Here is a 64,920-nt window from a genome sequence, read left to right as displayed (position 1 = left end):
AAACATCATTTTTTAAACCACATTTTCCCCACCTCTTCTCAAAATGATGCTAACAAGAACTAACATTTTGGCCCTAATGCTTTCTGTAAGTTTTTAATGGAAAGTGTTTACCAAAATAATGTCAAAAAAAATAATGTCACCAAAATAATCCTCACTATATAAATCACTTACTGAGACTTACATTTTTACCAAAACATCCACAAACATGATGCTAACAGCAACATATATACTTGCCCTAGCGTTCACTAGTATAATACTTACATAAGCTAATGTATTATACTCTAATATTTCCCTTTATGATGCTATCACAAACTTACATTTTTGCCCCAGAGTTTACCAGTTGGATGCTAATGGGAATGCACATTTTGGCCTCAACGTTTTGACAAGTTACATGGAAACCAATGCAAACCAACCAATGTTTACAAAAATAAAGCTACCAGAAACTCACTTGTTTGTTTTCCCAAAAAATTTTTTTGTCAAATTTATGCTAATTGAAATTGACATTTTTATGCCAATGTGATGATAACTTAAGCTTATAGTTTGTGCCCTGATACGTTTCTGATCTGATGCTTAAAGACACTAACATTTCTACCCCAGTGTCTACCAATATGACGCAAACCGGCATGGCGTTTGCTCACCAAATGTTTAGGAATATGATGCAAATGGAAACTAAAATTTTTGCCCCAATCCTCTTAGCATTATGCTAACATAAACTGACATTTTTGCCCCAGTATTTACCATGTTGATGCTAATGGGAATGCACAGTTTGGCCTCAACATTGCTACAAGTTGCTAATGGGAACTAATGTGATATCACCAGTGTTAAGCAAAAAAAGCTACCAGGAAGTCACTGGTTTGTGTTCCTCCAAAAAAATGTTTATCAAAATGATGCTAACTGACAGTTACATTTTTATGCTATTGTAATGCTAACTTAAGCTAATATTTTGCCCTAATACTTTATGATCTGATGCTGAAAGACACTAACATTTTTGCCCCAGTGTCTACCATTATAACGCAAACCGGCACAGTGTTCTCCACCAAATGTTTAAGAATATAATGCAAATGGAAACTAAACATTTTTTCCCAATCCTCTTAGTATTATGCTAACATAAACTTGCATTTGTGCACCAATGCTGGCAAACATGATCCAAGAGGAAAGACCATTCACAGATGTTGAGCTCATACTCTTACTGTGTACACATCTTTTTTTTCTTTACCCAGACAGCCTTTTATTTACATTTTCCCCACAGAGTTTTATATGAGTGACAAGGAAATGAAGGTTTTCATTTTTTTTATGTTAATTTCAGGGATGTTATTGTCGTTACATGAAAAAGCAGACATTGAGGATATTTATATTCAACTAACATAAAGCAAACTTTTTATGGTGAGGCTTTATAACCGTCTTTGCGTCGGCCCTCCCTGCGACATGGAAAGTGGGCTGGTCGATGAACGTCTGACCACATTTCAGTTTTGAGGCTACACATCTGTGGGTTGGGGAATTTGAAATTCAGCATAAACTCATAAAATGATGTTGGGACGTTCTGTTTTCTTGCGATAATTCATGGACTTCACCTTGTTTGAGGAATCTTCACCCTGACTCCGAGTTGTGTTTGCAGCCCGGCAGTTTCCCCGCTCTGTGCAGAAACAGCAGAGGCAGAACCAGATTGCTGGGCAGAGTGAACCAGATTATGGAAGACCCCACCACACACTTCATATGGGTCGCCTCAGAGGCGAAGATCATAGCGCTGATGAGAGTCGACATGAATCTCAACGACAGAGTTACCAATATGACCGTGATGGTGAGGAAAGCCTTTTTCTTTGTTTGGTCAACCTGAGCCTTGTCCCCGCCCATTTTCCCCGGCCCTGGACGAATCAAAACCCTGAGAACAGAAAGGCTGCAGAAGGACGCAACAACCAACGCAAGAACTAAGAAGCAGGAAGTGAAAACGCGAGTGACTGATGTCATTTTTTAGATTGTTGTGACCAGCGATCCAGAGCAGAGCAGGAACACACAAACAATGCTAACGTTCCTTATCCTCACTCCGCCTCGCCGTTTCAGCTTACGGTAAGCGATGGGGTGAATAACCGCCAGGTAGCGCTCTGCACAGGTGAGCAGGTGAAACAGAACCTGTCCAGACGAGGTGGTCGACATAAAGTCCAACCCTACAAATATAAGAGACTCATTCTCTGCTAACGCCGCACAGCTGTAAAGGCTACAACCAAAGACGCTGATGAACTCCAGCGCCACCATGTGGTAGGTGAAGACGTCGATGTGGTTGGCTGTCGCTGCTGTGGAGGTGGGAGGCTGCTGTGCCCGTCGCTGGTATCCGACGTAGAGGACGAACATGTGGAGCGGGAGGAAGACCACACTGGTCACGGTGAAGGCGATGAAGACGAAGATCCCGGGTTTGGAGCCGTAGCAGTGGAGGTGGAACTCAGAGGTGTTGGTGAACATATCGACTGAAGAGGTCAGGCTAAAAAAGGATCAAAACTGAGTGTCAGTATCAGACCTTGGGTACGACTGAGCTTTTTGTTTGCCTCAACCTCAAAGCTTCAAAGCGTTATATAAATCTTAAAGAAAGAAGTATTTTGACGATACTTAAGTTTCGGTTTCTTTTAGCCACACTTCAGCTAACCCTCTGTGCCCAGGTAAAGTTATAACTCTGTCGTGAAACCAGACTCACCTTGTCGGCAGTGTTACAGATCTGTTTTCTCCTCTGCTTCCACCCTCGTCCTCTGCTCTGCACAGACATTTGGCTCTTACGCTAATACTTGTTTGATGGAGGACGTTTGCATTTTTGATTGAATGGCACGACTTTGGAGCTTTTTGTATATTGTATGACCAGTAATTGATCTTGTGTGGCTATAAATTGTGGTATTTGATAAGCTGTCAAACCCAACTTTGGATTACCACTAGGATATGCTTGGCAACAAAAGAAATAAACCCCATCAAATCAAACGGTTTTCTGTTGATCTGAGGCTAAACACTCTGAAAGGTAGTAGCTGTGCTTCCTTAAGTCCTAACAGTTACTTTCCTTATCTGTCGATTGACTCATGGGATGTCAAAATCAAGCTGATGTGAAGTTTTTTAAACACTGTTCACACCAAACCGTAGTGATGTAACCCAGGCGCTGTGATTTGAATACGTAGCAGCTGGTTAACACGAGATTTGAATCCTGTCTAACATCTGACTGGATGATGTATGAGGTGAACCATGCAGCCCTTACACTGGCTAATCAGTTCATCAATATAAAAAAGTCTGAAGGTATCAGTAACAAGTAAAAAACATCTGTTCAAAAACGGAAACAATGTCGTGATATGAGTCATGAGACGAAGAATCGTTTCACTCAAAAAACCCTTCAGGTTGTGATTTTTTTTTTCCACCTGGGAGGAAACAGCCCATCCATGAGCATCACTTTGCATACTCAGCCACCTGACCCACCACACACACTCAAACACATGAAGATCGTATGTTTGTGTTTGCGTGTGGATAGCATGTTCATGAGCAGGTGTGTCAAGCTAGTTCAAAGACACGGGAGAGAAAAGATCGAGAACAAAGCTTCAGGTGAGAATTCACATATTAACACTTTTTATGATTAAAAAGATATTTTTCAGAGGAGTTAATCCACCAGAGAAGTAATGTTGTTAATATTTCAGATCTGTAGAGTGTGGCTCTGTGGGCTATTCAGTTTTGTTAAAAGCTTATTAAGGTTTAAAGAAGAAAAATTAAGCTAAAAATAACTTTTTAAAAATGATTTTGGTTAAAACAAAACCATATGAGTTTCAGAATCATTTCTAACCCTTCAGACACTGAAAAAATGTTTCAGAATAATTAAGATATTTTTTATTCTTTCCACTCCTTTTTGAAAATGTAAAAGACTGTAACTTTGGATTTAAAATGGTACTATTATTATTATTGCTATATATATTTATTTTTTTTCTCTTCTTCTTTCTTTTGTTGGCTGTTTCCATAACATTCTTCTTCTTCTACATTTTCAAAATAAACTTTCATGCATTCATTCATTCATTGTTATTATTGTTTATTCTTTAAATACTTCTTAAGAGCAGTTTATCATCAAGTTTCATGAAATTTCTTTTTGATTTTACTAGACTCAATGAGCGGCGTTTATTTTCACTGTTACTGGCCCTCATTTATCAAAGTGTGTATGGTGGAAAAAGGGTGTAGGCTGAAATCCCACACCAGCAAGAAATATCAATAAATCGAAATAAATCAGAAATGAACTCTTTGGTAACTGACTTTGATGTGACGCCAAGAATGAATCTAACAGCTCTCCTTTCTTCTGCTAATATATAAAATACATCTCTTAGGAAAAAACAGCTCAGGATATTTCTTTAATTAGTTTACTTTAAAATCAGAGAGGCCATTTGCAGCTATTAAATACACTCCCATGACCACAGAGATGTATCTGCAGAGAAAACTGGATCAAACTTCAGGGTTTTTTTGAAACCCTTTAAACCGTAAGGTTTCACAATTGGCTGACTTTGAAATCACACCACAACAAAAGACATGAAACAAAGCACTTTAGATTAAACAGGGGAAACTCAGCTACAATCAACATCAAGTCATACTTCAACCAGACTTTCTGTTTCTGATTCACCATGAAGATTACTGTTTCACTCCTGGCAACGGTGTCAAAAAATTCTCAGCTGTGCGTGAAAAAGAGGACTATTTTAAACAAAACGATTTATTTTGCAATTGAGCACAAGTGACACACTTTTAGGCCAGGCTAAAAAATGATGACAATCAAGTTAACTGAAACTAATCTGCAGCTTAACCAGATTGTTATAATGACTATATTTTATAGCTCTAACAAAGACGGGTGTAAAATTATACATTTGTCACATTCACAAAGCACAGGCAAATGAAAGAAAAGTGACGTGTCTTAAGGCTGGCTTCATAACTATGGCAAGGTTCCAAACAACTTGCTATAACCACTTCTAGACACTAGATGGCCTACTTGAGTCAATAACATATAATAAAGCAGTACATCAACATCCCGTGACATGTGATTTTAAGTTTTTTTTACTAAATCTCTCCATCCAGATATATCCTAATTCGGTGACTAATTATATATTTCTTTAGGTTTTGAATGTAACTGAATGCTGTTGGGACAGAAAAACTGCAAAGGTACTTTTTCTACAGGGAAAACTCACAGGAGGAACTGATAAAGGAATGGATAAAGAATTGGATCGATAAGCAGAAAGGGCATAAAATCTTAACAATACCCATCCCTAGGTCTGGCTCCGCTCATTGTGTCTGTTTGTTGTTGTAGTCAAGATAAATACCACCGGTTTTGATATGCTTTGTTTTATTTTGAAAGTCCCTGAGTGTTTTCATGTGGTTTCCTTATACTACTTCCTGTTTGATCTGCTTCTGTAAACTGATGCGTCACATTAGGATGCTTGCACATCTGACGTGCCCGGCTCTAACTCGTTCATATCAGGTTGATAAATGAGGGCCACTGTGAGCGGAGCATGCCTCGCAGACTCTCTGATCATTGCACAGATATTTTCAGTGACGTTATTTGTTTTTGATCCTAATCTGCTTCTGTTTCACTTCTGTCCTGTGAAGGTCTGTTTGGAAAATGTCCGTCAACTCCTCGTCCGTCTCCAATGGCTCCCACGGCTCCCACCTGATTACGAGCATAGGTATAAGTGGGTACATAGGCATTAGCATGTCCATTGTGAGTGTCGTCCTTGTCCTTCCTCTCTCCATCACTGTCCTGCATGTGGGCTTCCAGAGGTGGAAGCAGAAGCGAGCATCAGTGAGTTTCTCCGACTTCTTCACTTACAACTTGGCAGTCATGGAGCTGATGGGAGTAGCGGGCCGTATCATCTCAGTTTGTGCCCAAGCCAGCCCTCTCTCAGTGCTGCTCTCTGTTGGACTCTATACAGTAACTCTCCCCTGGAATGGACAGATGCTCTTCCCAATCCTAACCAGCGTGGATCGCTACCTGGCCGTCGTTCACCCAATCACCTACCTGAGACTCAAACAGAGGGCTGAAATCCGCTACGCCTGCACCGCGGGTGTTTGGCTGATATGTGTTGGAGGGGTGGCTTCCTTGCCTTTGTTGGATCTCAGACCAAAGTACTTTCTTGTACCATGTGCTTGTTTAATGGTCGTTCTTCTCCTGACATCAATTTTCTGCAGCATTTCCGTTCTCCTCGTCCTGAAACGCCCACGTCTGGGGGATGCTGGGAGGGACAGGGTGCAGGTAGACCAGTCCAAGCAGAGGGCCTTCAACACCATCTTAATCATAATGGGCGTGATGACGTTGAGGTTTGGGGGGACGCTGGTCAACAACGCAGTATACACCTCACTATCAGGGAGAGCTAAGTTAGATTATCCAATGGGTGCAGTTAATGAGTTGGTCCTTCTGCCAAGCAGTCTGGTGTTACCGCTGCTGTTTCTGCACAGAGCGGGAAAACTGCCAGGCTGTCCACACAACGCAGAGTCAGGGTGAAGTTACGGTCAAAGGTCACCTGGTCTCAGGCTCAGCTTTCTAACTCTGCGTGATGCTCGAGCAGCTACGTGTCGGTTAGCACAGAGCAGATCACCTCACTGATGAATCTCTTCTCTTTCTCTCTAACAGCATTAACACACAAACCCAATATGCTAAACAACGCCTCCAACTTTCACGAGGTCCACTGTTCAGACTCTTTGGGGGCACTTTATATCGCCACTGCCTTCATCATCACAAGGAGCCTCCTCATCCTTCCTCTCAGCATCTACATTCTCCACCTGGGTCACCAACAGTGGCGGCAGCAGCGCTCCTTTGCCATGACCAGTCACTCAGATATCTTCACCTACCACATGACTGCTCTGGATATGTTTTTCGTAGTCACAGCTTGTGTTTACGTCTGTGGAAGGCTCAGTTTGCACCCAGAAGTGATGCTAGCAGGGATGTATTTGCTCAGCATAGTTCTGCCCGGACAGACGTGCCTTCATGTCCTGACCTGTGTGGAGCGGTACCTGGCTGTGGTTCACCCTGTTTTGTACCTGAAGCTGAAACAGTCTGAGGGAATCCGGATCAGGAACATCAGCATACTTTGTGTTTGGCTTTTTTCCATCACGTGGGCTGGATTAACAGCTCTGTGGGGCACTTTTCCCTTCATCCAATTTTTCTCTTTAATAGTCGTTGCTTTTACTATCGTCTCTGCCTGCAGCCTCCGAGTCCTCTGTGTTCTGATTCGTCCAGGGCCGGGGGAAGTGGGCGGGAACAGAGACAGGGTCGATCACTCAAAGCAAAAGGCTTTCTACACCATCCTGGCGATAACGCTGTCCTTGTGTTTGTGGTTCGTGGCCTCTCTTGCTGGTCTTGCTCTGGATGTATCGCCTCTGCTCAGTGATGATACAGGGTGTGTGGTGCTGGCGTCAGTAAACTGGTTTAGTCTTCCCAGTAATTTGGTTCTACCTCTTCTGTTTCTACACAGAGCGGGGAAACTACCCTGTTGTCACTAAAAAATGAGTTTGAAAGATGGCTGGATTTTTGAGTCTTAAAGCTGAAGAAGGTGGTGGTTAGAAAATCTGTTTCTGTAAATATTCATTATTTTTTTGTGTATTAGATAAGTTTGAGTTTATGGATTTTACTATTTCCTGTTTCTGTGATTATTCAGTGTCTATATATGTGAGTGTCTATTACTTATTTCAAAGGTATTAGTTAGATTGTCTGGGCATAGTGATATTCACAGTTTATCTTTCTACGTTTAATGGTTCTGTGGAGATGTTGTGTCTGCGAAAAGCTCTTAAAATTTTAGTTTGTTGATATTGACCTTTGTTTTTGCCTGTTTTTTATGACATATAATTTGTATAGCAGTCTTTGTTTCTGTAAACATGTGATCCATGGATATTCACTAAATTCATTCTGGAAAAACTGGTGTACCACAGGGATTGATTCTAGGCCCACTTATCTTTCTATATATATAAAAAAAAACATGTACAAAATAGGTCTGGTATTAGAACTATATATATATATATATATATATATATATATATATATATATATATATATATATATATATATATAATTTATTCTTTATTTATTTATTTATTTTATGTATTTTCAGATGACCAAACCAGCTGTGCTTTACACTACATCATGTTTTTATTTTTATTTATTTATTTATTTATTTATTTATTTATTTATTTATTTATTTATTTATTATTATTATTATTATTTTTATGTTATGTATTTTCTTACGATCAAACGAGCTGTGCTTTACACTACATCAGGTTTTTTTTTTTTTTTTAATTAATATTATTTATTTATTTATTTATGAACACCAAAATTTGGTCTTTTATGTAAAATTTCTATTAAACAAATTATTTTGGAAAAGAAGTGCTTCAAACCCTATATTCAACTAAAAAAAACTGTTAAATTGTTCCAAGTATTCTCAGTGGGTGACTGGTCAGGACAACAGGTTGGCCTGTTTAGTGGAGAGAGCGCTCCCAGCAACCTGCTGTTTAAAAAGAGACGCAGAGTTTGCATGGCTCTACTGAATTTGACTAAACACCGGTCCTGATTTGTTTCTTATTTGTATCTATCAAAAATGATGAATAGGTGGAATATTTGACAGACACAGCTGTAAAAAAAAAAGAAATAATACACAAAATCTTCACAAAGAAAGTGACTTCTTTGTTTTTTTTCTTGAAACTTGAAATAAAGATAAATATAAATGTTATAAATGATGATGCAGAATAATTCACGTTGAACAGTTTAACCAAGCAGAGTTGAGACTTTTCCCAGTGTTCACCTGCACTGACCCTAAATCTAGGAAAATTTTACTGCCATGATTTTCAACATGCAAATCTATGAAGTACGTGATGTAGTTGAAAGGTCCATTATTCCTATGACGTGCTGAGCAACCTACATCTCTGCTGCTGTTACTTGGACTATATGCAGGGGATGAACAGAAACACTAACAAGGTGAGTGTCTTTCTGAATTCAGATATTCGATTTCAATCATTTTTTCAAAGCAGTTCATTCATATACTTACATCTATCCTCTTAAAAATATAATACAAACAATATTTAAAAAAAAAAAAATCACAATAGTCACTTGATATAATTTTGTTAAGAATTTGAACAACAAGCAAACATAAATAACAGCATAAAACACAACATTAAGTGCAATATTGTTCTTGATAACATTTTTTTTTTTTTTCTAGAAGAGATGGCTGATTCGAGTGTTGAATCAAAGCACAGATTTTAGATCAGCTTTAGGGTCCAGTAATTCAAAGTTTTCAAGGTGTCAGGTGAAGATTTAAAGTAGAAATCATTAGAAACAAACAGATAAATGAAAATGAAATGTATGGAGGTTGTAATATCAGAATTTGACACTTTAAATTTTCATTGAAACATGTTTGAAATCAGAGAACAGATCCTGCAATAATCAGATGTTTTACTCAAAACTTGAAAAATTATTCACGTGTGGCCGTTATCCTCTCCAACTGTGAACAAGCAAAATGTTAGGCACTGAATTTCCTTTTATATCAAAGAAATTGTTTTTAAACTTAATATGCAAATCATGCTGAGAGGTCTGACCAGTCCATCCATGCTCGACACTGCTCGGCCTCAGGGTTGGACAGGGGGGTGGAGCTAATCCTGGTTTTCATTGGGCAAAAGGCAACGTACCTTCCTAACAGGTCGCAGATAAAAGGCCTCAGTGGTTTTGTACTGGATGTGTAGAGAAACCTCTTCATATTCTTCTGTCTCTCTTTGCTCTCTGCAGGTACATACTGTACACGAGCCCAGCATGACCAACACTTCATTTCACGCCCACGGCAACTTTATGATCGACTGTTCAGCCTCCTCACACGGATTTATGATCTCCATCGCCTACATCATCACCAGGGCCATCCTCCTCCTCCCTCTCTGCACCTACGTCCTCTACCTGGGCTACCAAAAATGGCGGCAGCAGCGCTCCTTTGCAAAAGCAAGCCACTCAGATATCTTCACCTACCACACCTGTGCCCTGGAGATAAACAATGTAGTGGGAGGGACGGTCTACTTGTCCGGCCACAACAATCCACAGATAATGGTGGCAGGGATGTGTTTGGCCACTACTGCTGTGCCTGGACAGATATGCCTCCACATCCTGACCTGTGTGGAGCGGTACCTGGCTGTGGTTCACCCTGTGTTGTACCTAAAGCTGAAACAGTCCGGGGGAATCCGGATCAGGAACATCAGCATAGCCTGTGTCTGGCTCTTTGCCTTCTTGTGGAGTGGGATTTTGGTTGTAGGGGATGATTTACTCTCTCACAGCAATTTTTTCAGCTTATTGGTCGTCTCTTTAGTTATCATCTCTGTCTGCAGCTTCCGTGTCCTCTGTGTTCTGGTTCGTCCAGGGCCGGGGGAAGTGGGCGGGAATAGGGATGGCGTTGATCACTCAAAGCAAAAGGCTTTCTACACCATCCTGGTGATACTGGCGCTGCTGTGGTTGTGGTTTGTGGCTTTTATCGTTGGTCTTCTTTTGGACAAGTCATCACCAAACAGCAACAATACGGGATGCCTGGTTCTGATCTCGGCCAACTGGTTTAGTCTGCCTGGTTGTATGGTTTTACCTCTGCTGTTTCTGCACAGAGCGGGGAAACTAGTCTGTTGTCAGTAACACACATCAGTTCTCAAATATTTAAACACATTATTCACATCAAGAGCACTTAGACCAGAACCCAAGAGATCGATGAAAAGAAAGATGATTGATGGGGTTGAAGGTGGGGAGAGCAGCAGCAAAGCATCATTGACTGTACAGAGCGTAAAATATAAATTGTAGACACGACCTGAACATTCCCTTGGTCTGCAGTCTGACTCTGTATTGATAGCAGTCTTATGTATCCGGGGTTGTAAAGGGCTGGAAAAATTCTGGTAAATTTCAGGAAAGTTTGCTGTAAATTCCCATCAGAACTTTTTCTTGGGAATCTGGGAAGTTTCCAGAGTTTTGTTGATGTCAACTCAAATGAATTTCTAAAATTTTGAGACATTGAAGATGACGTCTAGACAGCAGTCAGTGAAGTCATTGATAAGGTCCAGGTCCTTGATAAGTAGAGAGCATGGCCTAAAGAGATGCTAAACTGAATATTTTTGAATGCTTTGAATCCTTTATTGCGTATTTTAAAGGTATTAGTTAGATTGTCTGGGCAAAGTGATATTCACAGTTTATGTTTCTACATTTAATGGTTGAAATGTAAATTACCCATTTTCATTATATTTCTGTGTAGCTGTCGTGTCTGTGAAAAGCTCTTAAAATTTTAGTTTGTTGATATTGACCTTTGTTTGTTGCCTGTTTTTTTTACAAATGACATATAATTTCCATTGCAGTCTTTGTTTCTGTAAACATGTGACCCATTGATAATAACTCAGTTCATTCTGGAAATACTGGTGTACCACAGGGATTGATTCTAGGCCCACTGATCTTTATATAAAAAAAATGTATAAATTTGGTCTGGTATTAGTCATAGTTTTTTTTTTACTATTATTATTTTTTATTTTATGTATTTTCTTATGATCAAACCAGCTGTGCTGTACACTACATCAGTTTTTTTTTATTCTTTTGAGGGAATCTTTTGGGGACACAAGGAATATGTCCAGGCTTTTGCAAATACTTGTATCTTCTTTAATTTTTCACTTTTCATGGTTTTTGTTGTTCTGTGAAAGAAACTTGAAGTTCGATAAGTGCACAGACATATTTGCATTTATGTCTATTGAGAAAATTAATTCAAAATGTCATTCAAAATATTGCATTAGACTTGATGACCAAAAAGCTGTTCCTTGGTGCTATCAGTGGCTGCCTGTTGCAGCAGCTCTCTCTAGATGTATTTATTTTTCTAGTTGACACTTATCCAATTTGTATATTATTGAATGTTTTTCACTTTATACTCTATTGTATTTCTGCTGTGACTGAATTTCCCTTTGGGGATTAATAAAGTACATTTTATTGCACTCTATTCTGTTCTATTTTCATGCATGTCTGTCTATAACAAGCCAAAATGTTAAATATCGATAGAAGTATATGACCAAGTTAATTTAACTTCTCATGAACAACTGTTATTACCCGTGGATTGTTTCCAACTTTTAAGATTCTCAAAAACTTTGCAACCTTAGTTAAAAACATCTTTCAGCGTTAATAGTATGACTCTTATTAATCACAATCATTAAACAATAATAATTAGAAAAAAAAAATCATTTAAAGAGTCATTTGTTGTGGAATCCCCTTCCTTACATTGCTGACACCACATGGAAGATCACCAGTACTGCTTGTTGCCAGTTGAACCTATTTGATCACTATAAAACCTGGCCTCGTTTCCCCAAACAAGAACACTAACATGAAACCCTAGAGCTCATCTTTGCGTTGACTTTCATCCAACTCTTTGTGGACCTCCTTGTTGATGTTTGTAGCTGCCCTGATTGCTGATTTCATGGATGTCTCAATCCAAGCGTGTGGGAAAGCAGTGTGTTCCCCAGCAAAGTGCACCCTGCCCTCCCTCCTGAAGAGCTCTTTGGCGTACTCTAGATGCTGGTAGGGGGTGAACAGAGCAAAGGCGCCCAAGCTGTAAGGGTCCGAACTCCACTTTTTCACCACCACCCCTGTGCACAGAGACCTGACATGCTTGCCGTGGATCTTTTCCAGGTCTCTCAGAACCAGATCTTTCAGGTCTTCATCACTCGCACCCAAAAAGAGGAGAGAGTCATCGGACCAGGTGTAGGACGCCAGGAGGACTCCGATGGTGTCGTTCTGTGGGAAAGTGTGGCTGGGGTAGTAGATGTATCGAGAGGGCCCATCCGTGATGCTCTTCCCTCCACGGATGCCGTCCTCCAACCAAAACTTCTTCTTGAAGGTGAGGATGATTTTAGTGGAGCTCTCATAGTGGACTCCTCTCAGCGCCTCCATCTTTTCTGGAGAGAGGGGTGGATTGAAGTTGATGTAGAGGGCAGCTTTGGCTGTGGTGGTCACCAAGACAGCGTCAGCGTGAAGGTCGGTCAGGCCGCACTTGTTGCCCGTCTGGTATGACACAGTTACTCCTTTAAGGGATTGGCTGATGCGTTTCACCTTGGTGTTCAGGAGGATGGGGACGTCAAGAACGTTTAAGAAAGCAGTAGTCAGGAGGTCCGTCCCGCCCGTCACTTCATCGTATCTGCACAGGAAACATGTTGGTTACAGTGAAACCAGCTGATGGAGGCAGGCACATGTTCTGGACATGTTAATACACAAATGTGACATGTCAGCTGGTCTTACGTGGTCTTATCACTGACGTCGCTCTCGATGTAGATCATCTCAGTCAGTGCCAGATGCATGAGGCTCTGTTCGTTCAGCAGATCTCCAATCATGTCCACCGCCCCTGGACTCAAACCTCCTTCTTCTTTCAGATACTCCTGACAATCAACACACACATTAGTCTTCAACCCCAACACCTGATTGGTTACCTCAACTGTTCTCCTCTCCTAAACCTTTCCTACGGTGGAGAATATCGTGGTTTACCTTTACAGAATAGTGATCATATTTCTCCAGAGCAGCTTTGCAACCTTTTGCCTCGACTTCATCTTTCACCTGTGGAGAAAATCAGATCAACTGGAACCACGGACCACCAGAGGGGAAAGTTGCTATGGCGTGAATACATAACGGATCATAATGGACCTTTCCCACTCATACCTTCTTCAGAGCTTGCTGGAGGAGCCGGTCGGCTGATTTTCCTCTTTCACTTTTGGACAGGTTATAATTCAGGATGCCAGGGTTTGCTTTCACTGCGTACGTCCTCTTCCTCAGCCCATGGACCAGGTAGAAGGTGTTTGGGTCGTCCATGGTGAATTTATTCAGCTCAACCCCAAGTTCTTTAGCAAACCACCGGACGATGCTACAAAGCAGTTAAGACAGTAACCATAATAACAACACTTAAAACACTTATGTATCACTATGAGTACAAGACATTTGCATGGTATACTTCTAAAACTGGGCTGTGAAAAGGGCTGAAAGCTTGAGTTTCTGTCTGTACAAAGATGTTGCTGCTAGGGTCAAGGCACATTCAGCATAAGCCTGGATTTTAATAAACATCCTTCAGTCCAAACAGTTTTAACTTTAACAGAGTTTCATCACTAAGGCCAATGAGGAGCTCTATGACAGGGAGTGGAGTTTGTTCTGTGAGTGCATGGATCGTCTCCAGACACTATCGCTTCCTCACAAAAACCCAAAACATGATCATCAGGTTAATGAGTTGATATCAACGTCCTGTAAATGGTTGTCTGTCTCTAAATGTTAGCCCTGTGATTGGCTGCAGACCTGTTCAGAACGTACCCCGCCTTGTGCCCAAAGAGGGTTGGAGAGAAGCGCTAAAGATCACTTTTTTTAAGGCAACCAGGTTTCCCCAGATTCTTCTAAAGAGACTGAACTAATCCAGGCTGACAGTCTTCACCCTGAGCCAAAACAGACATTACTCTGTGGACAAACATGAAAACTCACAGGTGGAAACTTGGTATCCTCATGGCTCCCATCTCAGCATACCAGCCCTCCTCTTCATTCCTGTAGGTCTCTACCCGTCCTCCAACGCGACCGCTGGCCTCTAACAGAGTTACCTGTTCCACATGGATAGATATGCGCTTGTTAACTTGTGTCACTTTGGATTCATGATGAAACACGATGGGGAAAAGTTTTCAGAGGGAACACAGAGTGAAGAGCTTTCTGTCCTGGTGATATCTGTACCTTGTGTCCTGCGTCTTGCAGTAACTTGGCAGCCGTCAGCCCAGCCACGCCAGCACCAACGATGGCGACATGATGAGAAGAGTTAATGTGTGGGAGACCGGTCTGAACGGTCTGCAGCAGGTCGTGATAATCTTTGTCCTCTAAACAGTCAGAGAGGTGTTCCTTGACTTTGCTGGCTGCAAAGCTGCTGCAGCACCAACTGAGCAGAAACAAACAGACAGCATCTGGAAACACACCGAGAAAATAGCACACATCAAAGTCTTTCTGTTCCCAGCAAGTGAAGATACTTCCAGTCTCTGCATTTAGTCTGAAACTGTAGGCAAGGGCCTTCAAACTTTTGTCAAAGAAGTCAGCAATGAGCTATTTTTTTTTTTTTTTTTTGGCTTCAGCTGTGCTTTTTAGTAGAGAAGTTCATGAGTCATGTTTGATGAAAGAGAAGGAACTCCTTCTTCCTGTAAGGGTCTAAACCACAGACGAGGAACAACCTCAAGGAATTTCTCTAGTTCATATTTTGTTGATGATCATATGACATTGCAGTTTCACATGCCTTTTATTCATATATTAAAGGCTGCAATAGTGTGTAATACTCACATGACTTCCTTTTCACAAAGCTTGGGCCCATTGCGGTTGGTACGTTGTTCCTCTTTTGTTTTTAACAGCAAAAGAATCTAGTAGACAAAAAAAAAAAAAAAATCAAGGAAAAGATTTTTAAATCTTGGAAACTTTGACACAAAGTTGCGGCTAAGATGGTGACAGTGCGTGAACCTTCACCCTGAGGAATGAAACGTTAGAGGTTTTATCTACAGTTCAGTTTTTACACCATCTGACACACTTTACACTTCACACTTAATTTGATCTACAGGTGATAATTCATTGCTATCTTCTCAGTGTACAACAGTCAGTCAACAACATAAATATTCAATCTGTCAAGGAAACATTTTTTCAGCATGAGACAAAATTAAAAAATAAACAAAAAAATTAAACAAAAATAAATAAATAAAGATGAGTAAGACAGGAAATAATGTCCTCTAGATAAAGTAATTTAAGGTTATTTAAAATGGGTGTGGTCTGTGTTTGAGAGGTTAGGTAGTGATTACAGTTTTTAGGCCTGAATGCATAAGAGAGAATCCATTTGAAAGAACATGAAGAACATGATCAAACTGAACTGAAAGACCAAATCAAAAAAAAATTGCAACTTTTGCAGACAGTGCAAAAAAAGCAGAAGATGCAAAATGTCAAAATATACAATAATAACACAAATAACAAGAAAGCACAAAATAACACAATAGAAAATATGTAATTTAAGTTGGAATGGAAAAATAGAATAGAAAATTCTGAATATAAATAAAAACAACCGGGATACTTTCCCGCCTTTAGTGAGTCACATGACCAGTTGCAACTTTCAATCAGTGTGTGACATCATCACCAACTGTTGCCCTCTCAGCTGCACTACTTTGACTTTTTGTGTAGAGGCCTAACTGCAGCAGCTTGTGTGGAGCTGGATCCTCCTTTCCCATTCATTTTAATGGGGGGAGCTGAAAAGGCTTTTTTGGGGTTCACCAACTTTGAGGGCTTGTTGTTCAAAAACTGTTTGAGAAACAACTAATTCCTGCATAAATTTTGTAAAGCAGGGTCAACTCTCTCATCTTAGTGGATTTCAAGCTGATACCATTTATGGCCTAGGAGGAGATCATTTTTGAAAAAAGCCCAACTGGGGACAGTTTTACTTTGAAAGGCACATTGCCGGCTTCCTGTTTGAGAGAGGTTAGGAGTGTCAGTGTAGAATTTGTGTGTCTCAATGAGACGAACATTTGGACGTTGGTTTGATCTCACTACGACATTCCTACTGCCCCTGAGAGCTGTTTTAGTGTGCCTAGGTGGCGCTATAGAGCACATTTTGGTACGTTGGTGGTGAGTTTTTGTATTGTATCAAATTTTTTACTGAATCTAAAGTTTGTGCTGATTTTGATAATAAGAAGAAAGAAACGGCAGAAATATAAAAGTGTCCTCTCCCTTAGTGTGAGAATTAAGCTTCAGCTCAGTGTTTACGCTGAATGTAAGCTGTGAGTCAAACACACATATATATCAGAATCAACAGTTTCAACCTTTTGTTTATAAATGATGCTTTCTTCTGGCATATCATTGTTCTACCTATAATCAATTATCAGCTCCTTGGTTTTTGAAAACATTAAATCCAAAAATGTATCTTCACACAGTTCCACCAAAGCCGGTAAGGCCGACTGTTATCGAGGCTTTGGCCTTGAAGAAGACTAAGGAGGATGAAGAATGTTAGCATTTAGCCCTCTGACTCTAGCCAGCTGGTCACTCATCATTTGCCAAGTATACGAGTTAAAACAAATTTGTCAGATGGAAAAATCATACGCCTTTGTATTTTTAGTGATGTTTTAAAAGTAGTAATTATAAAACAGCCAATAGAGACTTACCGTAGAGCAGCTTGTTCATGAAAATCTCATGATGCACTGGTTTGGGGTGAAGTCAGAGCTTTTATAGTTAATCATGAGTGCTGGGATTAGCCCATCACCACACTCCTGACCACAGTGTGTCTGACTGTACGTGTTTTCTCTTTTGTTTCAGTTTTACCAGCTCTTCCACTGAAGGTCCCATGATCTGCCGGGAATATTTCTGTTACTAAATTCCTTCATCGCTAAGATGGGTGTATCTTTTAGGGAACTTGTCAAAATGAACTGCAGTAAGAAAGTGCAAAAGGGATTACTCATCCATGACTGTTTTGGTTTTGTTTGTATTTCTATTCTTTCTATGCTTTCAGTGATTCTGATGTTCACTATCTGGGACTGTGACAAATAAAGAGTGGTATGCGGTCCAAATCAAAAATCAGCTTTACATTTGTTCAAACAACGGGTTCAATGTTTGTTTCAATGTGCAGTTTGCATTTCTGTTGGTTTCATTTATATGAAATTTCAACCATTTTTTATTAAATTCAAGAATCAGCTCCATTGAGTTTTCAAACCAATTGAACATAAAATTGTGTAACCCCAGAACATGACAAGTGGTAAATAATTTACCATTCCAAATACATCTTGGTTGGTTTAAAAACATTTAAATTTTTTCCAGTGAAGAAGGCTGATCAAATCATAGTCATATGAACTTTTTTGCGCAATATCAGATTTTAATGAGGAACACTTGCTAACCCATGTGATATTTATGGGTTACACCAACTGACAATGTCTATCACACATCTTTAGCTAACTCAGTTAGCACACTAGACATCCAAAATAAGACTCTCTACTCTGGTATAATCACCGTACTCCAGTACAAGTCAAACTTTGTGAACATAAAACCAAATCTAGTTTCACTGATTATAATTTTTGAGTGATGTAAACTGGCAGTTTGGTTAAACCTGGATGATAAAGCTGTTTGCTGAAGAGAAGTGGTGGCTGCGTTGTGCTAAAGGTCACAAATCCTTCATGTAGTTATGAGTAACTTCCTGTTTTTCCTCTTGATCTTGGCCTACCCGGTTCTTTTGAAACTGAAACATTAGACCAGCTGTTACGTGCCAGACGCCAAGTAAGTTGACACTATTTCTGGAGCTTTTATGTCTTTCTGAGCCATCAGTGACCACAGTGTAAAACAAGTCATGTCAGAGGCAAACAGTAGTCGTAGAAGTTGTTTATTTTGGTCTTGATTAACAGTTCAGCTTTCCAAGAATCCACACAGACTTTGCACAAACTGGAAGTTAAAAAAGACAAATAATAAAAAAATAAAAATAAATATGAATAAAATGATTTTACTTTAAGGAAAACCTTTTTGCCTTTTCATAAATTATTAACTGACAAAATTGTCATTGAGTTATGACGTTTTGGGCTCAGTGTCTTGTTGCACAATCTAGTTATTATATTTTTTGAGCTGTTGTTACATATCAAGCTCCAACAAGGCTTGAGTAAATGTGTGTGTATGAGGAACAGTGAACAGACCCAATCAGTTTGACCACTGCACATGATCAGCAAAGTGAACTCCATGTGTTAAAAATACACCCTCTATAAAGGTGACTTTGTAAAACTCATGTGGTGTGGTCTCTGTGAACACACTCAGGGTGTTTGCTAAATGCTAAAGGTATCAGTGTGTCGGCGGTTGACCACAACCAGCAGATGGAACAAACAGGTTTCACAGGTCGATGATAATAAACACAGCAACTTCAGAAATAGACACGAGGCAACGGGTACCTGCAGAAACCAGACACGCTCTCTGTGAAAACATTTATTCATTCAAAGATTCACATGTCAAACAGGATAAACACAGATGAGCTTTAAAAACTTCATTTCAGCACCATGAGGCTGAACGTGTTGTTGTATGATCAAAGCTTTAAACTGGATTTAAAAAGGGCATCTTTTTTCCACCAATGCTTCAGTCAGAGGTCACTCTGCAACCTGCAAAACACATCAGATAACAGAAAAATACAAGTTACATCAATGAAATGAATTATAGTAAAGCAGTGAAATACGTTTCAAATTTACATTTTTAGTTTTTGAAACATCAACACATCAGTCCTTTGCTGTTTATTTCACAATAATCTAATGCTAACACACAATCAGTCTCACCTCCTGGATGGTGGAGTAGAAGGAATCCTGTGTTAGAGGCTGGCTGGGTCCAGGTGAGTGAACTGTTATCGCGTTGAAAACAGGTGTGGATATTTAAATGAAAAAAAAACAGTAATTTCACTCTCTGTCCTAATTTCCACAGCATTCAAGGTCATGAAAAAGTGATGTTTTCAAAAATCTCTTTCAAAGAAAAAAATCAGATTGTGTGATTTCCTCATTCATGTGGATGGAGTCAAAGTCTCACCAGGTTGATGAGTGTCAGCGAAGTCATCCAGAGTGTAGTAGAGAGCTCCAGATGTGTCATCATGGTTTTCTGACAGAAAGATATCCAGTATGTTGATAATGTTGACAATGGTATCTCTTGACATTTGTCGTTATGCAGATGACACCCAGTTCTTTCTCTTGGTTGAATCAGATGCTCTGTTTGGTTTTAAATTCAATTTTTTCACAACTATGATGAACTGAAATTTAACAGATTCTAAACTCAGGTTTTAAAACTTTTTGCTTTGCTTGTTTTGGATCATATTTATGTAAATTTTATGTCTGTAACTTATGAGCTCAGAGGGTACTTTGAAGGGGATCATTGCAGAGAAAGAAAGGTTTGAATTGATGATGTTAACTATAGTACGCATTCAAATGTCTGGTAAGGTACCTTTCTTCTTTCGCTTCTTTGAGACCACAGCGTACATTTCTTTGTCTTCACGGGCTCTGTCGGCCTCTACAGAGATGGGAACACAAACACAAGAAGATGCTGTAGATGGACACAAACATAGACCATGAAAGTTAGACATAGAGTTTCATTGGATGTTGGAGTCAGTAACATTGCTTCTCTTTGTATTTCCAGATTTTGATGACCTACTTCAGAGCATATTGCTGGAAAAACCATATCAACAGACTATTACTTCTCACCCATTGATCCCCTGATAGTACCTGTTCCTACCTGTTCGATCTGTAGGTGGGCCTAACTTCAGTGTTGACAGAAAGATGATTACTGCAATGCACAGGAGAAAAAATAACCACATCATTGCCAAACATAGAAAAAGAGATGATGTTTTTTCAAACAGAATCAGAAAATAGATCTTGAGCATATTAACAGCAAACTATTTACTGGTTTGCACTGAAGTTAATTAATATGCCCTGGGAACTGAACCACAGCTACAGTAACGAACGCCTCCAGGGCTGAAGTCTTCAGGAAACTGGAACCGTACCTCTGTGCCAGTAGCCTTTGCCAAGGTGAAGTAGTCCAACCACCAACAGCAGAGCCAACAGAGCGCTGGTAACAATCCATGGGGTTGAACTGGGGCATGTCTGGACAGGATTTCCTGGTTTTCAACATTTCAGAGCTTCAGCACACTTTTATTTCATGGTTTAACATCTGAACCATGGATGTGTCTCACCTTCCACAGCCAGCCAGCTCTCTGCTGATTCTCCACCTCCAGAGAGTTTACACTTGTAGCCTCCTCTGTCACACTGTGACACTCTGGGGATGATCATCTGTCCTGTAGACCTGCTACCAATGAGGAGGCCATTTTTATAAAACTCAGCTGAGGAGTTGGATGGAGTCATCTTGTTTCTGCAGTGCAGAGTTACAGCTTCTCCCTCCTTCACAGGGAGGGCAGGACTCTCCAGGATGACTGAACCAGCTGAGCAACACAGGTTGACATTTCATTTTGAAAGGAAACAGTTCGTCAGTAATTGTTGTCATTCGCTAACATACCAGTTACAGTGATGTTGAAGCTGTTGCTTTTCTCTGTCTTGGCAGACTCACACCAGACCTCTCCACTGTCTTCAGGATAAAGATTAGAAACATTGCAGGAAGTCACAGTTGATTTAAAAGTACTTGTAGTATCACATGAGAGTATTTTTCCTTTGGAATTATAGAAAGTTTTCAGTCCAGTTGAGCCACTGAAGTCCTCACAGTGGAAGAGGACAGAGTCATATTCAAAGAACTGCAGCTTGTTTGGTTCAATACGAAGAAACACTGAACAGGAAACTGCCGGGAGAGGAACAAAAAATTTTCAATCTTCAAACAAGAAACAAACAAACAAAAAAAATAAACAAACAAAACACTAAAAAATTCGAACTCACCAAATTTCTGATCATGTGTGCTCAGCAGGAACAACATGTGAACCACTGGAGACAAAATGAGTCTCTTATAAAATCTACTTTCACTGCCAACTTTGTCCATTTTCAACTTCTGAAATTCTACAGAATTCATTTTATAAATACCCTCATTTCCTCAGAGAACTTCTACAATACTCTGTTCTTAACAAAATGTGACAAAGTCAGACTCACTCAGTGAGACGCAGAGACTGGGGACGTCCATGTTGACTGTTTGAAGCCTTGAGATGAAATGAAGTGTAGGTGAGTCGAGGTCTCTTCCTGTGTGCCTCGCTTCTGCTTTTCAAAAGTAACGTCTCTCATGTAGAAATAAAAGCGCTAACCACGGACAGAGCTGCGGTCATGGTGGACAGTGTCTCACTTCTTCAATCTAGTACCACCAAGTCCGAACTCCGTTTAAAGAAATGATTTCAACTGTTACAAAGTGAAACTTTTATCAAACACGTTTGGTTTGACAAAAGAAAATGAGTGAGGAACACTTTTCAAAAAGAGTTGAATATTTGTATGTAAAAGTGTGATTTAGTGTATTGGCTCTGTAATGGCAGCTGGCCTTCCATTTGCTTATGTGGTATATCAAAGCCTGAGGCAGGGAGAGCAACAGCAACAGAGTCACAGGTGAGTGACATTTAATTCAAGATGTAGAATTTGTAGAACTGAAAGAGACTTTTTTAAATAGAGGAAATATCTATCTATCTATCTATCTATCTATCTATCTATCTATCTATCTATCTATCTATCTATCTATCTATTATATTGTATCGGTCTGTATATATATATATATATTTATACATATATATTGTATGGAAACCTGCTGCCTCATATCACTTAAGTTTTTACACAAGCTGATACTACAGAGGTGAAGCTGCTCTAACACCGAACTTGGTTTTATGCAGTACCCACATTAAGTGCTTCTCAAAATCACTAGTTCTCATAATTTGTTGTGATGGTGTATGGTTACTGTAAGTGAAGAGGGAACACAGTGGATTTGAGACCATGTTGAACATTAAGATGTGGCACAGGTAGTACAGGCTGTCTGTGCTCCTCATGGCACAGACCATGTGTCCAATGATTTTTACAGTGGGTTTAATATTTTGTATATAAATTATTGAGATAAAGTGAGGGGCAATGCTATGTTGGCCATTTTCAAAATGAAGTGTAAAAGTGATGAACTGATTAGAACTTTATTGAACCATAACGAGGACAGTGTTTTGATTGGAGGACAGACAGACTGACATATCAGTGTACAGCAGGGTGATCTCTTTAGTGTCAGCTCAAGTAAAAACTGAAGTGATACAAGGCAACAGGTTTCCACCTCATTTTCTTGTTAAGTCAACTAAATCAGGTAAAGTGTGTGTGTGTGTGTGTGTGTGTGTGTGTGTGTGTGTGTGTGTGTGTGTGTGTGTGAGTGAGAGAGAGACTGTTGACTGTGGGTTATAGGTTGTGTGGGCGAAGGGTGGAGGGGTTGAAGGGCATGATGTTTGTTTTTTCAAAGACTGTGAAGCACTTTTTGTTATTTATTTTTTATTTGTATAAAATAATTGTAATGAAAAAATGCTTTATAAATACAGTGTGTTTGTGTGTGTGTGCGTGTGTGTGTGTGTGTGTGTATATATAAATATGCGTAAATATAGTTTACTTTAACAGAGAATTATTCTTCTCTTCTTTTCATTGTCTCATTTTTTTCACACTGTCACACACAGATACCCACATGACTACACTCTCATGCACACTCTACATTTATCAAACAGGCCCCATACTGCCCCCTAGTGTGCAACTCAAAAAAGAGTTTTTCATGTGATGATTTCAATTCGGATGTTTCAGTTTCATAAAAAAAAATAGCATTTTTTTTTTTCAGTTTCATTTTTCTGGTTGACAATTATGATTTTTTTTTTCTTTTTAAGTGTTCTTAAATATTTTTGGCACTACATTTTTTCATGATGCTGCTGTGACTTTGAATTTCCCTGTGAGGATTAATTAAGTACACTCTATTCTATTCTATTCTATTCTATTCTATTCTATTCTATTCTATACTATTCTATTCTGTATAGATTCAAACATCACACTGCTGTAAAGTCATTTTATCATTATAACTTTTTATTCATACAAGCAGGAAGTGAGACATGCTCCATGTACGTCACACTGTGGTCCAAGTGAACTTTTAAAGTTGGAGTGAAACACCAGAACTTTCCAGAACTTCATTGTCAAGCTTGTGTTTATCTTCATATATGTAAAGCACATAACTCAACATCATGTAACTCTTATCAGCATACATTAATCATTTAAAGTCTTTGATTTAAAAAAAATCAAAAACAAATTATTAAAAATGGTGTATGTTTATATTTACAGCGTACTTAATTGTTATAATTCTGTTATAAATGATCAAAAATGCACAGTATCATCAGTCATTATTTAAGCATGTGTAAGCATGAATGAACAGCATGTCTGAAAGCTTTTAGTCTATTCTTCCATTTCAGTGAAGGTGGACCTCAGTTGTTGTTGTTTGTCTCTGTGTTTGCAGCAGTGGAGCAGTCCCAGCATCACCATCAGAAGAATCACCATCACAACAGGAAGAAGGTTTCTGAGGATGATGAACAGAAGATCTGACGGCTGCTCCTTCTCTTTGGGACGTGCTCCTGAGACAAAAGCAATTCAGTTTAATGACATTTGAAAACTTCTGTTTGTGTTTTTACATCTGAACCATGGATGTGTCTCACCTTCCACAGCCAGCCAGCTCTCTGCTGATTCTCCACCTCCAGAGAGTTTACACTTGTAGCGTCCTCTGTCATACGTTAACACTCTGGGGATGATCATCTGTCCTGTAGAGCTGCTACCAATGAGGAGGCCATTTTTATAAAAGTCAGCTGAGGAGTTGGATGGAGTCATCTTGTTTCTGCAGCGCAGAGTTACAGCTTCTCCCTCCTTCACAGGGAGGGCAGGACTCTCCAGGATGACTGAACCAGCTGAGCAACACAGTTTGATATTACATTTTGAAAGGAAGCAAAACACAAGTTCATCTTTAATTGTCATCACTTGCAAACATACCAGTTACAGTGATGTTGAAACTGTTGCTTTTCTCTTTCTTGGCAGATTCACACCAGACCTCTCCACTGTCTTCAGGATAAAGATTAGAAACATTGCAGGAAGTTACAGTTGATTTAAAAGCACTTGTAGTATCACATGAGAGTATTTTTCCTTTGGAATTGTGGATAGTTCTCAGTCCAGTTGAGCCACTGAAGTCCTCACAGTGGAAGAGGACAGAGTCATATTCAAAGAACTGCAGCTTGTTTGGTTCAATACGAAGAAACACTGAACAGGAAACTGCTGGAAGAGAAACAAAAAAAAGTTTTATTTTTCAATCTCCAACAAATAAAAAAACTCACTGGAAAAATCAAACTCACCAAATTTCTGATCATGTGCGCTCAGCAGGATCAACATGTGGACTACTGGAGACAAAAAGGACAGTAACAACACAGCCCCTGACATGAAAGCCCAACTTTGTCCATATTCATTATTCCAACCCTCCTACGTCCAGGCAACTTCTGTTACTTTTACCAAAATGTGAAGAAGTCAAACTCACTCAGTCTGATGGTGAGAGCGCTGGCCTCCATGTTGGTGGTGTGAAACTCAAACTGAAGTGTAGTGCAGGTGAGGGGAGCTGTCTGACTTTGTGGCTCTCTTCTGCTGTTTGAACCTGGTCTTATCTCACAGATAGAAAACACATTGACCATAGATGGAGCTGCTGTCATTGCGGAAATGGACTGACTTCTTCAGTGAAGTATAACTGGGAGGAGAAAAGGTAAGAACACAAATGTCACCAGGCAGAGAGTATGAAACATGCTAACAGCTGTGCTAAGGCTGGAGCTGATCGCTACTACACTCATGGGCCACTTTATCAGGTAGACCTTGCTAGTACCGGGTTGGACCCTTTTGCCTTCAGAACTACCTTAATCCTTGGTGGCATAGATTCAACAAGGTCCTGGAAACATTCCTCAGAGAGTTTGGTCCATATTGACATGATAGCATCACACAGTTGCTGCAGATTTGTGGTCTGAACATCCATGATGAGAATCTCCCGTTCCACCACATCCCAAAGGTGCTCTATTGGATTGAGATCTGGGGACTGTGGAGGACATTTGAGTCCAGGGAACTCATTGTCATGTTGAAGAAAGCAGTCTGAGATGATTCCAGCTTTATGACATGGAGCGTTATCCTGCTGGAAGTAGCCATCAGAAGATGGGTACACTGTGCTCATAAAGGGATGGACATGGTCAGCAACAAGACTCAGGTATGCTGTGGACTTTAAACCATGCTCAGTTTGTACTAAGGGGCCCAAAGTGAGCCAAGAAAATCTCCCCCACACCATTACACCAGCAGCAGCAGCCTGAACCGTTGATACAAGGCAGGATGGATCCATGCTTTCATGTTGTTGAGGCCAAATTCTGACCCTACCATGGTAAGACCTCCAGAGCGGGCACTGTGGAGAAATGTCACTTGTTCAGCAAGGGCAGTTTGAAACCAACTTCTTGAAGCTAGGCTGAAGTCACACAGGGTATGGAAGAAGCTCTTCATCAACCAGAGGCAGAGGAAGACCCTGGTACTCTCTGCTAGGGATCAAGGATTGGACTGTTGGCGATTGGGTGAAGGTTCTCTTGGATGGATCCAAGAGTTGATGTTCACTCCAGCCAACTTCCTGGTTAGGAGAAGCCTACAAACCAGACTGTCTGACCCCTACAGTAAAACATGAGAATGATCTGGGGAATGGACCAGGTCAAGTCCAGGGCCACTCTTGCCAACAGTCTTCCTTCATCAGTTGGAAAACTCTTTCCTGACTCAAACGACTGGATTGTCCAACAAGGCAATGCCCTTTGTCAACTGAAAACCTGTGAACATCCAATTGGAGAACCACAAGCCCAAAACAAAGCAGATCTGTTTGGCTACAGTCAAAAATACTGGTTTTACTATCAAATACTCCCACAGTATTACAACACTCTTTTATCATTTCAGTATTTATATAGCTACATGGTTATAAACTCTTCCGTAACTCATGCTTTGCAGATGACAGGTTAGGTACTAACTACTACTTACCTAATTCTTAATCAATGCTTAATAGGATGCAGTTATTAAAGGTGTAACCTGCTTGGGTGTTACCTAAGGGATATACGTGTTACACTTTACAGTAAGGGTCCAAAAAGCATCAGATGTGTCATTGACTGTGGTTAAGCAATGCTTACAAGGCCTTTATTGAGGTTTCTGTCAGGTTACTGATGTTAAAGGATAACTTAATACATAATCCAACCTTTAATGCTTAACAATGCATTTAATAGCTCTGAACAGTACACGTTAATTAACTGCTTATTAATGCTTAACTAATGTGTTGATTAATGTTAGATAGATTATATACACATTATAAAGCTTAATAAACTTAAGAGTGAATGCTTCATAATGCTTTAACTAACATTAATTAAGGGACCCTTATTGTAAAGTGTTACCAATTATTATACTTTAAGAAAAAACATTTGGCTGCCCATTAAAATATAAATTGACAAAATTGTCAAACAGTTATGACGTTTTGGGCTCAGCATCTTGTAACACAATCAACTAGTTATTACATTTTAGGTATTATTTCATTTATAATTACTTTTTGGAATGTTGTTACAGATTCAGCTCCAACAAGGCTTGAGTAAATGTGTGTGTATGAGGAACAGTGAACAGACCCGATCAGCTTGACCACTACCCGTCAGTTTAACCACTGCACATGATCAGCAAAGTGAACTCCACGTGTTAAAAATACATCCGTTATAAACTTGACTTTGTATAACCCATGTGGTGTGATATCTCTGAAAACACTGGGGTGTTTGCTGAATGCTAAATGTATCAGTATGTGGGTGGTTGACCACAGTCAGCCTGTAAAAAGCTGCAGCAGCCCCCTCCCCCATGTGAACCCAACCAGCAGATGGAACAAACAGGTTTCACAGGTCGATGATAATAAACACAGCAACTTCAGAAATAGACACGAGGTAACAGGTACCTGAAGAGCTCAGACACGCTCTTTGTGAAAACATTTATTCATATAAAGGTTCACATGTCAAACAGGATAAACACAGATGAGCTTTAAAAACTTCATTTCAGCACCATGAGGCTGAACGTGTTGTTGTATGATCAAAGCTTTAAACTGGATTTAAAAAGTGCATTTTTTTCCACTAATGCTTCAGTCAGAGGTCACTCTGCAACCTGCAAAACACATCAGATAACAGAAAAATATAAGTTACAGCAAAGGAAATTTTGAATTATAGTAAAGCAGTGAAACACGTTTCAAATTTACATTTTTAGTTTGAGAAACGTTGAAAGTAGACTTTAATTTTTTTCTTGTTTATTTCACAATAATCTAATGCTAACACACAATCAGTCTCACCTTCTGGATGGTGGAGTAGAAGGAATCCTGTGTTAGAGGCTGGCTGGGTCCAGGTGAGTGAACTGTTAATGCCGTCACGTTGGATTCTACAGGGTCTGTGTTGAAAACAGGAGTGGATATATATATATATATATATATATATATATATATATATATATATATATATATATATATATATATATATATATAGTTGTTTCTATCTCTGTTCCCCGTTGACAGAGTTTCAGGTCATAAAAAATTAATATTTTTAAAAATGCCCCCAAAGATGAACTATGTGTGCAAATTTATTTGAGAAACAAAGAGAAAAATCAGATTGTGGGATTTCCTCATTCATGTGGATGGAGTCAAAGTCTCACCAGGTTGATGAGTGTCAGCGAAGTCATCCAGAGTGTAGTAGAGAGCTCCAGATGTGTTGTCATGGTTTTCTAACAGAAAGATATCCAGTTGGTTGATAATGATGAAAATAACATTAAATCAATCAGTTCAAGAATCACAGACTGTATTTAACATAAACTTAGTGTCAGTGAAGTCCAAAAATGATTTTTTTAACAAAGGACCTGAAAATTGTTGATGGTGGTTACCATTCAGCAAATGCAGATTTAAGTTAACCCATTAGCTTAGCATGCCTCTTTGCTAAAAGCTTAGCTATTCCTAAGATTGCAAAGCTTGTCATGTAAATATCTTGTAAGTATCTTGGACATTCGTCGTTATGCAGATGATACCCAGTTCTTTCTCTTAGTTGAATCAGACGCTTTGTTTGGTTTTAAATTCAGTTTTTTCACAACTATGATGAACTGAAATCTAACAGATTTTAAACTCAGGGTTTCAAACTGTTTGCTTTGCTTGTTTTGGATCAAAATTATGTAAGTTTGACATCTGTAACTTATGGGCTCAGGGGGTCTGATAAGGTACCGTCCTTCTTTCGCTTCTTTGAGACCACAGAGTACATTTCTTTGTCTTCACGGGCTCCTTCAGTCTCTACAGAGACGGGAACACGAACACGAGAAGATGCTGTAGATGGACACAAACATAGACCATGAAAGTTAGACATAGAGTTTCACTGAACTTTGAAGGCAGACACCTTGTCAACAAACCAGTGATTAGCTTTTCACTCATTGATAATCTGATAGTACCTGTTCCTACCTGTTCGATCTGTAGACGAGCCTAACTTCAGTGTTGACAGACAGATGATTACTGCAGTGCACAGGAGAAAAATCGCCAGGTCATTTCCAAACATAGAAGAAGAAATTGTGTTTTTTCAAAGAGATACAGAAAATAGATCTACTTCCTGGTGAACACATATCACAATTGTTTTGGAAGAGAATCTTGCACAAGGCTTATTAACAGCAAAATATTTAGTGGTTCCACCTCAGTCATTAGGTAGCAAACATTTATTTTCAATACCAAAGACCTCATTATGACTGAGAAACTAACACACCCTGGGAACTGAACCACAGCTACAGTAACGAACGCCTCCAGGGCTGAAGTCTTCAGGAAACTGGAACCGTACCTCTGTGCCAGTAGCCTTTGCCAAGGTGAAGTAGTCCAACCACCAACAGCAGAGCCAACAGAGCGCTGGTAACAATCCATGGGGTTGAACTGGGGCATGTCTGGACAGGATTTCCTGGTTATCAACATTTCAGAGCTTCAGCACACTTTTATTTCATGGTTTAACATCTGAACCATGGATGTGTCTCACCTTCCACAGCCAGCCAGCTCTCTGCTGATTCTCCACCTCCAGAGAGTTTACACTTGTAGTGTCCTCTGTCACACTGTGACACTCTGGGAATGTTCATCTGTCCTGTAGACCTGCTACCAATGAGGAGGCCATTTTTATAAAAGTCAGCTGAGGAGTTGGTAAGAGCTGTCTTGTTTCTGCAGCGCAGAGTTACAGCTTCTCCCTCCTTCACAGGGAGGGCAGGACTCTCCAGGATGACTGAACCAGCTGAGCAACACAGGTTGATATTAATGTCATCAGGAACAAAAGATGAGCTCATCAATAACTGTGGTTTTATGCAAACATACCAGTCACAGTGATGTTGATGCTGTTGCTTTTTTCTCTCTCATCAGATTCACACCAGACCTCTCCACTGTCTTCAGGATAAAGATGTGAAACATTACAAGAAGTCAGAGTTGATTTAAGCCAAGTTGTAGTTTTACATAAAGATAATTCCTTTTTGGTCTGGAAAGTTCTCAGTCCAGTTGAGCCACTGAAGCCCTTACAGTGGAAGATGGCAAGCTCATATTCAAAGAACTGCAGCTTGTTTGGTTCAATACGAAGAAACACTGAACAGGAAACTGCCGGGAGAGAAACAAGAAAGGTTTCAATTTTCAATCTATAAACAAAAAACAAAAACAAAAAAAAAAACAGTAAAAATTCAAACTCACCAAATTTCTGATCATGTGTGCTCAGCAGGAACAACATGTGGACCACTGGAGACAAAAAGAGTCCCTCATAAAATCTACTTTCACCAACAACACTGTCCATTTTCAACTTCTGAAAATCGACAGAATTAATTTTATAAATACCCTCATTTCCTCAGACAACTTCTACAATACTTTGTTCTTAACAAAAAGTGACAAAGTCAGACTCACTCAGTGAGACGCAGAGACTGGGGACGTCCATGTTGACTGTTTGAAGCCTTGAGCTGAAATGAAGTGTAGTTGTGTGGAGGTCTCTTCCTGTCTTCTTTGTTAAACTAATGTCTTAAATGGAATTAATAGTGTTAACCACAGAGAGCTGAGGTCATGGTGGAGAGTGTCCCACTTCTTCAGTTTCACTGAGTTCACACTGAGCTGAAACAAATATCAACTGTAACAGAGTGAAACCTTCAAAAAACATGTTTGGACTGACAAAACAACACCCATGAAGAACATCTTGTCAAAAAGAGTTGAATATTTGCATGTAAAAGTTTGATTTAGTGTATTGGTTCTGTAATGACAGCTCTCCTCTTAAATTATCAAAGCTGAGGCAGGGAGAGCAGCAGCAGCAGCAGAGTCACAGTTTTTCAAGATTCACCCAAAAATAATGTTGCTCAGAAGCAAAGAAAAAACATAGAGAGGAATTTTAATAAAAGATGAAGAATTTTTTGAACCCGAAGGCAGACTTTTTAATAAAAGAATATATATATGTGTGTGTGTGTGTGTGTGTGTGTGTGTGTGTGTGTGTGTGTGTGTGTGTGTGTGTGTGTGTGTGTGTCAAATTATTTTTCTTTACTTTGACAGAGAACTATTCCCTACATTTTCATATAAGCTCAATACTGCCCCCTGCTGTGCAACACAAAAAGTGCATCAGCGTCAGAGTTTTTCCAGTAACAATTTAAACTCAGACATTTCAGTTTAAGAAAAAGTGAGCATGTGGTCTTTTTTTCTAGTTGACAATTATATTTTTTGTTACTATGTGTTCTTGAAATTTTTTGGCACTTTACATGTTCTTGTGTTGCGGCTGTAACTCTGAATTTCCTGGTGAGGATAATTAGAGTACATTCTATTCGATGCTGTTCCATGTCCATTGTAGATCCAATCATCACACCACTGTTAAGTCATTTTATTATTGCTATAACTTTTTATTTATTTATACAGAAAGTGAAACATGCTTCATGTACGTCATACTGTGGTCCAAGGTCAAATGAAAATAAAATAAAATAAAAAAAGTTCTTTCCAGATTACAAATATTTAAACTTGTGATAATCTTCATATATTTACAGCAAAATACACAACAGTAACTAAACCTTTATAGTATAAATCATCATAAATCATTTAAAGATAATGGTAAAAAGAAATATTAAAAAGGTGTGTAAGCATGAATGAACAACATGTCTGAAAGCTTTTAGTCTATTCTTCCATTTCAGTGAAGGTGGACCTGGGTTGTTGTTGTTTGTCTCTGTGTTTGCAGCAGTGGAGCAGTCCCAGCATCACCATCAGAAGAATCACCATCACAACAGGAAGAAGGTTTCTGAGGATGATGAACAGAAGGTCTGACGGCTGCTCCTCTTCTTTGGGACGTGCTCCTGAGCCAAAGCAATTCAGTTTAATGACATTTGAAAACTTCTGTTTGTGTTTCTACATCTGAAATATGGATGTGTCTCACCTTCCACAGCCAGCCAGCTCTCTGCTGATTCTCCACCTCCAGAGAATTTACACTTGTAGCGTCCTCTGTCACACTGTGACACTCTGGGGATGATCATCTGTCCTGTAGACCTGCTACCAATGAGGAGGCCATTTTTATAAAAGTCAGCTGAGGAGATGGATGGAGTCATCTTGTTTCTGCAGCGCAGAGTTACAGCTTCTCCCTCCTTCACAGGGAGGGCAGGACTCTCCAGGATGACTGAACCAGCTGAGCAACACAGTTTGATATTTCATTTTGAAAGGAAACAAAACACAAGTTCGTCAGTAATTGTTGTCATTTGCAAACATACCAGTTACAGTGATGTTGATGCTGTTGCTTTTTTCTCTCTCATCGGACTCACACCAGACCTCTCCACTGTCTTCAGGATAAATATGAGAAAAATTACAGGAAGTCACAGCTGATTTTGGCGTAGTTGGAGTTTCACAAAAGTGTATTTTTCCTTTGGAACTGTGGAAAGTTTTCAGTCCAGTCGAGCCACTGTAGTCCTCACAGTGGAAGAGGACAGATTCATATTCAAAGAACTGCAGCTTGTTTGGTTCAACACGAAGAAACACTGAACAGGAAACTGCTGGAAGAGAAACAAAAAAAAAGTTCAATTTTTAATCTCCAAACAAGAAACAAACAAAAAAAAAAACAGTGAAAAATTCAAACTCACCAAATTTCTGATCATGTGCGCTCAGCAGGAACAACATGTGAACCACTGGAGACAAAAAGACTCTCTCATAAAATCTACTTTAACCACCAACACTGTCCATTTTCAACTTCTGAAAATAGACAGAATTAATTTTATAAATACCCTCATTTCCTCAGACAACTTCTATGATACTTTGTTCTTAACAAAATGTGACAAAGTCAGACTCACTCAGTGAGACGTAGAGACTGGGGACGTCCATGTTGACTGTTTGAAGCCTTGAGCTGAAATGAAGTGTAGTTAGGTCGAGGTCTCTTCCTGTCTGCTTTGCAAAACTAATGTTGTCTCAAATGGAAATAATAGTGTTAACCATAGTCAGAGCTGAGGTCATGGTGGAGAGTGTCTCACTTCTTCAGTATCACCAAGTTCACACTGAGCTGAAACAAATTATTTCAACTGTTACAGAGTGAAACCTTCAACAAACATGTTTGGACTGACAAAACAACATCCATGAGGATCATCTTATGAAAAAAGAGTTTAAAATTCACATGTAAAAGTTTGATTTAGTGTATTAGCTCTGTGATGACAGCTCCCCTCGGGAAATACCAAAGCCTGAGGCAGGGAGAGCAGCAGCAGCAACAGGGTCACAGTTTTTCAAGATTCACCAAAAAATAATGTTGCTCAGAAGCAAAGAAAAAAACAATGAGAGGAATTTAATAACAAAGATGGCAAACTTGAAGAATTTGAAGGCAGACTTATATATATATATATGTGTGTGTGTGTGTGTGTGTGTGTGTGTGTGTGTGTGTGTGTGTGTGTGTGTGTGTATGTGTAATTTATTTTTCATAGTTTGACATAAAACTATTCTCTACAGTTCAGTAACTCTCACATTCTTTCACACTGTCATTCACATATACCTACATAGTTACACTCTCACTCACACACTACATTTATCAAACAAGCTCCATACTGCCCCCTGCTGTGCAACACAAGAAGTGCACCAGCCTTAAATTCAAATCAGCTTATCTCGGTGCAGGAATGTATAGATATTGTAAAGATAGAACCACAACACTTTATTTTCCTGTGTTCGTTATGCCTCAGGGTACCTAAAGGTGTGTTGTATATACTTAAACCTTATTTTAAGATTTTTTTTTCAATCAGAAAATCAGAAAGAATCTATTTTTGTTTCTCTTTTTTATGCATCACAGTTTTTGATTTTTTTTTATATTACTTGAAGACATAATGGAGTTTTATCAACCCATAGCCATGGTTGTCCTGAAACTATAGAGGTGTTGCACTTCACTTTACAGAGAAAATGAGACCACTGTGAGTAAAAATGTTCTCTGTAACCAAACTCTAAAAAGCTGTGTTTTTTACATTAAAAAAAGAAAAGAAAAAACAGGTTTCATTAAAGGTTTTCATTGTGATGGTGAGTGAGGAGGCAACACAGTTTATACAAGATGCTCACTCTGATCAGTGTCTTACAGGCTGCACCTGTATGCTAAGCTCACCAGGAAACAGGAAGACGCCAGGGCTTTAATTTAGACACACACACACACACACACAAACACAAAAGAAAAATAAAAAACAGCAATAAATAAATAAGTGAAAGTAAAATAAAACAGATGACATCATATCTGGCTGACTTCATGGGTGCACATCATTCAACACTTTTATTTAGTCAATGCAAAAACACAAACAAACAAAGAAAGAAAAATGACAACATAACCCTTTAAAAGTGCTGTTTTCATCGCCCCGCCTCCCCAACATGGGTCTTAAGTCTCAAATGTACATGCTACCAAAACATTTACAGTCTAATAAAAAAGGAAGTCCAGGTTTAAAAATATGTAAATAATAAAACAAAAATAGGACGAAACATGAAAACAATATCATAGTGAGGAAGAGGAGTGATCCTTGGAGGTCGTTGTGCGTGGACTCTGATGTTGGTGCAACAGCTTTGGTTTGTAGACCGTACTCTCTGAGAGGCTTCAGATCTTCACACAGTCAAACCATTTTACTGCTCTGCATTTAGACACTACAAAAATGTAAAAAAAAAAAAAAAAAGTACAACCATACGGTTTAACACTCAAACAAAAGTTTCCTGTTCTCTCAGAAATTGATGCCCCTGGTGCCAAATACAACATTCCTTTGACTATGGAGCGTTTGAACAAGATTTCTAAAACTAGAATGTGTCATATTTTATAATATAGAAGTGGAGCTGAGTTATTTTTGTTTACCTCTGAGTTTCCAACCGTTGAGCTCTGCCAACAACAGCAGATTCAGGATCATCATCACGATGGGGAGAGCGTCTCTGAAGACGAGGAACACCAGGTCTGAGGAGCTGCGGCTGGGACTGTGTTGTGCTACAAAGACGACGGATGAGAATGACAGTTTGTTTTTGGCGTGTATAGGTTTTCAGGAGTGTAACTTGAATGTTTGGGACTGGAAAAGTTATTGGGGCTGTCTCGTACTGACCTCTGACAACCAGCCAGCTTTCTGGGGATTCATCCTGGATGCTGCACTTGTAGAAACCAGTGTCACATATAGAAACGCCGCGGATGGTCATCTCTCTGGTTGAGCTTCTCCCGATTAAAAGACCATTTTTGTAGAACTCAGCTGTGAGGTTTGAGGAGCTCACTTTGGCTCTACAGCGCAGTTTGACAGACTCTCCCTCCCAGACAGGATGGACCGGACTCTCCAGGATGAGTGAGGCTGGAGGAGAGGGCTGGATGGTTATTTCATTCTCAACAGGAGCGTGGACAATTTAATGCTAACGTACCAGAGACGGTGATGTTGACAGAGTTGCTTCTCTTTCCTCTGTCGGTCTCACACCAGTACTCTCCGCTGTCCTCCAGGAAAGCATCTTTAATGGAGCAGGACAGCTGGTCTAAAGCTCCCCACTTCCCAAACCCGCAAGATGAAACGTTTGCTTTCGTCTTCCTCATGATCCTCCATCCGGTCATGTCCTCAGAGCCGAGGCACTGGAAGGACACAGACTGGTATTCCAGGACCTGGAGTTTGGAGGGAATGAGCCACAATGGGGCTTCTGAGACGACACAAGAAAAGAAGAGACAAAGTGAACAGGATCTAGTAAGACTTCTTAAACGGACTCTCTTATAGTGTTGCAGAAAAATTGAGAGCAACGCACCGACTCTCTGACAATCTGTACCGAGCTCCACGAACACCGTCATCACTAGATGGACAAAGAGAAAAGCTTAACGTCACAAAGATACAGACAAAAAAGCTCAATCTGTATAGATTGCTAATTCCTTTGACGACTGTTGAGGTACGTCCACCATTAGAGCAATGAAGCTACGTAACAAATGTTTCCTGTTTCCATGACAGCAAGTTTTCCGTTTATGTCAGGACCAGGGAAACTCTGCACAAGTGTTATGATCAAGGTTTTACTGAAAGTCTCAAAAGACAAAAAAGAAAAACAAGGAAAGTGTTGAATATGAAGATTGATAATCAAACTGTTGGTGCCAGTAGAAGTACTCACATAGCCCAATGCAGAACGCTGCGACCATCATGATGATTTGCTGCTGACTGTCTGAACATCAAACCAAGACGTATCGTCAGGCTCAAAGAGTCTCTTCCTGTGTGGCTTGGTTAGCTTGTTGGTGGAACGTATCTACATTTTACATCTAAAACGTCAGAGACGAAGCGTCGATCGCAGTAAAAATAGCCTCAGTGGTTTGTTCAGAGGCCAGAGCGTGAAAGCAGAAGGCCGACCTAAAGTAAACCTGTCGTCTGAGTCTCAGGTTTTCATGTAGAAACAAATAAACACATGTTCTTTGAACTTATTGTTAAACAGGTGATTGGGAACATGCTAACAGCTGAAATGCTAACACAGTGAGGTGATGGAAATGGCTACTGGGGACATGATGTGGACAAAATCAAATAAAACTTTCAGCTCTTGAAGATGCCAGAGCACTTTGAGATAGAACAGAAACACACCCAAGTTACCCTCAAGTGGACAGATTAGGAACTGCAGTCTCTGACATATCAGCTTCACTGCTTACAGTCAGGTGGCAACTTTCACTTTGAGCTGTGTCTTCTTGATTTAACACTTTTTTATTTATTTTTTTATTTTTTTATTTTTATTTTTTCAATTAAGTATTTTTGATCAACTTTAGTTTTTCTTTTTTTTAATTAAAATTCTTGTCTTCTGGCTTTTATCAGGGATAATATGGAGGAGGTAGTTATGTTATAATTTATTACTGGTATATTTTAAAAATTTCATGAAGATATTTTTTTTCTTCTATGATTAAAGACCAATTCCAATTTCCTTGAGATCATTTTTAAATTGGTGCTTTGGGCCAATATAATCAAAATGAAAATATATTATTTATTTATTCAATTTTTTTCTGAAATATATGAAACCCAAATTTAAAATTTAAGATAAAAAAAGAAGAAAAAAAAAGAAATTAACTTTCACCTGCACTCTTTATTTTATAAAAAATCAACTCTGTGGCAAACATGTCACTACAGTTGACTCACAGTGTGACCACAGAGACCTCAGTGGGAGTTTGTCCTCTGTTGAAGAAAGTGAACAACAAGGTGTAACAGTCATGATCTGATACTTCCAAAAACAGGTTGGGTTTCTGTGGGTTAGCTTATTAGGTCAAAGTTAATCATATTTCATCTGTCTACAAATTTAGAGTTGATGCCCTAGTGTCAACTTTTCTTTTGAAAGAATGTGTCCAAATTATGTACTTGAAAGAAAACATGCCAAAAAATTAGACTTGGAACAGAGAAACGTGGTTTTATTACACATTATTAAAAATATAATCACTGTCAGTTGATGCTCGAGAATTTTGACGGCTCCTTGTGCGACTTTGTTGTTGCTCTCATCATGTTTTCTTTAGGGAGGTTCAAACATTGGGTACAAAGATGCTATCATATCTACTCTGAGCCAGTGGCCTCAACACCAATACTGACACCTCTGGAAAAAATTCACAAGTGTTCCCTTTATTACGATGCCAGAATGATTCAAAAAGATATTTCCCAGCAGAGACCCCAAAAAGAGGCCAGAGGTTAAAACATTTCCTGCAACAATTTTCTTCAAAAAATTGTTGCAGGAACTTGGGACCGTAGCTGTACAAGTTCAAATCAGTGTCCCTCTAAGGGGTCAGCAAAGCCTCTTCTTCCCTTGGTCTAAATTATATAACAGCAGTGATCCTCTTCTTTCAAAAGGAGGTTGGAACCTGCACTGGGAGCTGGTCCTGTGAAGGATCTGGATAGTTCTGGTCCTTTAAAAAAACAAATTTCAAAATGAAATACGAGATTTTTATCCTCTTGAATAAACATGTCTTTGTATCTGCCTTGAAATAAGGTGAAATTAATAATTTTGAGATGTTTATCCATGCCACCATCACTTCTCTATTTTGTAACTGTTTCAGAAGAAAGACTGCAAGGTGCCTTAACCTTCAAGATGCCCTACTAAAATAAATGAGCGTGTTGTTTTTATACTTTCACTGTGGTGACATGACACTTATACAGCTCTTCTACGAAAGAGCAGCAACCTGCGGTGTGTGCTATCTGTGTTCGTCTGAAGGTACCTCGTGTGGTTTTCGTCTCAGTGGTAAAAAAGAAGAAGCTGAAGGTACCACTGGGCCCCAGGTTCCTGAATAAGAAGCTATCAGAGTTTCATCAATCATTTAGTTTATCAAAGCTGCTGACCCACATGTGTCCTATTGATGTGGCTGTAAATGTCAGGCTGACTGAAAAGGACTAAAGTTTGGAACCACTGAGTCAACAAGACTAGTTTAAGATCTCCCGTGACGCACTCATGTCACATTTTTTTCATTTTTTCACCTTTTTTTAAACGTGGCACTGTCACCAATCAATGGAACCTGGTGAAAAGGAAGTAGATGGATGAAATAAAGAAGAGGCCCCAGACCAGAACCCTGGGGAACACCGGTAGTAACCAACATAGGTGGGCTTTGAGAAAGATTGGAACCAAGTGCAACCAAAGAGACAAGGTTTACACTAGCTGGGGGATGTGTCAAGGATTTTGGTTGTGGGTGATCTGTCAAGAGGAAGCTGTGAGAAATGGTCTCAGGAGTCAGAAATCTGGGGTCAGCTTCCATGAGGAGGCTGTTCCTGTGAGTTGGAAGAGGCGGGCACCTACTTTGCTTGGATTGCTACGCTGCTACCAGTGTTGCCAACTTAGCAACTTTGATGCTGTCTTGAGAGTCTTTTCAGACACTTTTAACAAATCTTTGGAGCTTTTGCTGTGAACAGTAGCTGCCAGGGCCCCTGCCCCTTCATTAAGCACTCATAGTCAGTCCAACCCTCATTCAGAAGTCCCTGAACTCACGTTTTGTCTTTTTTTTAACAGTGTCTCTGACATCAACACACACTGTGACTCAGGCAAAGTAAGTTACACCATTTGGCAACTTATTGCTACTTTTAGAATGGAGAATGGCTACTGTCCGTGTTGATGAGTTGGCAACACTAGTCGCAACCTGATGATTATCTTTTCTCATCATCATGACGGCAGAATGAGAGTTTCCCTGATCTCTGTAGATACATCAGAGGTAACACCAAACTGCTGGGGATGTTAATCCAGAAAGCAATTTGCAACGCTACGCATTTAGCAAGGCTGCTTAGGGGTGTTGAGTTGTTCACAAAAAGGGAAATTATATACCCCACAACCCATATGACAAGCACCACCAGAATGACCGTGATGGTAAGAAAGGCCCTTTGCTTTGATTTGTCCACTTTGCCCTGCCCCCTTTCCCCAGGCCGGGAGCGAATCAGAACAAAGAGAACAGACAGGCTGAGGAAGAAAACAGCAGCTAACCAGAGGATCATGATGCCCAACCCAAGGTAAAGAGGTATATGAGGATAGACCACAACGTTGATCGCCATCCATGCAAAGCACAAAACCCAAACACATCCAATGATCATGTTTCTGATCCTGATCCCACGAGCAGTTTTCAGCCCCCTGTAGGTGAGGGGGTGAACAACAGCCAGGTAACGCTCCCCACAGGTCAGGACGTGGAAACAGGACTCCCCACAGTAAGGGACAGACAAAAGGCTGTAGCCCACTTTCCTCATCACTTTAAACTCGCTGTAGTAGCCGGATAGCAAGAAGACTGCTCCGAAAACCACGAGTAACTCCATCACAGCCTGGTGGTAGGTGAAGACGTCACAATGGCTCGCTGCTGTCAGGGAACCCTGCTGCTTCCACTTCTGGTAGGCCAGGTAGAGGATGAAGACCACCAGAGGGGCCATGAGAAGAACTTTGGTGACGTAAAAGGCAGCATCGATCGATATGATACCTGGCAAGTGAAAGCAGCTGCCAAACACTGAATCATTGGATGAAGAGTTGAGGGACAAAGAGGAGGCTGACATTTCCGGAGGGCGATGATCTGACAAAGAAAGACAAAAAATTGAACTATGATAAAACTTTTTTCTCTGTTTCATGAAATAAAAACTTGTTTGATGGATTGGACGTTTATTTAAATTACACTGATGTGTAAAAATGTACATCCAAATTAAATAGTTTTAGTCGTAAGTGTTGTTCTGAATGAACTCGGTGTCGAGGTTTAATAAAAAAATAGAATCCATCAACAGAATGATAAAACTTGTTTCTTCTCAACATCAAATATTTCCTCAAATTCACAAAGTATTAAATGAAAACACTCACCTGGTCAGCAGTGATCCTTTGGTGACCGTCCTCCTCTGTCGTCTCTGGACTCACCGGCTGTTCTCTGTTTCTGATCCTAAGATGATGTTTCTCTCATGGTCAGAGTGAGGTGTATTATTTATGTTGGAGTGTCTGGGTGGTAGATGTCAACAGGAGCTGTTTTGCATGTTGTACAACAAATCCATAACATCTCCATCAGTAATTCATCTAAAGCAAATTTTCTGTCAGGTTGTTTTTCTAGAAAACACGTACACTTGTCCGCAAGTCTTTACCATTTGAGCTCACTGTATGTGGGGATGTGAAGAGTTTTTCCAGCTCAACCACAGAAAAGGTTCTTGTTGAGTTTTATACTTTTGTTGAGTAGACTCTCTCTTAAGATGAGGAGTGGTGGCCTTTTATTTTAGTAAGGAGGTAGATTTGGTTGAGATGTAGGTCTAGATGTCGTCTGCATAGCGACATAAAATGATGTTGAATTTTTAACAATCTGTTAAACTCTGTAGATGTTAAAAATGCAGAGCGGGTTCTTTAGTGGCACAAATATGTAATACTCTTCACCTAAACACAGTCACTTTAAAACAGTATCGATATATCTCTGAGCTGAGATTGTGAAAAATGTTGTCAAAATACCCATGTAAGTTAAACATTGATTGACTCAAACATAAAGATGTAGCTAAATGAAAGATGAACAAAGGGCTTCAACAGTTAATGTTAAATAGTCTTTTTAATCACTTCATTAACCATGACTTTTTTTAAGACCCACCACTTCAGTAACTTTTTAAAAGTATTTTTAACTTTTGCTTGACATCAATGTGATCTTTATATCCCAAGTTTTAACAATATGCATTGACTTTTGTCTTAATTTCTACAGTATATTAAATAAAAGTGATAAATTATAAAAAAAAAAAAAATCATCATCCTATCATCATCAAAATCATATATATTTGAAAATACAGAAATTGCACAGCTATATCCCTCAGACATGTAAATTAAAAAACAAAAAGAAAGATAGTTTCTTTGGAACCAGAGGAAATTTATTTGGAAATACAGTCAATTTTATCACCTTTAAAATTACAGATAAATAACAGTGCAAGGAGATGACAACAACATCCAAACATACTATTTACAACAGTGAAAACAAATTGGTCGATCCTTAAAAAGTTCATCTAAAAATAAAAGAAAATAATGTTTTTTCAAAGTAGGTACTTCAGCAAACACAGCGGTCTCCTTTATTAAAGCTTTGTTGCGTGAGCTTTGTTGTGTATTGTTACAAACCCATCACTGTGACGAAAAAGCGCTCTTAGACATGGTGAACGTGTGAAATGTTAGTGTATGTCCTCAGATTTTATAGACAAAAAGAATGATTGATCTATCTGATCTGGTTTCAGATCTGCTACAAATCAAAAGTGAAAGTGCAAAACGTAGCACCGGCACTGCACTGGGCTGTAAGGGGTTCAATTTGCAAATTCCCCAAAGAAAAGCAAAACTAATCCACACCACTGCTGTTGCTTAACATAATGGTGCAGCAGGCAAAAGTATAAAAGACAAAACAACGAAAATCCCTCTTTTGCACCCGGTAACACGAGGGAGGTGTCCACCTATAGCCCTGAATACATCCACCCTGATAATTCACTTTTCCAGTTTGTAAAGTTTCCATTTCACATCATGTCTGCAACATTTAACAACTCAGACGCAGTTTGGAACTTAGCTGAAGTCATCATCTGATGTCTTTCATTAATTAATTTATTAATTTATTAATTTATTTCCCACAATGACCCCTGGACCTCCCATTCTGTTACAGCATATCCACCTTGAATAATGTCTGTCCCACTGAAATGAATTAAATTCAATAAATTCAAACACTCTATACACCGGAAAACTGTACTTTTAACAACTTTCCAAACAAATCAATAACTCCTCTTTTGTAATTTGACAGCTGATGTGATTTTTTTACCAGTTTTCCACACCTATTTATGAAAACACATCACATTTTTTTGGAATATGGTAAAGAGAAAGAAAGCAAGATGTAAAAAAAAAAGAGGCCCTAGAACAGAACCCTGGGGAACATCTGTAGAGACTGAGAAGACTGGGATTTCAAAGATTTGGAGAAAAGGACCTTAGTCCAGCCAGGATTCAAACTTGTTCAAGGATGTTTCAAGGGTTATGATTGTTGGTAATCTGTCAAGAGGAAGCAGTGATGGGTGGTGTGACTGGTGAGGAGTCCAGAGTCAGCTGCAAAGAGGAGGCTGTATCTGTGAGGTGGAAAGGGTAGGCAAATTGGAATTGCTTGTAGAGAGTTTTAGACGCTTTAGACTAGAAAGAAAAGGAAAATTTACGATAGTACAGGATGCCTCCCTTACAAGTTTCCTTGTCACATCTGACAGAAAAGAAATGCCAGGGTAGATCCAGAGTTCACCGGACGAATTATATATCTTTCCTGGTCTAAGAATGTCTCAGGATCCCCAAGGAGAAGCTGGGGGGAGGTGTTGCTGAAGAGAGGGATGACAGAAGTCACCACTTACAAATGTAGCTACTTTTCAGGTGTTAATGAAGAATTTTGGAGACTTTGATGTAAACATGTGCTGCTGTGGGCCCCCAACCCTTTTTAAAGCACTCATAGATAGTCCAGCCCCACTCCACACTGCCCCCTGGCTGCAATCAGAGCAGGATATAGGGCTGTCCTGAACTTACTTACTTACTTTGAGGTATTTTTGCGCTTTAATACCTTAAGTGAGATAGGAGAAGACAGTGGATAGAGTAGGAAAGGGGGTAAGGGTGGGGAGTGACCTAGACGCTAGGCCCAGAAAAGTTACTTTCCTTGTAAGGAGTTAGCAACACTGGCAGTGTGTGTTTATCTTTTCTCATCAGCACGACGGCAGAATAAGAGTTTCCCTGATCTCTGTAGATACATCAGAGGTAACACCAAACTGCTGGGGATGTTAATCCAGAAAGCAATTTGCATCACCACACACTTGACATGGTGGCTATAGGATGGTGAGCCGTTCACAAAAAGGGCAATGATAAACACTCCAACCCATATGACAAGCATCACCAGAATGATCATAATGGTTAAAAAGGCCCTTTGCTTTGATTTGTCAACTTTGCCCTGTCCCCCTTCTCCAGGCCCGGAGCGAATCAGGACAAAGAGAACAGACAAGCTGAAGAAGAAAACAACAGCTAACCAGGGGACCATGATGCCCAACCCAGGGTAAAAGGGCATGCGAGGATAGTGCAAAGCGTTAACCACCATCCATGCAAAGCACAAAACCCAAATACATCCAATGATGCTGTTTCTGATCACGATCCCACGAGCAGTTTTCAGCCCCCTGTAGGTGAGGGGGTGAACAACAGCCAGGTAACGCTCCCCACAGGTCAGGACGTGGAAAAAGGCCTCCCCACAGTAAGGGACAGACATAAGGCTATAGCCTACTTTCACCATCACTTTAAACTCGCTGTAGTAGCCGGATAGTAGGATGGCTGTCCCTAAAAGAGTGAATAACTCCATCACAGACAGGTGGTAGGTGAAGACGTCACAGTGGCTCGCTGCTGCAAGGGAACCCTGCTGCTTCCACTTCTGGTAGGCCAGATAGAGGATGAAGACAGCGAGGGGGAAGATGAGCAGAAGTCTGACGATGTTGAAGGAAGTGTCACTAAATCTAATACCTGCCGTGATCAAGCAATTACTGAACCCAAAAAGTGAAACAGAGACGTTCGAGGACGAGGAGTTTGACGACATTTCAAGGGGTTGAGGATGAAGACCTGATGAAGAAAGAAAGACAAGGAACTGTGCTGTGATAAAACTTCACATGGTAGATCATGAGTTGTCATTAAACAAGATTGTGGAAACGTTTAAGCCTTTGACGTTGATCCTTTAAAGTCCTGACTTGAAGCATTAAGGGTCAGTTTCTGGTTGGACTGTTATTTGGAGCACAGCCATTCAACAAGATGTTGACATTACGCAAAAACACATGACGCAAATTTGTATCTTCTCAAGCCAAACAGGCACAGAGTACGTGATGAAAGCACTCACCTGGTCAGTGGGGATTTTTTTTATGTCCGTCCTCCTCTGTCGTCTCCGGACTCACTGACTGTTTGGGCTTTGGGTTAGCATTCAAGTTAACGGGTGACAGATGGCACAAGGAGCTGTTTTGCATGTTGTTAAGTCAATAAATCCATTGAGGCAAATTTTCTGTCAAGTTTCCAGACAGCTTATTTACCTCTCCAAACATGTTTCGCCACTTCACAAACCAAGATTGACTTATGGACTCAAGGTCCCTGAAAAAGTCACTTTGTTTAAGTTCGTTTAAGGGGAACAAGATCACATCCTGGGGCAAGCTAACAAGAAGCAGCATGTCTAGATTGTCTAGGGTTTGTGCCTGCTGCACAGAGATTTTAATATATCACACATTTTGGTTACAGACACTTTCTGACTCTACAACATTGTCCCAGAATCTACTGACATAAAACAAGCAGTCATATCAACACTATCTAACAAAACCCTTGAGCGAAGCTTGCTGCTCATCCACGGCCATAGCAAACTGGTAGCTTCCCTTCCCTCTGCAGGTAAAGCAGAGGTAACACCAAACTACAGGGCAGACTAAACAAAGGGAAATCTCTTGATATCAGACATTTCACGTATGGGCTCAGGGATGGTGAGATCTCAATGACAACGATAACAATGAGCCCTGCAAACCAAAACCAAAGCACTCCCAAAATGGCCGTAACGGTGTAAAACGCCCTCTGCTTTGATTGGTCAACTCTCTCCTTGCCATGTGCCCCTTCCCCAGGTCCGGGACGAATCAGAGCGCAGAGGACAGAGACACTACAAAAAGAGATGACGATCAAAGAGAGGACCACGATAGCGAGAGTTGGGATGTCCTCCAAGTCAGGGTACTGCACCCACACTGAGACCATCCACACCAAGGCCACCAGCCAAACACAGCCCACAGAGACGTTTCTAAACCGGACTCCACGCGCAGTTTTCAGACCCCTGTATGTGTGAGGGTGAACAACAGCCAGGTACCGCTCCATGCAGGTCAGGGAGTGGAAAAAGGCCTCTCCACAGTAAGGGAAGGCGAGAAAACTCCGCCCTACTTTCGCCATCGCATACAGCTCAAGGTACCTGCCACACTGGAAGAGGACAGTCCCTAAAGCACCGATCAGCTCCATCATAGTCACATGGTACGTGAAGATGTCACAGTGGTTTGAAGTCGACCAGTTCCCCTGCTTCCTCCGTCTTTGGTATGCAAGGTAGAGGATGATGACGGCAAGGGGGATGATGAGGACAGCTTTGATGATGTAGCAGGAAGCAGAGAGATATTTCCCATTAAGGACTGAGGAGTAGGAACAATCAAAGATTGAAGAATCAAGAGAGGAGTTGTGGGGAAGCGAGGAGTTGGACAACATGTTTGATGTTTGAAGGTGGAGACCTGATGAAGACAAGAATAAAGGAAGCATGCTCAGAGACCGGCTTTTTGTTTTGTCCAAAGCCTCCATTTGACAGTATCTGGAAATTTTAAGATGGATTCTTTCACGTTACTTTGTACATTATTTGACATTGTGAATCAATCAAGCCTCATTGCTCATCAATGCTAATCAGTGCTAGGCCCGTTGTTTCCCGTGAGCAGAGGAGACGGATGCAAGGATGACAATATCAACCTGACCTTCCATCCATTGTTACAGGGAATGTAAGATCTAGCTACAATAAGATGGATGAGATGGCCATGCTAGCAACGTGCTTTTCACAGAGACATGGCTAATGAAGCGAACACTGCCCACCAACGCCACATTGGAAGGGTTACTGAATTACTGCACTACACTTAAGATTCTACTTTTAGTGCATGGCATTGGAGCCAGAGGAAGGAACACATGCCCCAAAATTTACATGAAAGCAAATTTTCCTCAACTGATTTTTGTGATTTAACAAGCAGCTTAAATACGTGGACTGATTCAGACCGTAAATTTAACCAGGGTGGAGTTAAGGAATCTTTTTGCAGGATAGGTAGTAGAGTTGTGTCAGAAAAAAAGGCAAAATAAGGGTGTTAATTAATGTTAAAGATAGATTACTCATCAGTTACCAAGCAGGTTGAAATAACTTAGTTTTATATTAGGACCTGTCATGTAATTAATGTGTTAATTAAAAGCAATAATACATAGTAGATAGTAGTAGATGTAAGAAATGAAAAAAAAAAAAAAAGGTCATTTTACAGAAGACCTGAGTGCAAGTAAAAGTAACTTCAAAAAAAATAAATAAATAAATAAAAAAAAAGAAATCAAACCAAACACAGAAACATGAGGAAATTTATGAAGTTTGTTGAAGTAATTTAGGCTAAAGGAAGTTACAAACCATTGTTTGGGAACCTACCGTGTGAAGACAGTTACCGGTGATTATCCCTCGCCAACATCTCCAGACTCTGCCAGTTCGCTTCTATCATCAGTTTATTATTCCCTTATGCTTGTGGTGTGAGCTTTTATTAATGTTGGTGTGTCCAGTGAGAGATGTTTTGCATGTTGTATAATAGATTTATGATAACGCCATTAATAAATTATAAAAACAAATTTTCTGTCTGGTTGTTTTTTTTCTGCTAACATGAACATCTGTCCTTCATCGGGTTTTTGGTTTGCTTCTCGTTTGAGTTCCTTAGTGTTGTGTTTCTTTGAAACTCAGGTTCTCCTCGAGTTTAAATTTGTCTTGTTAACTGGACAAAGTTACCGTCCCAGCAAGTTAAACTGGGTCTGTTTAGCAAGACACTGTGCAACTGGCTAGTGCTTTTGTGCAATACTTAGGTGTCGCTGAATAATTGGAAGGTGCCACTGAGGTATAAGCAGGTGTCACTTGGTAATCAGTGGCTGACCATAAGCAGCTTTTGGGTCATGATCCTTGATGTCTTCTTTTCACAAAATTTCATTTTGAATGGTAGAGCAAGAGCTCCTTTTATTCACACATGTCCAGAAAAACTTTCCAGAAAACTTCCACAATACTTCCATCCATTCCAGAGTACTCCTCTCTATCTGCAAAACCATTCTGGGAATATCCTGTAAAATTCCAGAATACTTCGCAGTATCAAAACAAAAAACACAAAAAAACAACAACAAAAAAATAAAATAAAATAAAAATAAAAAAATGTCCGGGAACGTTTTGAAATAGTTGCCTTTTAAAAATAACGTTCATGGAAACACTCATGAACACTAAATTAGGTTTTAAATTTATCACAGGGTTATTATGAAAACATTCCAGATTACTTCTCCTAATCTACAAAATCATTGGCAAAGTTCTAGAATTCTTCTCTTGTCCTCGAAGTCATGCAGGGCAACAATCCAGAATACTTTCTGGTTATCTGCAAATCATTCTGGAACGATTTGGAATACTTCTCTTTTCTACGATGACATTTGGAAAAACATTTGGAATACCTGGGCAAATGGTGAAGACAAAACATTGTTGCAGGAATTAGAAATATGATGAAAATGATAAAGAATGTGATTCCATATCAAGATTTCCAGAATAGTTTATTTGCTCTGTAATCTCTTTAAATGTACATAACAGGATACATGTTTTAATGAACAGCTTTTTCTAATACAGAAAAGTCAAGAAAATTTCACAACATGCAGGTTTTTTTTTTTCAATAAACTTAACTACTAATCTAAATTTGAGTATACTACAAGACTACAACCCTCAGTCCTTTCAACAAATTCACTTTGTTTCCATGTCGTCCATTGCTGATTTTAACCTTTATCATGAAAGCAGAGTGAGAGCTTTCCCGCTCTTTGGAGATACAGCATAGGGAGGATCAAACCACTGGGCAGGTGGAACACAAACATACACGTCATCAACAGACATTTAACGCTGTGGTTTACAAGGTCTGAGCTGTAAAGTCCATAATTGACAAGAATCCCACATAACCAAACCCACAGCATTGCTAGAATGGCTGTGATGGTGTTGAACGCCCTCTGCTTTGATTGGTCAACCCGACCTCCTTCCCCAGGACCAGGACGAATCAGAACACAGAGAACTGAGAGGCAGCAGAAAGACACCACAACCAAACTGACGCCAAAAGGGATCAGAACCACGATGGGACTTTCAGGGTTTAAGTGATAACAAACCACACCACTATACACAAAGGACAGGAGCCACACACACCCGATGCTGATGTTCCTGATCCGTACACCACGTGCGTTTCTCAGCCCCCTGTAGACGATAGGGTGAACAACAGCCAGGTATTGTTCTACACAGACCAGGACATGAATAAAGTTCTCTCCGTACCAATTCGTGCAAAGGAATAAATACGTTGTTTCAAGAATCATGCCCCTAGGATGGGAAAGGGAGCGTATGTAAAACCCGAGTCCCACAACCCAGATCAGACGAAAAGCAGCCACCTGGTAGGTGAAGACATCTGCGTGGCTCGCTGTGGTGAAGGAGCGTTGCTGCTTCCATTTCTGGACAGCCAGGTAGATGACAAAGGTGTAGATGGGGATGATGGAGGCTGCAACGATAAAAATTACTGGTAGGACAACCGCATAAGTAGCTGTTTGATTGCAGGGGTAAGGTAGTGGATCACCAGAGGAACTGTTTGACATCGCTGTTTGCAGGGTTAGACCTGCGGGAAAGAAGAAATGAAGAGAGTGCTACAACTGCACATTTTACAAAGTCCAGTTGAGATGTAAATCTGATAAAATCTACTCCAACTAAATCTAGATTTCTGTGTATTGTAGTATTTCCTCTATAGTTCAATTCCTTCTCAGTGACCTACCTGTTCTGCAGATTTTGGCGGGGGATGAACCTCCTCTGATGTTAACGGATTTAATGATGAATCTGCACTGCTGTCTAATCCAACCAAACATCAATTTTATGTGTTTGTGGCTGTGGTCTGGTCATGTGTCAGAGTGATGGAGTGAAGCAGGTGCTGTTTTGCATGTTGAATAACATTCATGACAACTGACCTCAGGAGGCAATTTTACATCACGTTATGTCACCTGAATGCACCCGTTGTTCAAGAGGGTATCGAGACAGAGTTTGAGGGTTCAGCCATATTTATTAGGACATTTGGAGGGAAATTAACTATTCTTGAGCTTATCAATTCAAAATTTTCAGGTTCGGGACAAGATTAGGATTTGGCCTTTGGTAGATGTAGTGCTTCACCGGTCCAAGGGGTGTTTTCTAAAGCAGAGATTGGATAGGTACACGAGAGTAGTCCATGAGAAGAGCAAAACAGTGGGAACACACTGGCTGACATGTTAGCTTACTCATCCTTACAACAGAAAGAGAGTTTTCCTGCTCTGTGCAGATACAGCACAGGAGAGACCAAACCACTGGGCAGGTTGAACAGATACGACAAAAAAAGTATTGTGCATTTAACCTGAGGTCGTACAGGAAGTGCTATGTAAAGGGCATACAAAAAAAGAATCCCACCCAACCACAGCACCAGCACCACAAATATGCCAGCTATGGTGCTGAATGCTCTATGCTTTGATTGGTCAACCCGGCCTCCTTCCCCAGGACCAGGACGAATCAGAACACGGAGAACTGACAGGCAGCAGAAAGACACCACAACCAAACAGACGGCAAAAGGGATCATGACCAGGACGGGAACTTTAGAGTCCAAGAACACAGAGATGAAGGCACTACTCATCACTGAAAGCATCCAAACACACCCAATGCTAATGTTTCTGATCTGTACACCCCGTGCGTTCCTTAACCCCCTGTAGACAATGGGGTGAACAACAGCCAGGTATTGCTCCAAACAGGTCAGGACGTGAATACAGTTCTCTCCATACCAACTCGTGCAAAAGAGGAAGTTAATTGCCATATCTGGAATCCTGGAATCTACTGCAGTGCTTAGCTGTAATGCTGAAGCTAACACCCCAAGTAAAGCAAAAGCAGCCAGATGGTAGGTGAAGATGTCTGAGTGGCTCGCTGTGGTGAAGGAGCGTTGCTGCTTCCATTTCTGCACACCCAGGTAGAGGATGAAGGTGTAGAGAGGGACAAGAAGAGCTGCCTTGGTGACAAGGTAAGAAATAGTAACAGCAGTACTAACTGAAGAGACACTGCATTCGTACTCTTCTGGAATAAAAGAGGAGTAGTTTGACATGTCAGCTGAGGGCAGGTTGAGATCTGAGGAAAGAACGGACAAAGGATGAGCCACTGTGAGGTTTACACGCTTTTAAACATCTTCATATTGGATAAATAAAGGTTTATTTCTTTAACTTTTGGAACTAAGTTCAGTGTTTGTTGACTTCTCTCTGTAAATCAATACATTCCCAATGATCACCTACCTGGTCTGCAGAGTTCAGCAGTGATGGTCGTTCTTTAGCGTCTAGAGACCCAGCCGTGACTGCACTGCTACCTAAACACAACTACTCATGTGTGTGTGACTGAGGTTTGTTCATGTGTCAAAGTGAAGCAGGTGCTGTTTTGCATGTTGAACAACATTTCTGACAGGTCATGGCAAAGAATTTCAAGCAGCAATTTTATATCACGTTACACCACCTGTATGCACCAGTGATTTAAGAAGACACAGAGGCAAAGTCTCAGGGTTCATTCATATTTATTGAGACATTTGGAAGGAACTGGGACATTTCTTGAGCACATCAATACAAAATTTACAGGCTTGAGACAAGATTAGGGTTTGGCCCTTGGTAATCATCCTGAACAGCCCCCTTAATTCATCCCTGTCTTATCAGACTTGACTTCCAAGATAAACGCAATTCATCTTATTGCGCTATCAGTTTCCAGCAACACATGCCCACCCTGCCCGGTGGCCTGGTTTCTGAGAAAACCAGATTTGTTGGCTTTTTTCTGCTTTGACAATCACGTGACTAAAAAAAGATAAGTCGTTTTCAGGGTTGCCGAACAGAACTTGCATCATAACGAGTCTCTAGCACGAGTTCATATAAAATTGGTGAGATCACTCTACAACATGTTGCTGTAGGTCTACCCACAGTCTACCAATCATGTCTACAAATGCTCATCTAACCTGTGTATTCTGAAAGCAAAACTTCAGCTTCCCTGCCCTCTGCAGGTACAGCAGGGGTAACACCAAACTACTGGGAAGATTCAACCACATTGCACCCGTCACAACCACACAACCAACATCTGGGCTCAGCAGTGGTGACCTTCTTAGAGAGTACGACATGATGACCCCCAGAAACCACAACCAAATAACTCCAGTTACAGCCAAAATGGTATAGAAAGCCCTTCGCTTCACCTGAGCAGCCTGGGCCTTGCTCCTCCCCTCCTCCCCAGGTCCAGGCCGGTTCAGGACACAGAGAGCAGACAAGCTGAAGAAAGACAGAACGACTGCAGAGATGACCAAAGGACAGAGGACAAAGATTGTGACATCACCAGAAGATTGAAAAGTTGTCACGATGCACAAAACAACACAGAGCAGCCAGGCACAACCAATGCTGATGTTCCTGACCCTGACCCCGCGTCCATCCTTTTCCAACCTGTAGGTGATGGGGTGAACCACAGCCAGGTATCTCTCTGCACAGGTCAGGACGTGAAAGACGTCTTCTCCATACCAAGTCATGCCGAACAGAAAGCGCGTCACTATGGTCATCTCTGTCCTCTCCCCTTTGAAGACATCGAAATAAAGACAGACTAAACCTAAAACCCAGAGTAGTTCCAAGGTGGCAACGTGGTAGGTGAAGATGTCAGCGTGGCTTTCTGCTGCAAAGGAGCGCTTCTCCCTCCATCGCCGGGCTCCCATAGAGAGGATGAGGACGGACAGAGGAAGAAGCAGGAGGGCCCTGGTGACGTTGAAGGAAGTGCCGATGGACATATTAAGTGTGGAGAAAACACAAGTCAACTGGTCTGAACCCAGGGAGGAGTTAGTGAGGGTGGAGAAGTTGACTGACATGGCAACTGTTCTGGGTGGAAACCTGAGGATGAGAGAACAAACCAGGTGATTTCTGTTGGCCGGTGTCCAACAGCACAATGGAAGTAATCCAGATTACAATAAGACTATCTCTGTTAAAGATACTGCTTCTCATTTTGATCTTGGTCCTTGCATGAATACGAAGTGAAGCAAAAACAAACAAACAGAACTCTGGACAGACAGTTGCACATATATAAACAGTCCTCCAACCCCAGCACCTCGTGTTATTTGTAGTTCATGAAAAACTCCCCAGCAGGAACAGCTTGTTTTGAGGTCAGGCTGATAAATTTTTACTTTGAGGTGACTGGTTCAGAAATCCAGAACAAATTTCGTATCCAAAGGACCTGCGACTAATAGACTAAGATTATAAGTTAAGTTTAGATTTGTCATTGTTAAAAAAAAAATTGGCTGAACCTTTAGAGTAAACGCCACTGGAAAACCAAAGTCTGTCAGATTTAAAGGATGGAGATTACTAACAGATCAATCTGAACCAAAGTCTTTGACCAACTCTAAAGTGAAGTTCCAGTTACTTTAAAAACTTTGACGATATAAATGAAGACGTACCAGTTAGGAGTGTTGGGTGGTGATCGTCCTTCTCCAGTGTCACAGGACTCAATGAGAGCTCTTTAATGGTTCTATGTCTACACACAGATTATATCAGTGTGGACAGACGTTATTAAAGCAGGAGCAGCTTTGCATGGTGTTTTCCATGTTTATGGCAGCTCTGGTCAATAAATCACAGGAGGCAATTTTACCTTCGACAGTCAGCCGGCTCATGGTTGTAACAACAGGTCATTAATACTGAAGGCTGGGCTTTTCAGATATCTCCTAAAATAAAAGGTTAAATAAAGACACGAAGGCTCTACGTGTTCAGGCTGATCTATAAAACTACAAACTGGATTAAGTTTAGAGACGTAAAAAGATAAAACCAATGGGAATTCAGCGCTTTCTTTCACAGCTCCACACCGAGAATCTAAGAATTCATTTATTTTAACCATCAGAGTGAATGTGTGACAGGATTCAAATCACCAGGGTATGAAGCAGCTGCTTATGCAAACCTGACTAGCTGTGTGTGCTCTGAGTGTCTGTTTATGTGCAGACCCAGGTTGGTAAAAGCTGAAAAAAAGTTGTTTGAAGCTAGCCAAGGAAAATAGTATCAAAAGAGTTCATATATATATATATATATATATATATATATATATATATATATATATATATATATATATATATATATATATATATATATATATATTGGTTGACTGTCACAATGTGAAAGGGTGTTTTTGATGCTTAATCACCTTTTCTTGCAGTAAGTTGAAAAATAAGAGGGATGCACATTTCAAGCCAATAACTTCAGCTTTAATTAAATGTAGGAAAGATTAATGAAAGACTTTTTCCATTTTTTTTTCAATACAATTTATATTAGAGTCAAAACAGTCAGAACATATTTGCATTATATATATATATATATATATATATATATATATATATATATATATATATATATATATATATATATATATATATATATATATATATACACACAGATTTATATATTTGACATCTAAACCCATCTCCCCTATTTTGGACATTTTTGAAAGAACTCTAAATTTCAAACTTCATAAAGGTTTGAGAATTTTGACCTCATCTGTTTCCTTTGGTGCACTTAGTCGCCTTCACCTCTGTTAACTCCAGCTCAATGTTAAGTTTGATTTTACTTTTGTTTCTGTAAACCTTGAAGACTTTAACATTCAATCCAGTATCTTTCAAACACAGACCTCATGCTGACGCGCTGCTGTGTCTGGCACATGGTACTTTCCCTGCTCGTTGCAGGAACAGCAGAGGTAGCACCAGGCTGCTGGGTACGGAGAACCAGAATACACTCCATGAAATTAAACACCGAGAAACTGGGTCTGGGAGTAAAGAACTATTGAGCAAAGTAGACACCGAATTGCTCAGAAACTTTAACATCAGAGCTCCCAGTATAGCCATGACAGTATAAACAACCCTGCGCTTAGATTGGTCAATACGCCCCCTATTGGAGCTTGTGTCTCCTGGCGTTGTACGAAGCAGGGCGCAGAGAACAGAAATGCTGCAAAAACAGATGATGACCGTGGAGACGAGCAGGATCATGAGATGTACATATGTGGAAAAACCAAGAAAAGCCCCGAGAGCTGGGGCAGTGAAGCTAACCAGCCAAATGCACCCAATGCTGATGTTTCTGATCCGGACCCCTCCTGACACTTTCAGCCCTCTGTAGGTGACAGGGTGAACTACAGCCAGATAGCGCTCTGCACAGGTGAGCACATGAAATAAGACCTGGGCAGGTGAAATAACAGACCATAAGCTCAGCCCCACCGTCAGTAAAACCATAGAGTTTGTGTATATGCCATAAAAGTAGCAGCAAGACCCCAGGGTAGCAACGACCTCTATGGCAGCCATGTTGTAGGTGATGATGTCAGAGTGACTTGCTGTTTCCGATGTGGCGCCAGCGCGCTGTTTCCTCCATCGTTGGAAGCCCATGAACAAGACGAGGATGAAGAGGGGGAGGAGGAGGATGTAACCCACAAAGGAGACGGTGAAGAACGATAAGCATGCTGGGGAATTTAGCCACAAGTAGACGGAAGAGTTGGAGAACGAATTGTCAGACATGTCTCTTTGTCAGGAAGAAGGAGTCTGTGGAGGATCACAAGTTAGAAATAATGTGTTAATCAATCAACATGGCAGAGTGTAAATAAGCTGACACAACCAAAGAAGCTGCATCAGGGTACCTCCTGGTCTAAGTACCCTAAAGTTCACCACATAGACCCTTGGGCCAAACAAAAAAAAAAATCTTGTTACCTTGGGGTTTTAAGTTCAAATTAAAAAAAAAAAAAATAGAAGCGACAACATAAATCATTTCAAACCCCTTTCCATTTTATACAATCCCAAAATCTTCAACAGCATCGTGAAACATTTCTGTCAGGGTCATACACGTCTGTGTTTTCCCACCCACCATATTTCCATTTGAATATTTTAAGAGTCAAAGTGGAAAACGAATCACACCTACCTCTTTAAAAGTTGTTGTTTGAGATCCACTTTCCCCGACTCAGTCGCTGACTGCCATCCCCAGCCCTGTGTTGTTTGTGAAGCTCAATAACTGTTGTCAGCCATCTGTGAACTTATGACAGCTAAGGAAACAATGACTGACTCTGTTATTTGCATGGCCGTGAGCTGTTCCTTTATGCTTTTTGAAAATAGGTTTTGCATTTGGGTTTTTTTCCTGTGTCTATGCTCTGGTATGGAAATATCAGACCAGAGTCATGGTGGGTTAAAAAGAAAACAAAAAGAAGGGCCATTCAAACACATCAGAGATTTATCTATTTAAAATGTAAAATGTTGTTAACCCTCAGAATCCCTTTTGCTTTTGTCTCAGTTGTCTCATTTTTCTCAGCACGGTGAAGTCCGGCACCTCTATAGACTCAAGACAAGCATGGCTTTAGGCTTTAGGCTTTAGGCTGATGTCTGATGTAACTCAATTATGTCGTCAGGCAGAGTAACAGAATTTAAATGCTAAAAATCTTTAGCACAAAATGTTTTCTCTTATTTTACTCCTTTAACATTTGGAGGAAATAAGGAAATAAAGTATACAACACGTTGTCAGGTACCCTCAAGGTACCAAGGCAGGACTCAGTGTCCAGCTATTCATTAAATAACAAATGCCTGCTGCTTCCTGCATTTTGCTCTCTATGGAAATCTGGTGTTTTGTTTTGTTCTTGGTGCTTAAGGTGAGGATAAGCAAGGCAGATGAAGTTAATGGTGTGTACACCGGTATGGCAAGCCTCCATCTGCTGCCACGGGGGGTTGAACTTCAGATAACTACATCAGACACCCTCATCCAGGTGACCCAGCCAGGGATCAGGCCCTGACGTGTATACAGGGAGTGCCCTACGCCATGAATCCATTCCTTTGACACTCCCAGGTCAGCATACTTTGCCTTCTTCCATTAGCTCCAGTGGGACCACCTGTTTGCCTGCTCTTCACATCAAGACCATGTCTGTCCACGGTGTTGCTGTAATGACATCTGGGACTCTCAACTGTCTACCCATGTCAACCAGTAAATGCCGGTCTCTCGCTGTTGCAAGCAGGCCCCTCTGGGTCTTGTTTGGGGCCGGGGCTTCTGGCCTGCTCATATGAAGGTGATGATACACTTGGAGGGGTGTTGCCTCTTGCCGTTGTAGATGGATGTGTCCGAAAGATCTCCTTTTCTTGCAGAGCTGGAAAGTAGGAGAGTCCATCAGGCCCCAGTTGAATGTTGTACCCAACTTCTCTCCCTGAGCTTCTTTCTTGTTGTTTCCGAGGCAGTGCTCTGAGTCAAACTGTTCATTTACTTAACAAATTCCTGCCGCTTCCTGAATGTATTTTACCCTTGATTAAGTTTCAAATGAAGGTCAATCACATGTTAATCCAATGATTTGTTTTTTCCCTTGGTGCTTTCTTGGTGTGATCTTTATACACCCTGGGTTTTGTTGTTCTCCTGCACAATCCACACAGAACAGCACCATGACAGAGAGGATCTTTCTGTGTCTGTTGTCAGGTCAGAAACTTTCCTTTGTTGATTTTCATAATGTGTACTATGCTTTAAATGTATTGTATAATGAAGGAGTTGAATGGATTATACTTGTGAATTTGTTTGCTGATTTGAAAAAAAAAATCCTTGACCTGAGTCGGGCTCTACTATTTAAATCAGTTTCATCCTTGAAATGAGCAATTGGAAGAACCCTGACACAGGGTTAACCAGGTGTTAAAGGACAAATAACGGAAACATGCTCTCAAATATTTATATATGTATAGGGATAAAATGGTTATAGATTTTGGTATGGGGATAAGGGTCCCAAGGTGACTGATAACAGGTACATGTGCATAGGAAGGCAAACTCCCAAGTCAACATGAACTGCGTCTGTGCATAGCATAGACCAATTATGGTCAATCTCATTCAGCGACCACTAGGGGAGCATCTTAACAACACATCATCAAACAGACCATTTGCCATGGTCTGTTTGGGATCTGGTGGCTAACCTTGAGTTATCTATTGTTGGAGTGTCTGTGCTCAAGATGGGTGGTGTACTTACTGAAACACTTCCTCTATTTGTTTGTTCATCGCAGGCCAGAGCAGAATAACACAGGCTCTTTGTTTACACTTTTCCATTCTTGCCTTAGCTGCATGTTTATTTGGGATATTTCTGGACGCAGTCGGGCAAGAATGATGATTCTCACCTTTGTAGATAATGTTGCGTAACACCAGTTTATCAGAAGCTGAAGCCATGCGTCCTTTCCGGCCTCCTTCCAGATTTAATTTAGCTTAGCATCACTAACAGGTGAACTGCTGGATACTGTGTGTGTCGAATGCCTCGTCATGTTGTTTGTCCCTCTTCTGACACCGAGTCTTCTTTTGCACTTGAAATTAAATAACCTCGACCATTGCGTCTCACTACAACTTGGCATTTTTATTTCCCGTCTGTGATACACAGGCATGTGTGGATAGGGAGGCAAACTCCTCTCAACTAAACATGGACTGAGCCTACGCGTAATACAGACCAATCACAGTCAATCTCATTTGGCAACCAATAGGGGAGCATCTTCATAACACATTATGCAACAATGTTGCTTAGCAACCACACTAATATTTTGTATGAATATTACAAGAAGTATCTGTGTCCTCCTCACAGGCTGGAGCGTCTCCTCCTGCCTCCCCCGTCACTACCATTATGTGGATGATCACATGACCTGGACTGAAGCTCAGACCTACTGCAGACACAAATACACCGACCTGGCCACTGTGGAGAACTCTGAAGAGGTGGACCAGCTGCTGTCCTCAGTGCCGGCTCACCGTCACAACGGCTACGTCTGGTTGGGCCTGTACAGTAACATCAGCTGGAAATGGTCAGACGGCAACACAGGGACCGGGTCTGACTATCGAAGCTGGCAAAATATCTTAGACAATGAACCAGACTCTTATTCAGGTGACAACCACTGTGTGCACACAGATCCTGCAGGGAAGTGGTGGGATGCATCATGTCAGAGTAACCTGCCGTTCATCTGTTACAAAGGTAGGTTAGGAGCATAGGAGGGCAGGTCCACCTTCTTTGAACCAGTCTACTCATAACGTGGACTGACCTCTGCAATCCTGATAGTTGGTTTTAACACAAGTCCTCCCTCTGATCAGACATGAGCCAATCAAAGTGTGGCTGAGACACGCCCCTGTCATGAGATATTACTGTCTTCAAACAGGTTTACCAAAGGTTTAAAGTGGACTGAACCTGTCCTGGTTTCTCTTACTTTGACTGCAGGAACTCAACATGATCCAGACTTCGTTTATGTTGGTGACACCATGAGTTGGTCCAGTGCTCAGAGGTACTGCAGGGAGAACTATGTAGACCTGGCCACAGTGAGAAACCACACAGAGAACCAGAAGATCCAGACCTTGGTACCAATTGGAGTTGAGCCATGGATTGGTTTGTACAGAGATCCTGAGGTTTTCTGGTCCGATGGGAGTGGATACTCATTCCAGTTCTGGGGTCAGGGCTCAAACCCATTGGGCTCCATGAGTGTGGTTTGTGGAGCTGCAGATCTGCAGGACTCAGGAAAATGGAGGCTGAAGTCCTGTGAAGATAGATTCCCGTTCGTGTGCTACAGCCCAGGTTAGTGACTAACAGTCCTTCAGAGAAAAAGAGAGATTGAAGCGTCAACAGGAGAATTACCAAAGTGTTCTTCAAACATTCATGAAGTCAAGTGATTCTAAGAGTTTCAGAGTTTGGGATCTTCACATGACCTAAATGGATGTCGTGTGCTGTTTTGTTTCTGTAAACTAGGAAAGGAGAGGCACATGCAGGTGATAAAGCTGAGTCTGAAGCCAGTCGACCCCTCTTTGGATCTGAATGACCCAGCAGTCAAAGCAGGCCTTCTGAGAGAGGTGAGACCCCAAAACCCTTTCATGGTCTGGACAGATTTCCTTCCTTCATGTGTTGGTTTGACTCTTTCTATCCTGTTGGCCTTCAGACTGCAGGACAAACTGACTCTAGCTTCCAACAAGCCGTGTATGGTCCAGTAAATCTCTGGACTTTTTCTGACTCTGTGTTCCCAGCTCCAGGACTGGCTGAAGGAGAGCGGACTGAGTGGAGTCACTCTGAAGTGGAGAGAGCAGCCTGACGGCAACGTCTTCCACAAGGAGGGAGAGAATTTAGAGAAAGACAGAGAGAAGTGTGAGCTGAGAAACTAACGTGAAGTGGTTTCTTATTGTTACCTTGAACCTCTAAGTCCAGCCTGTAGAAGCAAACGTCAGAAAGAGTTTGGCTCTGTGTCATATGAAGATAAGCATCTGGGATTGTGTATGGCTATGTTAGTGTGTTAGCATGTTAATGCTTTCACCTGAGTGCTTTATTGTCCTCATGTAACTCTTCTTCAAAGTAGATCATAAGTCAATCTAAATGTTCAGATGCTTCCTGATACAAATTGTCAAACTTAATTTCTTCCTGGTTGTTCCTCTTTTTAATAACTGTGTTTATTTTGCCTACTTGAAATAAAAACTTTAATCAAAGACCAATGGCTGACAATGTTCTTAATTCAGAGCACTTTCTCTTAGTTTTTATTCATTTTTCTCATCAAATACAGTAAAATATGAAAAAAAGGAATCTATTGTTTTTCTTTTTCCAGATGTATAATACATTCAAATATTAAGTATAATACAAACCAAATTAACCATTTAAAAAATATACATATATCCCTGTATAGAATAATACATATAGACAAACAGGGACATAAATGTTCAAAAAGTAGAAAAATTAGAAAAAAAAAAAACAAAAAAACTTTGGGATCATAAATAAATAAAGCCTAATCCACCCAGGGCACACTGAAAAAATAACATAGTTAGACCAACTTAATTGAACTGCTCCAAATGTTTACACCTCAATGAATCAAGTTCTTTTGATTGTTTCTTTAATCCAGGTTTTGTATCACTCCAACTTGAAGTTTTCAGTTGTTTGCACTTAAAAATTTGCAAAACCCAAACATAAATCAGATGGGGTTTGTTCATACTTTACTGCACTGTAAAATGTGACGTTGAGCTTCTTTAAAAGAATCACAGAAAAACCATTGCACTAAAAAAGGTTACTGGATACAACCAGCAGTCTTAAGTTGAGTTTACTTGACATCTACTTGTAAAGTTTACTTTACAGCTAATTGTATTTACTGAATTTTGTGACCTTGAGCGTTGGGGGAATGCAGTGTAAATCAGACCCAGCTGTACATTAAGATGCTACACTATGCGGGGCACAGCCTGTCTGAGCTCCACATGGCACGGACCTGCTGTCTGTGCCCTGTGGAATGGGCCATTTACATAACGATTCCTACAGTGTGTTTAATGTTTTATAAAGCTTTAAGTGTTGGTCATTTAAAATTAAGTAGCATTTTGAAACCATCCCACCAAGACCTACAAAATAGTCTCTTATCAATAAGGTGAAATCTGAACCAGAAGTTTGGAAATTTGAGTCAAAGGGTTTTCATATTTTGATAAACTTATGGTACACATTGGTGATGAAAATTTATCAAAGGATTTTCTGTAACTCAATGCACGTGGTCAGGACAGAAGGCGACATGTAAACCGTAATAACTCACGTACCAAGTTGGATCTGACAAAAAAAAAAAAGGTGTACATGTTTGGTTTCACAGTTTGAATGCTTCCATAGGACTTTTCTTGCCTTAGCGTATGGAACCCCCTACAATAAACGGGAAGTCATATTTTTTTCCTAATTTGTTGAAAGGTGTAGCTTTTATGTTATCACATTTTTTTGCTTTATTGATAATTGTAGATATAAATCGAAAAGGAGACACGAGTGAGAAAATGGTTCAAACAAACAAGAAGCAAACTGACCTTCATACGTAAAAAATAATTTGAAATACGTAATTAGAATAAGTCAATAAATACAAGGTGTGAGATGAGGGATAACAGCCCTATATATCCCAAACAGAAACTGGGTCTGGATGCAGAAATCAGCCCTCTAGATCCTAACCAAATCCTAAATCTAGATCTTTCTAATGGAGCCAAACATGAACAATAGATACATTAAAATACAACAGCTCAGGGAAGGAATGGGGGCTTGCTGAGCTGTCTTCTTGGGCCCACCAGGACATGCTAGCATCAGACTGTAGCAAAGTTAACAATGGTCTACGTCTCTTTAACATAAGTGCTCTTTTTATCAATGGAGCTGTTCATGCCTGAAGTGTTTCAAAGTCTATTTGTTGCAGAACGCCATTACTCTTAAATGATCAGACAGCATTTCCAAGGTGGGGCACGTGCCAAAAGGTTCAGAGACCAACAGAAAAAATAGACAATAACTTTTAATAATAATATTTGTAAATTAAAAAATCATGAACTATGTTCAGTGTTGGTTTTACAGCGTGGCAGTTTTCCTGCCCTGTGTAAAAACAGCAGAGGGAGCACCAGACTGCTAGGCGAGTAGAGCCAGCCCAAAGACCACAATATTTTACAACTAAATCCGAGACTCACCGTAAATCCTGGTAGTATTTTGGTAACCACTGAGCTCACCAACCGTACAATCAAAGCAGCCATTATGACCATGATGGTCTGAAACGCTCTTTTCTTGGACTGGTCAACTCGACCCCTGTTCCCGCCCACATCCCCCGGTCCAGGATGAATCAGAACTCGTAGAACAGAAAGACTGCAGAAGCAGACGACGATTAAGGACAAAACAGAGAGACTGATTTTTAAAGCATGACTGACTGGGTAACTAGCTAAGCCAATGGATCCAAAGCAAATCAGCCAAACACATCCAATGCTGATGTTTCTGATCCTGACCCCACCTGACTGTCTCAGTCTGAGGTAGGTGACAGGGTGGACCACAGCCAGGTATCTCTCTATGCAGGTGAGGATGTGAAACAGATTCTCCCCAATCAAGATCATGTCCCATAAGTACATTCCAACAAAAACCATAATTATCTGATCACCAAATAAACCATAAAGAAATAAGCAAGAGCCCAAGATGCTGATCATCTCCATGGTAACCATGTTGTAGGTGATGATGTCAGAGTGGCTGGATGTTTCTGATGTGGAACCAGAGCGCCGTTTCCTCCATCGTTGGCAGCCCAGGTACAAGATGAAGATGAAGAGAGGGATGAGGAGGATGTAGAAGATGAAGAGGGAAATAAAGATAAGAACACACTCCTGTTCTTTCCAAGCATCCAGGTAACTGAAGGAAGAGGAATTCGCTGACATGTCTCATTGGTTGACTCTATCAACATAATAACAGGGAGGAGACAGTGTTAATATGAAATGTGGAGAATGCGTGAAAATCAACCCGACTCACCCTCAACACCTACTTAGATCTTTCTACCTGGACCCCGTTTGTTGCTCCTTACACCAAATTCACTCTTCCTTCCCAACCTCTTGTCATCATTTCATTTAAATTAACCCCTGCCCCCTCTTTCATACCCGGACCCCTACTCAACCATCCTTACCTTAAACCCCAACTGATCATTGCCTACTTCAACCCCTACTCCACCTTCCAAACCTTGAAAAACACTTATTCCACTCTACCTCAACTACTCGTCATACTTTTCTTCATAACTGATCACACTGCCTCGTTCAAACACTTTTTAACGCTCCATACTTCCTTCACTGCCTTGATCTCCTGTTCTTTCCTCTCTGTTTTAACCCCTCTTCATCTTTCCTCACTTTTCAAAAGTGACCACTGGCCATCTCCTCCTACCTCCATCCCTACTGACCCCTTGCCTTCCCTTCCTATTTCGACCCCTCTCTTCTTTCCTTACCCAATCCTCTGGTCGCCCTTTTCCAAATTTACCCCTAGTCTTCACTCCCTACCTTGTCTGTAGTTGGAGTCTCTCCTGGTCTTTCTTCTGAGTCTCTAATCCACTAATCTGACTGCATCCACCAAATGTGTTCATGGGCGTGTTGGCTTGTGAGTGACGGTTTTATGATGAAAGCCTGAAGTCTGTTTTGCATATTGCAAATCTGTTCTGTTCCTGGGACACAGGCTGGACCAGGTGGTAACAGCCCCTCTGAGGCTGTTTTACCACTCTCTTAATAAGATTTTAGCAGCACTGATGAAATGAAAATGAATTATTGGTTTCTCAACAGAAGAAGCACTCAACCATTCATGACCACCGGCCTTATATTTCTTTGATACCACAGGTGATGCCCTGCTCACAGGTTTGTAAGACTTTTGAGAGACTGAGTAGATATTTGAGTATCGCTGATGTGCTGTATGAAATGATGAATGACTGGAACCTTTGGAGCTGTGCAAAATTCAAACGCCTGATTCATTGTCTAATCTGTTTGACCACCAACTGATATAACCTAAGCGCTGTTTGAAAGCTTGCTACATCTGTTTTGCATTTTTCCAAATTTCTCTCCTGACATGAGTCCACATGAAACAGTCACTATAAATTTTTCTCCTTTATGGATCTGATCTGCTCACAGAGGAAAAGTGTCCCAAACTGCTGAGAATGGCAAACCAGGCTAAGGACGATGATGTTGTACAATGTTCACTTGTGCAAGCTTGAAGCTGTTGTCCTTTGAACACCTATCACACAAGCTGCTGACTCTCAGAAACTGGTCTTTGGGTTGTGTTTTCTCCTAAGTTATCAATCATCTTTTTCTGCTCATTTTCAGAGTGTTGCACGACTTTCTGCAGAGCATTACTGTTCAATACCAACCCTCTGAAAATGTTTACCGAGCTACATGAAAGCCACCATTACCAGAAGGACAGAGAAAAAAGCTCAGTGTCACCAAGTCACATTAAAGCATCTGTATGTATCTACTGCTAATTTTTGTCCCTGCAACTTTAGATTACTCATTAAGTTAGCCATGAATCAAATGTTTGCTGTACTAGTTCCCTAGTAGCAAGTTGCCTGTGGACAATAACCAAGGTTTTGACTGAAAGTCGTTTCTATGGACTTAAATGTACTGTTGGGCTAACTAAAAGGGTCTCTTCCTGTGAGGCTCAGTTATATTGATGGAAGTATAAGTCCACATTTTACATCTTAAAGGTCAGAGATGGAGTGTCTGTCATGGTACAACTAAGAGAAATGGTTTATTTAGAGACCAAAGAGCGAAAGAAGTGGTCAAGGCCAACCTAAAGTGACACAGTAGTCTGAGTCTCAGGTTTTAACGCCAAAACAAATAAACTGAGGCTTCTGTAACTTTACATTAAAGAGCTGATAAAGGAGTATGCTAGCAACTATAATGCTAACACAGTAGGGTGTATCAGTGTACTGAGATACATAAGAAACCATTATACCAGTGTGGGGCAAAAAGGAGCATGGTATGTTCGTTAATGATTATATGTATGACAAGGATGGCTGCCAACGACTCAGCTGTGTGCGTCCTGTGAAAGATTAACAGAGCATTCTGTGGAGCATGTTATGGACTGTGGACCTTAGTAGTGGAGTTCTCCGTCTGCTATGAATCTACAAACAGGTAGGCCAATAAGACATTATTCGTACTTTTTTCAAAAAGAGATTAATGCCGTTAGTTTCAGTTATTTACCTCCTGTTTATAAGAAAAGACGACACATTTAAAAACTGTTAAGTATAGGCGTGAACATCTGGACACATCGCACCAAAGACTGATGAGGGGAAGGATAAAACACTTCAAAACCAGAGTTTATCAAGCTGCCTAGACATATGAAATGTTTTTGGAGCTGAAACATTTGTTTACTAAAGAAATTGATACAGTCACAAGTAACACATCAGTTTGAGACTATCCCATAGATGTGTCATAGTCAGCTGTTCCTCGGT

General features: G+C 40.4%; 5 protein-coding genes across 5 annotated transcripts; all 5 read right to left on the bottom strand.

Annotated features, from left to right (window-relative positions):
• Positions 1-12,349: 12,349 nt before the first annotated feature.
• On the bottom strand, positions 12,350-17,335 carry LOC141811246 (L-amino-acid oxidase-like). The gene is made up of 7 exons (XM_074699228.1): positions 17,312-17,335; positions 14,711-14,974; positions 14,471-14,583; positions 13,667-13,868; positions 13,496-13,564; positions 13,253-13,389; positions 12,350-13,151 (listed from the first exon to the last, which is right to left on the bottom strand). The coding sequence occupies exons 1-7, from the start codon at positions 17,333-17,335 to the stop codon at positions 12,350-12,352; spliced, it is 1,611 nt and encodes a 536-aa protein (XP_074555329.1).
• Positions 17,336-19,104: 1,769 nt separating this feature from the next.
• LOC141811245 (low affinity immunoglobulin gamma Fc region receptor III-like) lies at positions 19,105-21,613 on the bottom strand. The gene is made up of 10 exons (XM_074699227.1): positions 21,583-21,613; positions 21,376-21,420; positions 21,005-21,280; positions 20,669-20,930; positions 20,496-20,584; positions 20,228-20,278; positions 19,940-20,038; positions 19,532-19,600; positions 19,288-19,349; positions 19,105-19,116 (listed from the first exon to the last, which is right to left on the bottom strand). The coding sequence occupies exons 1-10, from the start codon at positions 21,611-21,613 to the stop codon at positions 19,105-19,107; spliced, it is 996 nt and encodes a 331-aa protein (XP_074555328.1).
• Positions 21,614-23,865: 2,252 nt separating this feature from the next.
• Positions 23,866-25,154, bottom strand: LOC141811244 (low affinity immunoglobulin gamma Fc region receptor II-like). The gene is made up of 4 exons (XM_074699226.1): positions 24,986-25,154; positions 24,451-24,726; positions 24,123-24,368; positions 23,866-24,038 (listed from the first exon to the last, which is right to left on the bottom strand). Exons 1-4 carry the CDS (start codon positions 25,152-25,154, stop codon positions 23,866-23,868), a joined length of 864 nt encoding a protein of 287 aa, XP_074555327.1.
• A 2,473-nt stretch (positions 25,155-27,627) lies between these two features.
• On the bottom strand, positions 27,628-30,446 carry LOC141811243 (low affinity immunoglobulin gamma Fc region receptor III-like). Its single transcript, XM_074699225.1, has 9 exons — positions 30,416-30,446; positions 30,209-30,253; positions 29,846-30,118; positions 29,504-29,765; positions 29,331-29,419; positions 28,733-28,831; positions 28,177-28,245; positions 27,821-27,882; positions 27,628-27,639 (listed from the first exon to the last, which is right to left on the bottom strand). The coding sequence occupies exons 1-9, from the start codon at positions 30,444-30,446 to the stop codon at positions 27,628-27,630; spliced, it is 942 nt and encodes a 313-aa protein (XP_074555326.1).
• A 1,208-nt stretch (positions 30,447-31,654) lies between these two features.
• On the bottom strand, positions 31,655-32,842 carry LOC141811242 (low affinity immunoglobulin gamma Fc region receptor II-a-like). The gene is made up of 5 exons (XM_074699224.1): positions 32,812-32,842; positions 32,605-32,649; positions 32,239-32,517; positions 31,911-32,156; positions 31,655-31,827 (listed from the first exon to the last, which is right to left on the bottom strand). The coding sequence occupies exons 1-5, from the start codon at positions 32,840-32,842 to the stop codon at positions 31,655-31,657; spliced, it is 774 nt and encodes a 257-aa protein (XP_074555325.1).
• Between the last annotated feature and the right edge of the window lie 32,078 nt (positions 32,843-64,920).

Source organism: Halichoeres trimaculatus, unplaced genomic scaffold (assembly GCF_033239565.1).
Source record: "Halichoeres trimaculatus isolate MK-OKI-2021-1 unplaced genomic scaffold, fHalTri1.1 fHalTri1_scaffold_22, whole genome shotgun sequence".
NCBI lineage: Eukaryota > Metazoa > Chordata > Actinopteri > Labriformes > Labridae > Halichoeres > Halichoeres trimaculatus.
This window is presented reverse-complemented; position numbering and strand designations above follow the sequence as displayed.

Excerpts from the sequence above, each read along its gene's own strand:
- LOC141811242 (XM_074699224.1), bottom strand. The coding sequence starts at position 32,842 with ATGGACGTCCCCAGTCTCTACGTCTCACTGA. Across the intron at positions 32,650-32,811 it reads CAGTCTCTACGTCTCACTGA|TGGTTCACATGTTGTTCCTG; the intron begins GTGAGTCTGACT and ends TTTTGTCTCCAG. Across the intron at positions 32,157-32,238 it reads CATCAACATCACTGTAACTG|CTGGTTCAGTCATCCTGGAG; the intron begins GTATGTTTGCAA and ends TGTGTTGCTCAG.
- LOC141811246 (XM_074699228.1), bottom strand. The coding sequence starts at position 17,335 with ATGGGACCTTCAGTGGAAGAGCTG. Across the intron at positions 14,975-17,311 it reads GACCTTCAGTGGAAGAGCTG|AAAGACTTTGATGTGTGCTA; the intron begins GTAAAACTGAAA and ends TGCTGGGAACAG. Across the intron at positions 13,869-14,470 it reads AGGATACCAAGTTTCCACCT|CATCGTCCGGTGGTTTGCTA; the intron begins GTGAGTTTTCAT and ends ACTGCTTTGTAG.
- LOC141811243 (XM_074699225.1), bottom strand. The coding sequence starts at position 30,446 with ATGGACGTCCCCAGTCTCTGCGTCTCACTGA. Across the intron at positions 29,766-29,845 it reads CATCAACATCACTGTGACTG|CTGGTTCAGTCATCCTGGAG; the intron begins GTATGTTTGCAT and ends TGTGTTGCTCAG. Across the intron at positions 28,246-28,732 it reads AAAGAAGCGAAAGAAGGACG|AAAACCATGACAACACATCT; the intron begins GTACCTTATCAG and ends TCTTTCTGTTAG.
- LOC141811245 (XM_074699227.1), bottom strand. The coding sequence starts at position 21,613 with ATGGACGTCCCCAGTCTCTGCGTCTCACTGA. Across the intron at positions 21,421-21,582 it reads CAGTCTCTGCGTCTCACTGA|TGGTTCACATGTTGTTCCTG; the intron begins GTGAGTCTGACT and ends TTTTGTCTCCAG. Across the intron at positions 20,585-20,668 it reads GAAGGTGAGACACATCCATG|TTCAACCCCATGGATTGTTA; the intron begins GTTCAGATGTTA and ends GACATGCCCCAG.
- LOC141811244 (XM_074699226.1), bottom strand. The coding sequence starts at position 25,154 with ATGACAGCAGCTCCATCTATGGTCAATGTGTTTTCTATCTGTGAGATA. Across the intron at positions 24,727-24,985 it reads CGCTCTCACCATCAGACTGA|TTTCCTGTTCAGTGTTTCTT; the intron begins GTGAGTTTGACT and ends CTCTTCCAGCAG. Across the intron at positions 24,039-24,122 it reads GAGCTGGCTGGCTGTGGAAG|CACGTCCCAAAGAGAAGGAG; the intron begins GTGAGACACATC and ends TTGTCTCAGGAG.